Source organism: Carex rostrata, chromosome 17 (genome assembly GCF_964058835.1).
Source record: "Carex rostrata chromosome 17, lpCarRost1.2, whole genome shotgun sequence".
In the NCBI taxonomy this organism is placed as follows: domain Eukaryota; kingdom Viridiplantae; phylum Streptophyta; class Magnoliopsida; order Poales; family Cyperaceae; genus Carex; species Carex rostrata.
Window position 1 is genome coordinate 7,831,651 of NC_135934.1, and position 72,089 is coordinate 7,903,739.

At 32.2% G+C, this 72,089-nt stretch overlaps 6 protein-coding genes and 1 non-coding gene across 10 annotated transcripts; 5 read left to right on the forward strand and 2 right to left on the reverse strand.

Moving 5' to 3' along the window:
* The first annotated feature begins 7,904 nt into the window (after positions 1-7,904).
* LOC144568473 (beta-1,2-xylosyltransferase XYXT1-like) lies at positions 7,905-12,273 on the forward strand. 2 transcript variants are annotated; one of them, XM_078318834.1, is made up of 8 exons: positions 7,905-8,223; positions 8,411-8,488; positions 8,582-8,632; positions 8,778-8,915; positions 9,537-9,692; positions 10,151-10,484; positions 10,986-11,608; positions 11,769-12,273. In XM_078318834.1, exons 1-8 carry the CDS (start codon positions 8,052-8,054, stop codon positions 12,029-12,031), a joined length of 1,815 nt encoding a protein of 604 aa, XP_078174960.1. In that variant the 5' UTR covers positions 7,905-8,051; the 3' UTR covers positions 12,032-12,273. The 2 variants fall into 2 exon arrangements, with proteins under 2 accessions (XP_078174960.1, XP_078174959.1); XM_078318833.1 differs by having other exon boundaries at positions 7,976-8,223; positions 10,118-10,484.
* A 9,724-nt stretch (positions 12,274-21,997) lies between these two features.
* On the reverse strand, positions 21,998-24,460 carry LOC144568588 (uncharacterized). Its single transcript, XM_078318961.1, has 4 exons — positions 24,279-24,460; positions 24,003-24,100; positions 22,749-22,781; positions 21,998-22,295 (listed from the first exon to the last, which is right to left on the reverse strand). The coding sequence occupies exons 1-4, from the start codon at positions 24,374-24,376 to the stop codon at positions 22,225-22,227; spliced, it is 300 nt and encodes a 99-aa protein (XP_078175087.1). The 5' UTR covers positions 24,377-24,460; the 3' UTR covers positions 21,998-22,224.
* Positions 24,461-27,301: 2,841 nt separating this feature from the next.
* On the reverse strand, positions 27,302-27,410 carry LOC144569015 (small nucleolar RNA R71). The gene has a single exon (XR_013515928.1). It is a non-coding gene; the product is annotated as a small nucleolar RNA R71 (small nucleolar RNA).
* Positions 27,411-39,671: 12,261 nt separating this feature from the next.
* On the forward strand, positions 39,672-43,595 carry LOC144567973 (beta-1,2-xylosyltransferase XYXT1-like). 2 transcript variants are annotated; one of them, XM_078318176.1, is made up of 5 exons: positions 39,672-39,966; positions 41,333-41,404; positions 41,512-41,583; positions 41,895-42,017; positions 42,279-43,595. In XM_078318176.1, the coding sequence occupies exons 1-5, from the start codon at positions 39,846-39,848 to the stop codon at positions 43,457-43,459; spliced, it is 1,569 nt and encodes a 522-aa protein (XP_078174302.1). In that variant the 5' UTR covers positions 39,672-39,845; the 3' UTR covers positions 43,460-43,595. The 2 variants fall into 2 exon arrangements, with proteins under 2 accessions (XP_078174302.1, XP_078174303.1); XM_078318177.1 differs by lacking the exon at positions 41,512-41,583 and having other exon boundaries at positions 39,694-39,966.
* A 1,439-nt stretch (positions 43,596-45,034) lies between these two features.
* LOC144568196 (beta-1,2-xylosyltransferase XYXT1-like) lies at positions 45,035-48,239 on the forward strand. Its single transcript, XM_078318469.1, has 4 exons — positions 45,035-45,637; positions 46,095-46,184; positions 46,430-46,588; positions 46,911-48,239. Exons 1-4 carry the CDS (start codon positions 45,499-45,501, stop codon positions 48,077-48,079), a joined length of 1,557 nt encoding a protein of 518 aa, XP_078174595.1. The 5' UTR covers positions 45,035-45,498; the 3' UTR covers positions 48,080-48,239.
* An 8,444-nt stretch (positions 48,240-56,683) lies between these two features.
* LOC144567974 (beta-1,2-xylosyltransferease XAX1-like) lies at positions 56,684-60,524 on the forward strand. Of its 2 annotated transcripts, XM_078318178.1 has the most exons (5): positions 56,684-57,085; positions 57,357-57,443; positions 57,533-57,622; positions 58,526-58,714; positions 59,151-60,524. In XM_078318178.1, the coding sequence occupies exons 1-5, from the start codon at positions 56,887-56,889 to the stop codon at positions 60,347-60,349; spliced, it is 1,764 nt and encodes a 587-aa protein (XP_078174304.1). In that variant the 5' UTR covers positions 56,684-56,886; the 3' UTR covers positions 60,350-60,524. The 2 variants fall into 2 exon arrangements, with proteins under 2 accessions (XP_078174304.1, XP_078174305.1); XM_078318179.1 differs by lacking the exon at positions 57,357-57,443 and having other exon boundaries at positions 56,767-57,085.
* A 1,763-nt stretch (positions 60,525-62,287) lies between these two features.
* On the forward strand, positions 62,288-66,650 carry LOC144568608 (alpha-1,3-arabinosyltransferase XAT3-like). Its single transcript, XM_078318982.1, has 10 exons — positions 62,288-62,591; positions 63,394-63,453; positions 63,565-63,651; positions 63,778-63,885; positions 64,413-64,532; positions 64,624-64,749; positions 64,836-64,961; positions 65,047-65,124; positions 65,249-65,710; positions 65,834-66,650. The coding sequence occupies exons 1-10, from the start codon at positions 62,438-62,440 to the stop codon at positions 66,544-66,546; spliced, it is 2,034 nt and encodes a 677-aa protein (XP_078175108.1). The 5' UTR covers positions 62,288-62,437; the 3' UTR covers positions 66,547-66,650.
* Positions 66,651-72,089: the final 5,439 nt, after the last annotated feature.

The window sequence follows — 72,089 nt, forward strand, 5'->3', positions numbered from 1 at the left end:
ACTACAAATGAAATTTAAAAAAAATATAGGGACTTACTTGCAAATATGGTGAATAGAGGAGAAATTTTGAAGAAAATTCGGATGGGAGAAGAGAGAGTTGGATTTTGAGCAAATGAATTTTGAGAGAGAAACCGCAGGTGACCCATTTATATAGGCCCGGGACGTGGATTTTTTCCACGGTTCCGAATTTAAATTCCGGACAGTGAATTTTTTTTACGGTTCCGAATTTAAATTTCAAATCGTGAATTTTTTTCACGGTTCGGAATTAAAATTCGGGACCGTGAATTTTTTTCCATAGTTTGAGTATTTTTAAAAAATTTCAGAACTCTGATTATTTTTATTAAAATATTTTAAAAAACGGATAAAAATAAAAATGTCGCTCTCTCTCCTAATGGCTATCAAAATAAAGGTCAAATTCATACAATTTATATGCATGCTTGAGATTATTTAAAACACATCTAACCGTTTAAATTCGTTCCTGAGTCAACATCATTGGCTCAATGCGGATTTCATTTGGGGCTTGGTCCCAATGCACAAGACTTTCTTGTACCATCACTCGTTTCATTTTGCTTTCACAATCAAGATCCGGTACAAAAACACCCAATCAAAATGAATTACGAAAACAAAAAGGTTTCTTTCACATATTAAGAGCAGAGGTGCTATCAGGTCGGGTCGGGTCCGGATACTATTATATTTGAATCCGTATCTTAAAAGTGTTCGGGTCCGAATTTTGATCCATATACTTATTTGTTTCAAATCGGGTCGGGTCCGGATCCAGATACCTATCTATCCGAAAATATTTCGGGTCTAGTCTTTTGGTTCCGGGTAGATAGATACCCATAACTTGTTTGTAGGTTATCGGGTCCGGTTCAAATACGGGACGGTTCCGGATCCAGAGCGGATATATGTCACAACTCCAAAGCATTTGAAAAATCATTTACATTTAAATATAATAATTTCTTAAACATTTCATATCATAAATCATTATAATATAAATTAAAAAATACTACAAAATAAAAATTATATTATTGATCTTGTTCATAAATAATAAAATATATCATGCTACATAACACAATAAAAATAATAACTCTATGGTTGAAGAAGAGATATCGTTTTTAGAAAGTAAAATATTAGATATGAAGATTTCATTTTCTATGGTTCAAAAAATCTATGAATGAAATACTAATAATTTGTAGAAAGAACATATCAATGAGCAGGGGCGGACCCAGGATTTTCGCCAAGGAGGGGCAAAAAAATGTTGAATCGAATTTAAATAGCTTATCGGATTTAAACCCATTAACTAATTGAGTACTCGATAAAAAAATAATATTTTGACTTATTTTTTCAACACCGTAACTTATAATTTTTGATCCTATAACTTATAATTAATATTACCAATCATAATTCAAGAAATTTATTTTGATTTTAACACTAAATTTAATCCGAATTACAACTCAAACACCCAACGAGGGGCAAAAAAATTTCCAGGGAGGGGCAGAGTCGATCGATACCAATAAATCACCACTAAAACTCGAAATCCGCGGGGGGGGGGGGGGGCGACTGACCCCCCCCCCCCCCCCGTGCTACAGTAGATCCGCCCCTGTCAATGAGAGCAATAAATTTTTATTATTATGCAGAGGACACTAAGACAAATATTGAATGATGTATTCATAGCAATAAATTTTATTTAAAAAAATTAATGCAGCTGTTATGAAAAAGAATAAATTTGGCATCCATCTGTGTGTATAAACATAGCAAATATGTGACTGCATTATATTTTCTCACATAAGTACTGAGCTCACCACGGCTTATGCAAAAATTAATATGCAAAGTTGTATTTTTATATATTAATAGTTATTAATATATGTTTTATCGGGTATTTATATGAGTATCAGGTTGGGTTCGGTTATGGGTCGGATAATTAAATGTAACCCATATCCTACCTATTACAGTATCGGTTCCGGTCCGGATCCGGATCAGATATTAAATTATTAATTTTGTAACCGTACCCATAATTTAACCGGTTATATTTTTAAACCATACCCTATTCAAATTAATTGAATCCGGGTCGAATCCGGTTTGGTTCCGGATCGGATCCGGGTAATCGGGTAAAAGTAGCACCTCTAATTAAGAGTTCTCCGTAAGCTAGAATTGAGTTTAAGAATTTTTCAGTTAAAGCAGTTTTAATTTCAATTGTGAATCTTCCTAGAATTCTAGGTGATTAAGTTGATTAGGAGAACCATTAAAAAAAAAAAATCAGAAAACTCAGTAAGAGAGGAACTAATGGAGAATATTTCCATTAGCTTGTTTTTTAAGAATTAAGTTGTCAGATCAGATGACTAACAAAATTCAAAATTTATATCAGTTTATGAATTACCTAAAATGTTCGGCAGATTGCGACAAAAGAAAAAAAAAAAAACCCTTCAAGCGAAGGATATAATTTGAGGCTTTGACATCCCACCAACTAATTAATTAATTATCTAAATCCCCAATCACCATCTATAGTCAGGTTCTTTTGTGGCAACATTCTATGCGTCTTTTGAGCATTGGTTATCAAGTATCCATCTTTGATTATATGTTAGCTAGCGTTTCTCTCGTCAATCCATTTAATCATGAAACAGTGATACATATATACATACGGTGAATTATGCATATTTGTGAAGAGTGAACTCTGCACAGATTCTAACTAAAAATGAATGAACCATGTATTGATGAGACCTAAGTGTTTTTTCACGAACAATAATCAACAACCCTCAATTAAAAAAATAATATATCCAGAATTGATTAATATTAATTTAGACCATTTGAGTTTAGTCGGACAGTTTGAATAAGCAATAACATATTCTTACAGTTTTAAAAAAGCACATATTGTAGGAGAAAGGACAGATGTGTAAACAACAAAGTTTAATTTTTCATGTTCAAAGAAATCAGACACGTAATTTTTCAAATCTGAACTTGTGCAAAATAAAGCTATACGTGATGTGTGCACTTAGTATCTATTTTATAAGTCATAATTAAATTCCCTATTCATTTTGAATGATAAATGAATGCATAAATTATGTCAAGTAGATATTATTCGATTTTGTAATTACACTAATAAGACAACGTGTTTATTTTATAGTTGATACTTGACTAATCACATGTCATTTGTCACAAGCGTTAAGCTTTTCCAATCTCCCTTTTAATAACTGTAATTCCATGTTGTCGTTTTTTACTTTATACAAGTCTGGAAGCAACCAAAAGACTAATGCCAAAAATGCCTTCTTGTCTTTTGGCAATTGGGACTGTTTGGTATGATTATATAATTAATTAGAATTAGATTTTTGTTTCAGACTTCAGAGAGTTTGTTACGGTAACAAAGAGAAAAGGTTGGGTGATTTTGTAGAATCAAAAATACTTTCCAATTAAATGGACTTTTATCGTCATATATGCACCATCGTATCATCACTAAGACACTAACTTCAAAAAGATCTGACGGTCCAGGACTTTCCAATAGTTCTGCGGAAGACTGGTGAACGCTCAATATTGCAACAATATGTACGCAGTTTTGCATGATTTAAATGAGATGGTTCTTTGCTGGATCCAGCGACTCAGAATGATTTGTGTGAAATATTTTCTCAAATGTCTACATTTTAATAATAAACTAAAAGTTTGTTTTCTTGGATTGTTGTTAGGATTCAAAATTTCAAAATGATACATTTGTGTGACAGACAACGGCAAACTCATTATATTTGTTTGATGTCCTTATAAGTGCTATATTTACTTCATTTTTGTATTACATAAGATATTAAATCATCGTTCTCAAATAACTTCAGAAACTAAATTTTTATTTAAATAAGATATTAAATTATCGGGCCATATATTAGTCAAAAAAAATAATATTGTCATTTTTTGATTTGTTGTTATTTTTATAACTACTCTTGTTTAACTTGTGTATAATGATTCGACTGTTTAAAAAAAATGCAGGAGGGATATATTTTGATAGCAATACAAAAACATAACATATCAGATTTTTCATTTATTATTTAATTTTATAGTTTTCATTTTCTACTACAATGATCTAAAAAAAAAAAAATTTGTGCATATAATAAAAATTTTGCACTATTTACATGTGAATTTTTTTGGAATAGTTGGGCCCAAAATCAACATAAGTTGAATAATGTACGATTTGTTTGACTAATATATGGCCCGATAATAGATTTACACGTTGCACCCCTTTTGTCACTTCCTTGTGCATTTCAATCCCTATTAAATGTGCATAAAAAAACAAAAAAAAATATACTACTAATGGTCCCATATTTTTTTTCCCTTTTTGTTCTTGAAAATTCAAACTTTAGCTTTGAACATGAGAAAAGGACCCCACCTCTCAAAATTTCCAAGTTCCCTTGTAAATTTGTGTAACAGCCATCAGAAGTTCTAAAAGTTCCATTTCATCTATCAATTTTTTTTTTTTTTAGGTTCTTAAAAGTAAAGGATTGTTACATGTAAGGAAATATATTATATAGGAAAAAGGGAGTTGAGATCTTGTCCCGCATAGAAAAATGTACATAGATCCAGTCCGTTCATTTGTTTTGAGATCAGTGCAAACTATCTCAATTCTCAAAAGCCCTTCTACAAATCTATGGCACGAATCCACACGTACATGACGCGTCCCCCATGGAAGAGGATCATTACTCTTTTGAAAGTGATGATTAAGCATTTCAATGATTTGTGGCTCTTGGAAAGGCTTGGAATATAAAAACTGTGTAAAATAGGTAGAATATTTACCAAACAATAATGTAATTGTGAAACAAAATATAAAAGGATATTTGCTTGGACCCTTTTTGCAATCAAACTCCTATACTTTGGAATTTAGCCCCTTCTTTATTTTATCGGGAGTTGATTCTCTATTTCATGAGATTGTTGTCTTTATATGTGGGATAGATTGTTGACCTTATTATTATTTTTTTTTTTACAAGAGACCTTTTTATTTTTTTCAATATATAAAATTGGCTCGTTGTTTGATGTTTTTATTATTATTTTTTTACTATTTTATTTTGAGGTGTACAAGTAATGTTATATGACTTAAAATTTCAGCAATCCGTAAATCAGGTGACTTGAAAATCTTCATCGGTTCGTAATTAACAGTTCATAATTCAATAAAAATAATACTCAAGTTGCATGACATTTGGTTGTTATGTCATTTATATGTCCAATAACGTACTCATAAATTAACTTTTCATTTTATTTTTTAATTTTTTTTCGAGATTTCTATGTGTGCACTCTTTAACACCTTGGTGTCCATATTAATATAATCTGAGGACTAGATTTCCAGATTTCTTCATAAAATATTTTATTCGAATTTTGTAAGATTTTACTGTTAAAATTGTTAAAATAATCATTGTGAATATTTCAGCCTACTAACATAAACATGTAAAATAGAGCTATAATAACTCCTGAAACGGAGACCTCTGATTAATTGCAACCAACAATTTAGTTGTCAATTTTGGTTCCGATCAAAGTCATAAATGAACTAGTAACTGATTGTACTTCAACATTTCAACCAAACTAATAAATGATTTACATTTTCTCTCCTAGAAATACCGTTACAAAATTATTTTTCCCATTTATTAAATTCAAAACGAGACCGATTTAATGAATGAAAAATATAACATGACTAATATGTCGTGATTTTATTATATATATATATATTTTCATTGTTTCTAAAAAAAAATATGTTTTTACTTGATGTGATCATACATAATATGATTGAAGATGATTCAACTAATACATTTAACTATCCTTTTTATATTCAAATTATTTAATTGAAAAAAACAGAAAAATAATACAAAATACAAAGAAATTACAAAAATAAATTAAATAAGGAAAAAATGTTGGAAAACTGGTTATGTTAAATGACGTGATCAAATTAGCTCGTGTGGAATGACGTGTTGTGTCATTTTTAAGCTAAGGGAGACACGCCGAACAAATTAACATGTGAGTTATATCACGCGACCGATATACTTAACGTGTCATAGTCGTTATGCACCGTGACAAAATTTGTAACGGCGTGACTAATTTTCTTCACCATACCTTATAGTAAAAATATTTAGAAGTATTAAGAACTATAACTAAATATAAATCCCACTTAAAATTTGATCTATAGTTAATAATTGACTTGGTTCAATTAATTTAGCAGATGTTAAATAATTGGAATGAGAGAGAGAGATGATTTGGTACGGTATGTTCAGTTAGGATAAAAATCATAAAGATATTATTGAGTAGTATACCTTGATAGGATTATTATTTAATATGATATAGAATGTCAAGGTCCACATAGAAAAAAAATGGACCAAGGGAGCTCATTCTTCAAATGTGATCCCAAACAGATATACTTGACAATTTGGCATGCTTGTATAACATGGACTTCGATCCGAATTAGGCATATCAACACTATTTTATATGAGAAAATCTTTTGTTCTAATCCCACTATTTAATCCTCATTTTTTATACATTTGTTATTAATGCTCAATATATGTAAGTATTATCTAGATTTTTGCACATATACGACCACAAATTGTATAAACACAACAATACTAATCAAGAATTCTACATACTTATCTTATGTAATTTTAAACATTATCCTGACTGTTCGGCAAGGGAGAATTAAACCTTTTCAAACTTACCTCCTTTAAATTCTTTAGTCGCTTAATCCTTCCGAATACTGATTTCTTAGCAATAATTAAAAGCCCTTTCGTTTGTCTCCTTTTAATTCCTGTCTGAGTCTTAAGAAGACTATATCCCTAAATTAAACCTCACTAGTGTTTATCTAATTAAATCAACTGAACTTAATCCTACTTTTATTGCTGAACAAGTCCAAATTTGAACAAAAATAATTCAAACATAATACCAGACTATTCTAGTTTAAACACTGAACAATGAAATAATTACACGACTATGCAGATATAATTACCGTTTCATTATTGGGAAAAATAAACTGGAAATTTTAAATTGAATACAGAATAGTTTCAAGTTTGGACATGAATGTACAGGTTTAACTATTAGATGATTCAAATTTAATACAAAAGGACAATTCGAACATAAATATCTATTCATATAATTCTAGAGATCGGACAATTTACGTTTCAACATGCGACATTTTACGTGTACACACTTATGTAAAAATTATTAATGGGGACATGGACATGCGACTATGCGAGGGACAAATCTTTGAAATTTTGTTAACACATTTTTTTTTTTTTTTGAGTTATGAGGCCCTTTGTAAAATTCTCACTTTATTTGAAGTAACCAAAAAAAAAAAAAATGACAAGCATTTATTTACAACTATTAATGAAACATGAGTGGGATCCCTTTCGAGCTTCCTTCATTCAATGTGACCATTTTAAGCAGCAAAATGAGGAAACTAAAGCGCACTAACATCACCTAATTTCTTATGCCTACAATCAATTGCACCCCTAAAATGTTTTACTAGGCAGTATAGCCAGAATCAATTTACTTTCCTTTTTTGGAGACTTTTGCTTATTTATTAAGACTAACAACATGAAGCACTCTCCAATCATTTCCTTTTTATTTTCCTTTTCTCCATAGCAGCGGTTTACGTTTTAGTTGACACTTTAAATAAAATAAATTATTATAGTAAGTTAACCGATAAAATGTTATATAAAAAAAATGCTACAATTGTTTTCCATTGAAAGTACACCAAGTCATCAATCACCAAAGTTGCATTTATTACGAAAATAAATGATGAGACCTACTACAACTGTTTGCCCTGCCCTTCACTTAATACCTTGACTGACATTCTATCTGGACACAATTACATAAATTGCAGAGATTCTTTTGCGGTTTGGCCACCCTCGAGGCCCCAACGGCCCAACCCCATCTCCCCCTCTTGTGTTGTGTTGTTGCGCTGTGGTCAGTGTTTGTTCCCAGTTGCAACCCAACAAAGACTAACTATTTGGCTATTGCTCACTCCTGTATTAACTGGTCTTTCTCTCAATAATACCTCCTCCATTGTCCTTTCTCTCTCTCATAACACTTCAAGAATAAGAGAGATGGAGTCCAATGTAAAAACCAAAACAATGGGTCAAGAGTTTACTCTCCTGAAAGGCATGCGCCGGATCGAACCAAGAAATTTTGCTCTCGGTTTGTTGCTTGGATGCTTTCTCGTCACATTTGCATATTTCTCCATGGCCAAGTTTGATTCTTTACATTTCTTTGTAGTAGGTCAGTTCCCCATAATTTCTTCTTTTCATCAAGGATTTGCTACAAATTTTGGAACATTGTGTTTGTTTATTTGTTTTGCATGGGTTATATTTCTGATTTGGTGAAATTTCATGCAATCTTTCCAATTTTCCTTCAAGTTCATGTTTTCTTATTCTCTCTCTGTTTTATTTTTTATTTTTCCTCTCAGTGGATTCTCCTCCAATAGAAAATGTTGCTACTCCTAGCAGTGATATAGCACAAAATATGGTGAGCTCAGAGCAACCAGGTACGCATGAAACCCAAAAAAATTGCATATTACAGAACAAAATTAAAAAAATGTTTTGTATTTCTAAACATGTCCCGTTTTATGGGTTTTTAGATGGCGGTGCATCTGAAAACGTGAGCTTTTCAAAAGCTACCTCAAAAATAGGTAAACCCAAGTATAATATTTTCTTTACTGCTTTTGTTTCTCCTTACTTCCATTGTTTTTTCAATATAGAGAGAGGATAAACAACTACTTTATAAAGGTGTTGCTTTTTATACATATTCCAATTTTTTTTTTTTTTTGCTTTCAGATGTGGACAAGGAGCCCCAGAATGCACCAAAACTAGGTGTAGGTAGCAATATTAGTTCAATAAATTCAAACAATTCTTCCACTTCCAAATTACCTTTGACCAGTGAAGAGTCTGCAGAGAGTGCAGTTCAAGAATTAGGTAATAAATTCGGCTTCTTTCTCTATCTTTTCTGGTTTTAAAACATTTTTCAAAAAATTAGAAAGGCATAAATACTTCAAAGTTGAGAAATAAGACAAACATGGAAGCACCAGTTGAATTATCTAAAACAATATAAAGCTGGGGACAGTGAAATAAAGTTTAAAAAGCAAAAGGGAAAAGAAGTGTAAAATCAACTGTAGCAATTGTTAATTGTTATGTTTATTCTCTACTAATGTCTTCTTTAGACGATTTCAAAGCTACTGTAAATAGCAAATTCCTATAAATTTTCTTGTTTCAATTCTGCTACCAAAATTGTCATTTTAAGGTCTTTATTTTCATAAACTAACTTTCCACCCAAAGGTACTATCAATTGGATGGGGGTGGTACGATGGGCATTAGACCAAATTCAGTCTGATGTCTGGTTGGAGCCGTCTGATCCACACGAATGTTGGTGCATATCAGACAGCTCCGACCAGGTATCAGACTGAATTTGGTATGATGCCCCCATCGGACCACCCCTGATTTCACTATCATTGGTTCAAAACTTTTGGAAATATCAATTTTCAAAAATAGGTAAGACTAATTGTTGGTTTTAATTCATGTTTTACTTTGCTTTTTTAGATGGTAGTGTTTTGGAGGAAACCAAGGAGATTACTAAAACATGTGTAAAGGGATCCGAGCTATGTGAAACTGGAACTGATACTGCTTCTAATAAAAGTTCAACCAACATTTTTGATTCTGAAGCAATGCTACCTTCAATTGATTCAAACCAACCAAGTAGAGTTCCCTTATGCTTTATAACTTTTTATTATTTAAAAATAGTAATTAATTCTCATAATAATTCAATTCCGTAGTTACTTTTTGTTGGGACCATAGAAAATGTTTTGCCCTGAAATGTGACCCAGTAAATCTCCAAGTTCAAATGTTAATAAGAAATGACAGATTTCCTTTTTCAATTTCATGAGGTGATAATTAGTAAAATGTGAAAGGACCAAATGGCAAAAGCATGTCATTAAGTCTGATATTAAATGTGAAACTGCTGTACCTTGACCTTGGCGACATCACAAGATGGGATGTGGGTCCAATATAAACTGAAACAAATCATGTGCTTAATGTCAGCATTTGTGTAGATTCAGTTTTGTTTATATTCTCTACTTAAATTTTAACCTTTTATTTATTTTTTCTTTTCTAAATTCTTCAAGATTCGACTATAGAGAAGGAACAAATTCTTCAAGATTTGACTATAGAGAAGGAACCAAAGAAAGAGATGAAGAAACAAGTGCCTTTATGTGACCTCTCCCAGAGGAGAATTGACAAGTGTGAAATTGAAGGAGATGTGAGAATTATAGGCAAAGATGCCACCGTAATGTGGGTCCCGTCGCTAGAATATGACGATGGTCCGGATTATGAGAGGAAAGTCTGGCAGATCAAGCCGTACCCGAGGAAAGAGGATCCAGCGGCAATGGCCCACGTAGGAATAGTCACAGTGAAACCAATGGACAGTCCGGATGTTGCCCCGCCTTGCACACAACATAGAGATGTGCCGGCAATCGTGTTCTCTGATCGTGGGTACAGTTAAACCTAATTAAGTAGTGTTACATATTTTACTGTAATTTGTTAGTAGGGTTCAAATGCTCCATGTCTTTCGTGCATCAATCTTACGTCATTTTTTTATCTCCATTTTCAAAGTTCAAACGGTCAATCCGAACTGCTCAAAATGATCTACATATTAAAAGGTGCTTGGAGACCAATTTTTGGAAATTTATTTCTATATTTTTAGATAAATACAAAATCACTATTTTTGGAAGGTCTAAAATGTTCTGAAAAGCAGTGATGTTGTACCTATCTAAAAAGATAGTAAAAAGTTTCAAAAAATATAAAATTTGGTCAGCAAACACATTTTAATATAAAGATCACATTGAGCAGTTTGAATCGACTGCATAGATTTTGAAAACGGAGATAAGAATGTGAGGCATGATTGAGGCATGAAAAGACACAAGGCATTTGAACCGTGCTCAATTTGTTAGACCTTGCATGCTATATATTAATTGGTTGTGTTACTAATTTCAGGTATACCGGGAATTACTTCCATGACTTTACTGATGTGCTGGTCCCTATATTTACAACTGCTCGAAGGTTTCAAGGAGAAGTTGAATTTCTCGTGACTGATATAAAAATTTATTTGATTATGAAGTACCTTCCAATATTCAAGAACCTTACGAAATATGATATTATCGACTTTGATTCCGATGATCAAGTCCGTTGCTACAAAAAAGCATATATCGGCCTCACAAGTCACGATGATTTTGGTATTGATCCCGAGAGAATTCCCGAGAGGTACACGCTAGTTGATTTTACAAGATTCATGCGCACAACTTATGGGCTCACGAGGGATGTTGTAGAAATTCCTGTACAAAAAAAATTGGGAAGAAAACCGAGATTGTTGATTGTCGCTCGAGCAAAAACAAGGCGGTTTATGAACCTAGATGAAATCGTTCGTGAGACAGAGAAGCTAGGGTTTGATGTGGTAGCAACAGAGACGACTGATGATTTGGCGCGATTTTCCGTCATTGTTAATTCGTGCGATGCTATAATGGGTGTGCATGGTGCCGGACTAACTAACATGGTGTTCCTGCCTATCAATGCAGTGTTTATTCAAATCCTCCCTTGGGGCGGTCTCGATTGGGTTGCCGGTATGTTCTCTATTTCATTTGATCCAACAATTCTTGCATGTAGAACTATAATTGCGTCTAGTTCTTCATCTTATCATGAGATTTTATCACATTTTTTCTATATCCATGGAAAAATAGGATGTCAGATTACAATGATCTAAAGTAAAAAAATAAAATGCAGGAAATTATTTCAAGAGGCCAGTTGGGAATATGAAGTTGAAGTACATCCAGTATGACATTGCACCGGAAGAGAGCACACTGATCGATGAGTACCCGAGAAATCACACAGTTTTCACCAACCCGGAGTCCATACGGCGACAAGGATGGAACCCAATGAAAAAGATTTTTCTTGACAAGCAAAATGTGAGGTTGAACATGAAGAGGTTTAGACCCACACTGAAGAAGACCTTGAAATATCTCAATTCAGTGAATTCAAAAATTTAAACTAAATATGTACAATAGTAGAGATTTTCTTTGTTTATTGTTTATTGTTTTTGTGTTTTACAAGATCTGGCAAATGTTCTGTTCTTTTTAGTTGAGGGTAAATGTTAAAACTTGTAGCACTTAAGAAAAGGTATATACATGTACTTGTTTTTAGATACAGAGCAAGATACATGATAGTATATATTATCATTATCCGTTTGTAATTTTACCAGTAGAATAACAAGTTTTTTGGCCAAATTGTTTTTACTCCTGGTTCCTTATAATTTTTCTGGATTACTTGCTCAAGAGTACAGAAATAGCAAATTACTTCTAATCATGGAGTGAGGCTGCTAATGTGTATATTCTGGAGCCGACTCATGTTATGAATTAATATATCTGTTTATAAGTTCAAAGTTGATCCGAATAATTAAATATGACTTTTATATGAAAATCATAAAAAATCTATTTCGAGACCATTTTTTTAATGAATTATTTTACTTTTTGTTTTAAATTTTAAATAGGTAGAAAGTCAGTTCTTCCGACTCATTGTTAATTCATTATGATTAGTTTTTTTTTTAGATCAAAGGCAGAGGCTGCCCAATTCATTCCGATAAGTTTTAAAGTTAAGTTTACTATGACATTGGTGAGCTTAATAACACCATAGTTGTATTCTATATATCAATATAAAAGTTCAAAATTTCAATAATATTATGGTTTGGGCTAAAATAAAAAGACAATAACCAAATTAATGTTAATGACTAATAAATATATAATGATGTCCTATCTCTTGTCTATTTTGGGGCTGCGCATCTCAGTCTCATCCAGCCTGGAATTAATTTTACAAAAATTGTCTCCATACCTAGTTAAGGGTGTCAATGGCACTCTTTTATCCGTTTATCTGACCCGTATTGTATTTAAAAACACGAATAAGGGTAAGATTCTTTTTTCTGTTAGCCAATTAGGCACGAGTAAAGGTAATGAATTTTTTTTTCGTTATCTTACCCGTTTTCGTATAAGATAATTTTTAAAAATAAAATTATATATATAGATATATATCTGTATAAAGATGATACATGGTATAATAAAGTTTTTGTATTTTATTAAATTTTTATTTACAAAATAATTATATCATTATTATTTTTTTCTTATTTTAAAAAATATTTTATTGAAAACACAAATTAAAATGTCAATGATACTTTTTTTATCCATTTACCCGATTTGTACCGTATTCGAAAATACGTGTAAGGATAAATTTTTTTTTTCGTTATCATAACAGATACAGATATGAAAATATCTTCATCCGATCGTATCCGTTGACACCCCTATACCTAGTTACTGATTAGTTAGGCTATATTGGTGGAAATATAGCAGACAGGCACGTGCATCATGGACCGCTAATATTTCTCGCCACATTTTATGGCACTTGTTGTTCTATTCCCACAAATAAAACATTCAATTCAAACATCATAAAACAATAAATAATGCTGTCCCAGATTTGTAATTTCACGTGTTGATGCTGACAAACTAAAATACGATATTATGTATGTAATACATACACCGACAGAATTTTAAATGGACATGTCCTGTTTTAAACGGAGACCGTTGAAGGACCTGCCGACACTTTACACTTACATTGACTGATTCACTAACGTCCTGTTCGGCGCACCTCTTTCCCATGGAATTTCTTTTTAAAAATCAACTTTTTGAATACTTATGTTCGGCATTTCATTAAATTCTCATTCCTATTATTCAAATGTTTTATTTTTCATGAAATACTCATGATTTTGTGCCGATTTTTTTATTGGCATTTCAAAATAATAAAATCTTAGAGTTAAACAGTATATTGGAGAAAATTCCACTGTTAGAGACACAGAGATATTTTCTGCACAATTCATAAAGATGGCATACAGACAACTCTATGCAAAATCATATAGGTATTGTCATTGCTACTTATAGCAGCTTGGTAAGACACTCCACTCTTTCAAGAGAGAAGTGAGTTTGATCCTTGTTAAAGGCAGAAAAATGTGTGAGTGTATGGGACCTACAGACAATTCTAAAAAAAAAAAAAAGATCATATAGGTATTGTCTTTGTACTGTTCTAGGACCTGCTGATAATACTTGCGTTTCAGATTTTATTTTCTTAAACACAATGTGTTAATGATTTTTACAATACATGTGTCCTAGGAGATGCCCTATTAACGGGATTAATCAGGTTATAAAATATATATGTGTTATTATTGTTTTTGTAAAAATACGTCGACACGTCTTTTTAGAACTTTAAATAGACGTAATTTTTCATTGGAAAAAATTATTTGTCTTCGTGCCGTCTTATGAGATGTGCATATAATACATACGTTTCATTGTCTTTGTGTCGTCCTATGAGATGCGCAGATAATATTTGTGTTTCAGATTATATATTTTTTTAAACACAATGTGTTAATGGTTTTTACAATGATACATTAATGTATTGTTATCAATATTAACCAGGTTACAAAATATATGTGTGTAATATTCGTGCCGTCTTATGACTAATTTTCAGTGCAAAAAAAAAAAAAAATGTTTAGTGCTTCAAAACTTTCGTTAAAGTTTTTGATAACTCGATGGTTATATATTTTTCTTTTATTTCAAACAGAAACAACTAATTTAAAGGAAATTAATTTGGCAATAGCTAACAATATAAAATTTAGGACCAATATTTGATATTTTTTTTCAAAAATAAAAAAAACCTATGTCCATGCATACATAATATGTGCATCAACTACGAGTGATACGCACATAATGCATACGCAGACCTTGTCTGTGTGCCATCCTTAGAGGGTATACAGACAATACACTGTTAAAATTGGAACTTTTGTTATCAACTCTGATTTTTTTTTTATTTTAAAATTCTAACTAAAAGAATCGGGATTTTGTAGGAACTTTTAAAATTGTTTCAGGCCACTTTTTTCCCAAACTAATCTTGCAGCTTCTCCCTTTCTGTATTAATTGAATTTAACACTATATACATATACTTAAATTGAATATGTTGCATCTATTCGAAACTTTAGCATTTGCAATGTTTGAACTTTAGCTTTGGTTTCACCTATTCAAAATTAAACATCAAATTACTTGAATTTAATTGCGTTTTTAATTTATGAATAAAAAGTTTATTTTGTATTCTCTGTACTTTTAGGTATTTTAATTAATTTTTCTTTTCAATTAAAATTTAGGTAAATAAATGCAATTTGTTGTTGAATTGAATATGCAGTTAATAAAATTGAACAAAACTAATAAAACAAAAGAATAAAATTAATCGAACAAATTAGAATTAAACAGTACAAAGTTTGATGTTAATATAAAATCTTCCACAGCAACTTAATTGTAAAAAGAAAATAAACGAATATTTCAAATCATATACTTTAATACTTGTCAAACACCTATAAATTAAAATTTTCTATAAAATTGACAAGTTGATATTGTCATTTTTTATCAAAAAAATTCTCATGTTCTAAGTTTCATATAAATTCCGATTGGCGAACATGCCTATAATTATAAATGCTGCTAAAGCTTTCCCATTTTCATACCAGATATGAAGAAATACCGGAGAGGATTGAAACGGGAAACGAGATAACATAAAAGCAGAACGGCCGAACGGATGTCAGGCCTTGATTACCGGACCAAACCAAGGATTCGCATACTACCACTATGCGACCATTCCCTCACGTGCAACTGACTTGTAGGTCCCAAACTCAAATTTCCAAACAAACCCCGAACCACTTAAACATCATATGGCCCCAAAATCCAGAAACCAACAAGATATCAAACAAGACTCCAAAATCCTGACCCCACCCGCAGGTCCCTCGACCCTCGTCAATGACTTGGCGACATTTGACATGTAAACAATCATTTTTGTCTTTTCCAGTTTACAGTGTTAAAGGGAAGAAATATTGTCCTCGTTTTGGCCGTGTTGCCTGATTTTTTGGAACTTTCAAGTTTCAACCGCCTGAAATTTTTTCTCCAATATGTTAGGTTGCATTCCATCTTATGAAAATTAATAAAATTTTAAGAGAATTTAGATATATATCCATCGTGTATATATACAATTTAGATACTTCTCATACAAATTTAAAAATTAATTATTTATTCATATGAAGTCAATTTTTTTAATAAATATATCCGTTAATTAATTTAATCAATTAAAAATATTATTTAACAATAACACAAAATTTAATATGATAATTTTTTTAAAGTAAATGTTTAATTAGCATTTATTGCGTTATCATGGAACGACTAAAAAATAGTGCTATATGGATATAGCGCCACTATAGTGTCAATAGCGCTATAGCTTTTTTTGGTTAAAAAACACTATAGCGTGCTATTTAGAACCCTGGTTTAAAGTTAATTAAACAAATTCAGTAATTTAAATCATTAACTTAGGACCGAGAAATCTAATACATCAATTTGTGTATCCATATGACATTTATTTTTGGGGTCATTTTCAATAAAATTAGTTTCCAAATTTTCTCCCTTTTAATTGAGACTTGATAAAGCTCTACAAAATGTTTGGGCGTACAACAGGTACGCGACCAATGATTTATCATTCCACATCTGTAACAAATATCTTTAGGACATTTTTCTTTCTCATTTTTCATTAATACGTATTTACAACGTTAGGTTATTACTACTATAATTTCGAGTTATGATAAATAAAAAATGAGATAAATTTAAATTTTGTGAGATTTGCCATATGTACTACAAGGTTGATATAAATTAACTTCAAGTTATTAACGTCATAACTTCAGGTTATCAATGCCATAACTTCAGATTATTAATATCATAACTTCAGATTATGAAAAGGGAGATAAATAAATATAAACAAAATAATACGTAAATTGCATGAATAAATAAATAAATTTAAATGTATTAATAACTTCAGATTATAATAAAATATTTATTTAATAATTTCCGGTTATTAAATTGCTTGATTGCGCAATTGTAGAATTTAATTTGAAATAACTTCGGGTTATATTTTCATCCAATGACCTATAATAACTTCTAGTTATTATATTGATTTTATATGAAATTTTCTAATAAAACTTCAGGTTTTTAATTGAGAATAACTTCAGGTTATTATTCATCCAGTGGCCTATAATAACTGTTGGTTATTATATTATTTTTATACTAAAATTTATAATAAAACTTTAGGTTCTAAACAGAAACAGTTCCTGGCCAAAACAGATAGTTCCCGGTTGAAACAGAAAGTGCAGAAAAATAGTGTGTTTGGCCAAGGACGAAACAGACAGTTCCTGGACGAAACTGAGGTCAAAACCACTGCGTAGAAAAACATTTATAACAATAACTTCAATTTATTATTTTATTCGGGTAATACGAACTTCAGGTTCTTCAGAAACTTTTAGTTATGATAATAATTTCAGGTTGTTACTCTTATTATTATATTCAGATAATATGAACTTCAGGTTCTTGATAAATATTTAGTTTCGATAATAACTTCAAGTTATTATTCCATTATTCACTTCAAGGAATGGTTCTTATAAACTAGAACAAATATAATCAAAAACTTAAATAAAATTTAAATTAATGAAAGATATAATAACTAATCACACAAATTACTTACATGATTATTTTGCAACTTCTTCAGAGCAAGTCGTGCTGATAACGTATTGTAAAATTAAGATAAAGTTGCAACAAAAGTAAAGTAAATAACAAGAGAGATAGAGAAAGCAATAACAAAATTTTATTCTTCACTATTGTCTATCATATGTGTTTACAATGCCTCTATTTATAGGTTATAAATTGTAAATGAAGAGTCATGAGAATATGAATGTCCATAATAGTGAAGTACATGAAGAGTTATGAGAATTAATATTGGAAGTTATATATTAAACATCTACATAAATATATTTCATAACACATTTCAGAAACTGAAGGGGTAGTTTAGACAGTTGTACTCTTCAATTTCTCAATTTTCTGAAGAACACTGTAACTGCTGGTAAATAGTCGTGTAAATGCTGGGATTTGGCCTACGGGCGTCTTTCTTAAAAAAAAGAAGAAGAAAGAAAGAAATAAAATTGCAGCAATTCAGCTTGCTTTCTTCAATTTATTCACGTGAAAAAAATTTATACAACAAATATTGCTTCTAAGCATTACAACGACAGAATTTAAAAATAGCACAAGGGTTAGTAAATACCAGGAGGGAAACAATATATGCACAAAAAAGTGAGATTATAATAGATCATCAGATTTTAGATTCACTTGCAAATAAATAGAAAAATAGTATATAAATGGCAGAGAAAATTAGAATAGTGGGGTGAAATTAACTTTAATTATAAAAAAAAAAGTTACACAAGTTAAAAAAAAAGTGAAAAATTGTGTGTTATTTGAGTGTCACGTTGGATTCCATTAATTTTTTGGATAAAAAAAGTGATGGAGTAACTAAATCGGAATAAATATAAAATTTAGTAACTAGTGGGAGGTAAATCAAATTTGAATGATCAATTTGTGACAAATAGCAAAATTTAGTGACCTCCCGTAAAATTTATCCTAATTAGTATACAAACAACATTATCTTTTCTTTTCCTTTCTTATTTTGTTATGAGCCGGGCCTGACCATGAAATGAAGAGCTGGACAACTAATTGGGTCAAAAGGAGCTGTTGATAATTCGTGTAAAGCCCAAAATCGGCCCTAAACTATTTAAAACCTAAGAAGGCCGAGTATATGGGCCGAGCTTATCTCCTGTTTGCCTCTCACTCTTTCGCTCTCTCTGTTTTTTTTTTTTTTGAAAAGCTTGACAGCAACTGTCAAGACCTCAAACGCAGCTCTCTTTCGTTTTTTCTAAACCTAGTGCATTCCTGACTCGCCGAATCAATCTCTCTTTGTGCCTCCAATGGCTTCTTTTTTCAAGGTAAAGCCTCCTCGCTCTTCATATTGGACTACAACCACCTCAATTTTTTTCAGCGCTTTTAGTTTTTGCAAATGTACCTCAATTTGCAAATCAACCCTTACAACTCACTAAATTTCGTAGGTTGGTGTTTAGTTGTGTACATAGCGCTTGTAATCTATGCCTTGCAACAGTTGGATCTAGCTTGTGTCAGATTCTGTCTTTTATTTAAAATTCTGTGAACCAAGCAGTTCAGTGAATTTTGACTTGTAATTTAACTTGGTTATCTTGTGCTGATACTGGTTTTGTACTTTTTTGTACTTTTTTTTGTTCATGAAGAAGCTTGGTTCAAATGGGGACTTTAAATGATCAAACTATAGTCGATGTTTCCTGCTCTATTCCTTTCATCCATCACCGTTTATCCCCTCTTATCCATTGCTGAGGTTAAATGTTTTTCACTGAGCATTGACGGTCGAAGCGGATCTGGAACAGGAACAACCCCACGCTTTGTCAGACGAAGAGAGAAGGTTAGGGTTTGCTACACCTTTTATCTTTTTTCATTGAGAAGAAATGTGATGGGTCTATTACTGTATGGTACTTGCAGAATTGGTACCAGTACCTGTTAGAACCATTTTTTAGTGCTTTTGAAGCATTTTGAGTGCCATATATTATAATAAATTAGCATAAGTACATGGATGATTGTCTTTCCTCAATAAGAAAAATTGGCATTAAAATTGAGTAAAAATCAATAGCAGAGTTTTTGTGTTTCCTAAATTAAGGAATTCTCAGGCCAACTTCAAAATACCCATTCTTCTTAAAATAATCACTTACTGTCCAATTTAACAGATTTTGATGTCTATCTGATCAAGGGTAGTTTTGCAATTACACAAATTTGAGTCAAACTGAATCTGTTATTAATTGGTTTATACAATAACATAAATTCTAATACATTTTTTCTTTAAAATCTTTTGTATCTTTGCAGGGCCAAGGTACCCTGCCTCAGTTCAGTGCAAGAGGGAAAACAACATTCAAAGGAACAAACTACACACATCATTGTTCAACAAACTTCCAGATGTGTTGGTGGTGGAGATCCTCTCTCGGCTGCCACTTAAAATATTCTTTTGCTGCAAAAGTGTCTGCAAAACCTGGCTCTCCCTCTTCTATGATGCTGCCCGCCTCAACAAGCACTTGCAACCGACTATGAGCTGTTTTTTCTACAACCAAGGATATGGTGCTGGTTTTGTGAAGTTATCATGTAGCATCAACAAGGTGGAGGTTGACGGAATGATCAGTACCTTCTCATTTCAAGACCGTTTGAATATACTAGATTGCTGTAACGGGCTTCTCCTTGTCGAAGCCTTTCCCAAGAAATCTGACTGCACATATGATGTACATGCCTATAACCCGACAACCCGGACTCTATTCACCTTATGGTCCCATAAACCACATGATCAAGCTTTTTCATTGGCTTTTGATCCTCAAGTGTCCCATCTGTTTCACGTAATTAAATTCACAGGCGGGTCTAATGACAAAGTTAACTTAACTTCATTGACATTCTCTCTTTTGAGAGTGGCAAGTGCAAACATTGCAAATGGAATGGTTGGTGTCTGATGTGAGAATCAACCAGTATTGCAAGGGAACTTTTATTGATGGGAGGGTTAATCGCTTAACAACTCAAGATGAAATCCTGAGCGTTGATCTGAACAATTGTTCCTATGAAGTAATCCGCCTGCCAAATCTGGAAAACCGTGCTCTGATTGAAATTGGACAGTCCCGAGGGGTCTTACATTGTATGTCTATATGCCACGAGAAAATGTTTTTTTATTTGGGTTCTTGAGAGCTACACTAGACATGAGTGGACCTTAAAGTACCGAGCCTTGATGCAATTTATTCAGTTCCCATACGTAATGTTCCCATAGGTATTCTCGGTGATTTTTGTATCCATTGCATTAAGCACTCCGGGCATTTTGCATTTCATCCTGAGAAAGATGTTATCTTTATGCTTGCGGAAAATAAAAGTTTTGTGTCACTTGATTTGAGCACGGGCAAAGGAGATAAGCTTGCTAGTCTGGGCAACAATAGAGAGGGACATTGTTGGGTTTACACGCCTTGTTATTTGGTATGACCTTATCTCCAAAGAGTGTTGTAATGATGAACCTTTTTGTACCTTTACATGTGTGGAGATCACGATTTGGGTTCCACAACTCTTCTTTAAACATTGTAATTTTGTTTGTGTTGTGACTATGATCTAGGTTTTAGTACTGTTGTTACATACTTTTAGTAATTTTCTTTCGGCTGACTCTCTCACTTTTTTATGCTACTTTATAGTTTTATTTTACTTGACTAGTATATTGGTACACCCTTGAATAAATTGATAGCTAAATTAATTGTATAGGTTCCCCAGGCTAGTGAAAATCTCAGTTGGGTCGGTCCGTACATTGACTATTAATTGTATTTATAGGTTCCCACCTGAAATTTGAAACTTTATTATTTCATTAAAAAGATTGTATCATTGTTGTACACTCATACTAGTGGATCCACAAAAACTTAAAAACGACACCGACAACATTCAAACATATCATTGTTGTACAGTAAGCCTAAAAGATTTTCATGTCACCAGTTGTATGATATATAACATCAGATGATTACCAAAATTAATCAGCTACAGTATATCAAGACTTGTAGTCACTAGGAATTTTCAATAGAAGATGTACTAATAAAGAAAAAAAAAAGGAATATAAGGGTTTTAATTTTAAAGCACTCATAGGGGTTTTCCATCTAACAAATCCCTATTCATTTCAAAGCTGGAGAGAATTCAGAGTTTCGCTAACAAAAATATTCTTCTGTATAGGTACTTTTTTCGAAAAAACAAACGAGTTTTTCTATTTTTCCCAGGAAAATATTCTTTTCCAGGCAATTGTTTCACTGCCGGAAAAATATATCATGGTGATTTATCATGTACTTATGGATAGGCAATTGTTCACTGCCGGGAGGGAGGTTTGACAGAATCTGAGCCATACATCAAATAATTATTGGATATAACATAGACACTACATCATAACATCAACACCTTGTCTTTGAAAAATTAGGTAAATGACAGACAACCATCAACAACATCACAATAAATATCAGGAACCAATATTTCTCGCATATTCATCTAACAATTTATCTATAAACTGATGCAAAAGATGTTAATACATTAATGTTAGGACATGAAATCCACTTCTCACAGGTACTTATGAGCCATAATTATTACCACTACACAATTATGTTAGTTTCTTCATGCCATCCAAATAAAGAAATACACCATCCAAATTATATCACAACTAAAAGTTTCTAAATAGAAGCCCCGACTCTGTCACGAGGTATAAGGCGCAACTCAGAGCCATGTTTTAGAAATACATTTCCTGCACAAGAAATTACTTCAGAGAAACAAAACATGAACATATCTGGATGACAATAGAAGCGGACAACAATCACATGCTTCGAGCACAAATCAGGAACCAAGAAAAAGGAACACAAAGAAATGGTTGCTGGCGCGATAAGCATCAAACATGACTAGTGAATAGTGAAAAATATCACCTCATGAAATGCTAATTAAGTCAAATGTACGTGACCAATGTTAACATATTACACCATGAGTTTAGCTTCTAAATGAAATATTTAGCAACAAATTCAAGGCCTTTTCAAACATACGAGTTTGAAAAAGTGTAAAAGCTATTGCACTGCAATTATTGCCAACCTTGATCCAAAGTTCAAGCCAATTGTTTAACCTGACTTTGCTGTGTAATTGGCTTATATACACAATAAACTGATAACAAAGTATAAACTATTTTTATTCGAGAATTTGAAGGACTAACCTGCACTTTGTTGTGGATTAATGCCTACGCCATCTGTAATGAAAAAACAAGAAGTGAAATAAGCCCAATATCATATTTGCTAAATCCTACATAAATAAAAAATATTTAATGAATTGTGTTCCTTTACATAATAGATAATTGACCTGAGGATGTACTGCATGACCTATAGACATACTATAAAGGAGCTCATAATCAAATGTTTCTCAAAATTAGACTGAGGTATAGCAAACAGTGCGTAACTAAAAATTCACAATTGAAACTGATTCCGGTGGAACGATAAAGAAGCATTTGGCGCAATACCTAAAACCCTATTTGTCTTTTTTTGAAAGCCGTACAGAAGCTTCACAGTGTTTTTTACCATTATTCAGGAATCCTATTTGTCATTTCACGAAAGAAGAATGGCTCAAATGCAAAAATAAAAGCTGAGTGACAGTTATGTAGATTTAGTTATACTGAACTATTTATGTTTAGTTCTGTTTGCTATTTTTTTTTTCTGGAAGGTTGTCATAAACATGAGATTAAAGTGTGTGCTGGATACCAGATTTCTAGCATCAGTATTTGAACTTTGATCTCCTATAAGTTTACAGTTCAAGGATATGTGTTGGTCCAATGATCCATCAATGATGTTTGTTTTTTATTATATTTCCTTAATTCTCCGTTGAAATAGAGAGCACAATACACATATCCTTGAAAAGAGTTTTAGATGATGGCGTTAAGTATTTTTTTTGTTCTGGGTTTGTGATATGGTACGGAAAGATGGATTCTGGATTCTTGTTTGAGCTTTTATTAATGAAAACTGGCAGCAAGGCTGCTTATTTAAAAAAAAAACTATCTGTTTATCATTATTATATGAAAGCTTTTACAATATATTTTACCAATATTCCTCCAATTCACTTATCGGTAGCATAAAAATAATAATCATACCATCAATCTCAACAAATTTCGTTTAATATCAGGTTGACCGCTGAATTATTCAGCTGTTGAAATGGTTTCAACTGCTGCATTTCAGCAGGTGAAATATGGGTTCACTTGTGAGAGAACCGGTTTTTTTTAAATTCAAAATTATTTCAACTGCTTAATTATTCAGCGCTCAGAATGGTTTTGAGATTTTCTGAAAAAGATAGTATGGGTTTAATTTTATTATTCTACAAATAAAATAAAAAATAAAGGAAGCTAGTTATAACTACAGATCAGATCAAGAATCACACACTGAAAAAAATAAAAAATAAAGGAAGCTAGTTATAACTAATGTACCATTTGTTATAATAGCGCTGGTCTGGGGAGGGACCTTGAACTCCTCAGCAGCGAATTTGAGCACAGCAGTGAATGGCGCCGCCTCCGGAACGCTAAATCTGCAATTAGATTTGATCAAGTCACAAAATCAACAATATATCAGTCAGATAAAATCAGAAGAGAACAGAACAATCCTAGATTTTATGATATTAGATCCAATTCAGATCAATTGAGTTGAAATCCTAACCGTAGAGATAGAGACGGAGAGAAGGAGAGAAGGAGGAGGCGTACACTTACACTTTGAAAGGGAGCTTGGGATCGGAGGTGAGTGTGATCTTGAAAGAGACCTTCCCTCCGCCTCCGCCTCCAGCGCCGACGCCAGCGTTGCTCGCCATGGCTACTGAGAAAGAGCAACTTTTTTTCCTCTACGCAAAGAGAGAGAGAGAGAAGGCGGAGATGGACAAAACTGGATTCGTATCAACTAAAATTTTAAGTTTAGATGCGGACCATCCGATCTGCTTTAGCACGAATATTAAAGAAAACCCATGCATTCCACATTTTCCACCTCGGGCAGGATTGGCCCGGATTGTGATCAACGGTCGTGATCTAAACTCAAAATTTGAGTTACTACAGAGATCCGGTCCCGGTGAAAGGCGGACCGCGGATGTAGTTAGTTATAGATTGATATTACGGGTAGCATCTCCAGCATTTCTATCTGAATACGCGGTTGAGATCTAAACCTTTTCTGCCCAAATTCTCTATAAGCTGCCCATTATTAGAAAAATGAGCTTCTCCCTGTACAATCCGTAATTTGTGCCCAATTGGTTAACTTTGAATTTCACTCGGTATAAAATTAAACGATCAGAAAAAAAATTAGAAATTTATTTTATCATTTTAGTTTTATATTAGATGAACTACAATCTGAAATCAGCATATAAATTAACTTTCTTTACTGCCTTTTATTACCCCATTAATTTTGCTAAGAATTTTCATTTATCCCCACATTAATTACTGTCTTTTAATAACAATCACTGTATTAATTATACAGTACTTTTAATAACAATCATCGCATTAATTATACTGTCCTCTAATAACAATCCTCGCATTAATTATACTGTCATTTAATAATAATCCCCGCTAGCAATTATTTATCTATTTATTGATGTTCAAGAAAATATTTACCATTGTTTTGATAAGTATTTATCATTATGTCTCAGAAGTATTTATCATTGTCCTTGACATGATAATACTTTGATTTGATTAAATATTACTTATTGACAAGTTTAAGAAAGTATTTATCATTGTTCTGACAAGTATTTATCATCATATCTGAGAAGTATTTATTATTGTCTTTGACGTACATATGTTTTACTGAAATTGTAATTATGTCTGAGAAAGATTTATCGTTGTCTTTGACATATATATATTTTATTGAAAATTACAATTTAAAGTTGATAAAAATTAATAACAACCAATTATTAAAAAAAAAATAACGTTATATGATTTAAATTATTTATATTAAAAATATACATTAAACTTCCGTTGGACCGATCGTTATATATGAATTCATATAAAACCATAGAAAATACTAACAGATTACAATTCGTGCAACATATATATATACATAGCCTTTTGTACATGCAATCCATGTGATAAAACATAACATATACTCCTCAGGATCCAATACAATGTTTGGGCCGATTATTATATATGAATTCATATAATACCATAACAGATTTCAATTCATACAACATATATACATATTGTCTTTTGTACACATGCAATCCCATGTGATCCACATAACATATACTCCTCAAGATTCAATACAATGTTTGTATAAAAGTTATGTCATTGTCACTTAGTAACCATGTGATCAAGCTTTGGTCCAAAATTCGTAAAGTTTGACTCATATTGCCAAAACGCTTGATTATAATGTAGTTTGGACCGAAATTTCATACATACTTAGTTCACATAAAGTTGTCTAGACCAGGTCAACATTACAGCTTTATGATCAGCTAAAGTTGTCTAGACCAGGTCAACATTGGTTGCACACTCCTACAGTTCACATAACGGACAAGGAAGAAACTGATACCATAAACAAGGGGCAAAAAACAGGTATGTTGACTATGAATTTAATAGTCTGGAGAGAACGATGTGTAAGATGTTTTACTGACTTAGCGAAGAGCATCGAAGACTTGATGCAAGAGATTGACTAGCAAATGAAGTTCTATGAAGAAAGAGAGCAACCAAGAACACAGCTGGAAGGAATCACATAATCACAAATGCTGCCTTTTAATTTTTTTAGCATTCTCAAAATTATTTTTCTCTTGACTGGTTTTCTTTTTTCTAATTTTACTGATACTTGCTATTTTCTACTTTTCTTACGCAATGTTCAACTGTTTTGAGACCTTTTAAATTTTCGCTTTTAATTTGTTAGTTATACAATTTGTGTAACGAATAAACATTAATGAAATAAGGTGTCAACCCGTATTTTTCCTCAAAAAAAATGGTGGTTGCAACGCCATAACAGATTGAGCAAGCGTTTGGTTATCTGTAAAAAACGTGCAAGGGTGTACTGATTGGCAAGCACATAAAGAGGTGATGGAAGCCTGGATGTTGTTCAAGCAAAATCAAGTCTATGGCGTTGTTGCCGGAATAGTAAGAATTCTTCTTTGAGAAAGTTTTATACTGTTATTAGCTGAGATTAGGTCAAAAACTTATTATCTTTATTTTTAGATATTTATTTTTTTGCATATTTACTTTTAGCATATTTATTTTTTGTATATTTACTTTTAGCATATCTTTTTTATTATAAAAAAAACCCTAAAAATAGTTAGGACTAGTTTATTTTTAACATATTTATTTTCAACATTTGTATTTGTATTTTTATTTTTATTTTAAGGGTAGGGTACTTTAAATATTTCTCTTGTAGGTAACGATGGCAGGGACTTCTAAGTCGACCAACAATTCTAACAAGAAGGAATTACCCTCACCATCTCCTAAACCCAAGCCGCCAATTAGGCCGGCAACTCCACCTCCCATCACAAACTACAAAAGCCAATTGCAAGAGTGCACGACAAGATAGTCAAGACCAGTGAAAGACTTCGCCCTTTCGCATGAATGTGAGGATCAAAGCAGCGTCAAGATGTCCGAGATAGAGGCTAACAACTTCGAAATCAAGAAGTTCTACATCAACTTGGTGCAAATTAAGGAACATCTTTGGATCTCCCTCATATTCTTCTCAACAGATTTAGAAACGCGTGCGACGCCATCAGAGTCAATGGAGTCACGCAGGACAACCTCAGACTCCGCATCTTTGCACTCGCTAAGTATTTTCCTCATGAATTTTAGGCAAAAAGAAGGAGAATCCCTAAGCGATGCATGGGAGCGTTTCAAGAATCTTGAGCGAAAATGTCCTCACCATAGACTGAAAAAGTGGCTCATCGTGCAATCTTTCTATGAGGCACTATGCTCTTACACGAAACAAACATTGGACTTGGCATCTGGAGGTTGGTTCATGAACCTAAATGTCAAAGAAGCGTCCAAAATCATCAATGACCTGTATCAAAGTCAGGACTACTCGATGTTGGAGCGTGAACCAACCAAAAACACACCGAACAAGCATGAAGTCAACAAGACAATGACATCAGCAGCCTTGAGGCAAAGATCGATGCCTTAATCAAATTGACCACAGACTATCTAATCAGTGCTGGTCCCGAAGATTTTGGAACAAGAAAATTTTGGACCCTTTATATATACCGGTGTTGTAAAAACAATCTTAACGGTTTAATCGTTAACGGTGGTCAAACCGTTATGAATACACTTATCGGAGGTCTATTAGCAAATTTTCTGATATAATCGGATGATTATCCTCGATTATTTCCAATTATTTCATTTATTCTTGTTTGATCGTCCATTTATTTATGTTTATTTTCATTTATATTTATTTATTCTAGTGATTATTTATTTTTATATTGTTTTTTTTTCTGTGAAAATAAATGAAAATTTATTTGTGCAATTTATAATTTATGAAAATTTGTGCTTATTTTCATTTATTTTCCATTTATTGACAAATCCAACTTTTTTATATATGTTTTTTCTTCTTACTTATTTTGAATTAATTGATTAATTTCTATATTATTTATATACAATATATTTTTCTTACTTACTGATGTAATTTTTTCAGTTAGTACATTATGTTCATATATTAAATTAAGTTGTTATTACAAGCTAAATTTAGTGATTTTATGTTGGAATATTTCATGTCTTTCAAATAATATATTATTAGTATTTGAAAATGCTTAATTCTTGATTTTAATTTTTCATTAAATAAATGTGTAACTTACACATGTAAAGTGCGTGTATATTGTTAAGCGTAGTGTCATGTTATAATTATAGAACTAAGTTTAATTAAATTTATTTGATAAGTTTGATGAGTTAAATAAATTATGAATATATACACATAATCTTAATAAACATACAAAATATCTGCATAATTCTGATTAATCGGCTGCATACCGATTAATCGTTTAACAATATCCCGTCCATTTGACAATCGCATACCATTATTTACAATATTGATATATACAAAAAAATTTATTGATATGCCAATAATTCACACCTATTTTTAGAAAAGTTTGGACCATTAATATATTCAAAGTTTGAGCTCTAATATTTTATTTATTTTTAATATATACAGATTAATTTATTTATTTTAATATATGCAAAATATTTTTTTCTTTTGGGACCCCCTTAAATCTTGGGTCCGGAGCGGTCGCCTTGGCTGCCCAGCACCAGGGCCGGCCGTGTATCTAACAATGTAAACAAACAATGTAATTCCATGCTTTAATCAGGAGTATGGCTAATATAGCATCAGTGTCATTTCAGTCTATATAACACCAACTCCAAAACTTATCAAATCGAGTTCAAATGGTGAATCCAAACCGTTCAAACTGATAGACTTCATTAGTTGTGCGTTTACATGTAAAATTTATAAGTTTTTGAGTTTATTTGGTATCAAGTCAAGCGGTCAAATGTGTGAGTTTTTAAGTTAATTTAATACATTCATTTTTCAATTTTTTTGCCGCTTGATTTGATACTAAAATAACTCAAAAATATAAAAAGTTTGCATGTAAACGCATCACTCATAAAGTTAATTGGTTTGAACGGTTTGGATTCGCCATTTGAACTCGATTTGATAGGTTTTAGAATTGATGTTATATAGACTTAAATGACACTAATGTTATATTAGCCATACTATTTAATCAGTGAAGCCTACGGGCATTTCTACCAAAAAAAAAATCAAATTTAAGTTGGGCTGAGTTCATGATACTTCTTGAAGCTTTATATTCAATTTGGGCCGCAATCATTTGAAGATTCACATGCCTTAAATCTTTTCATATTTCATTCAAACAATTCCATTTAACGTTCTCAAAACTGGAGGCCTCCTGTATCATCTCTTCAGCCTACATTGAAATCTCTCTCCATGAAGCATGTTTTGAATTAAAAATATTTAAGCTCTGTCTAAATTATTGCGTCTGTATTTATTTAATGCATCACCGGCACCGCAACATGTATGCATGTACACATGCAATGGAATATGAGGAGATCCCATTTAAAGGTCATGTGAGTAGACTTCAGTAAGAATATGTACATGTTTGTACATATATACAACTACATATAAAAATACGAAACGATGAGAAGCATTCTGGTTGGAAGGGATTTTAAGACAAAAAGACAAATAAACAGATGAAGCAACTATTAATTATTGACGCTTCTCTTTCAGCATATAATTCCACACAAAAAGGAAAAGGACCACAATTAATAAAGCTAAAAGATTGATTCGATATATCACACTAAAGCTTTCAGTTAAAGTTCATTTTGGAAGGGACGAGAACGACCCATATATGAATTAGACAGCGATCAAATTATATTTATATCCATGTACTTTCTGAACAAATACTGATAGCGCCATGTAGAACGTTCATATACATTTTTTTTAAATGATGAGATGGGAGTCAAGTCACCAAGTACACTTTTAAATTTCTATATACATATTATAGATAATTTCTTCCATTTTGTGAGTTTCGAATACATGACATCTCAAATGAAAACCATGTGTCTTTGTTACTAAACTAAAGCAGGTCCTTAAAACAATATATATATATATAGACTTGGCTACGGTACTGCTATGGGTAGCTAAGAGGCCTCCCGTGCTACGGCTCAATATTCGACTTTTTAAAATTCTAACGGTCGATCCAAACCGTTCATCTTGTTCTCCATATTAATATGTGCTTGGAGACCAAATTTTACATTTTTTGGAAATTTTTTACTATTTTTTTAGATTTATTGAAAATCGCTGTTTTTCAGACAAATCTGGACCATAAAAAACAGCGATATTCAATAAATCTAAAAAAATAGTAAAATTTTTTCAAAAAATGTAAAATTTGGTCTGCAAACACATATTAATATGGAGAACAAGATGAACGGTTCGGATCGACCGTTAGGATTTTGAAAAGTCGAATATTGAGCCGTAGCACGGGATGCCTCTTAGCTACCCATAGCATATTAGCCAAATCCTATATATATATATATTTGAGTAGATGTACAAATATATTTGAATGGAAATGAGTGTATCCAGGGGCGGAACTAGCTAGAAACAAACAAACAATGTGGTAATTGAGATTTGAACTCATGTCATCATAAAATAGAGCTCTAACCACTAGATTACAAACAACCATTCAATATTTATTGAGAGGGCTAGACTATATAAAAATGTTTTTAAAAAAATAAAATTCACTTAAATTTCAACATACTTAATTAAAATTTTAAAAACATATGGTAGCTTAGTCACCTTACCAATACACTAAAATCAGCTCCTGGGTAGCATTTACTGAATAAGAATACAACTGTATATAATTAGCCAATTTATATCCTATTAGGAAATCCTTGTAATATACTAATATATGCTAATAATCTGTTATAGAAACCATATACAACTATTCGTATCTAAATATTCAAATTTTTATTTTGTATTTAGATACTGTACGTATAATATTTAAATTTGTGTCCATAATTTGTCACGTCTTATCGATCATATCCGTTTTACGTCTAAAAATAGTCAAATCGATCTCCATCCAAATCCGATATCCTTTCAGATTTGAATGTAAAATATTTTAATATGTATTTTTCTGGAATAAATTTGGGTCGGATCGAATATATTAATTATCAGATTCATTTTTCATCCCAACTCTGGATCAATTACTTTATAGCTTTATTTATCTGCTATGTATATATGTTGCATTGGAGTAGCATTATTTAATTTGACACTTAAACAATGTCTTTGGTGATAAAGATGTTAAGGATATGTATAATATATTGTCTATTATCTATTTTATAACAAACAAATTCTAATTAATGTGCTCTGTTGAGAGGCCTTAAACATGCAATTGGAAAATTGCTCTACTTTTCTTTAGACTTAATTAAGTTTGCCCTCTCAACCAGGGCATTAATTTTAGTTGAAGTGGTGAATAAGTTTCATTGGAACACCGTCAGTGTCACAATCAATTCATTAGCAATTTTTTTTGAAAATGTGTTAACTTAGTGTTTATTTCTGAATGTGTTAGCTAGGCACCTAATTTTTTTAGCAGATAAATTATACATGTAAACATCCAATTAGCGTCTTTAATAGTAAGTGATTATTTTTTAACATATAATTATAAAAAAAATGTCTCACTTCGCTACTTTCTTTAAATATTTTCTAGTTTCAATAACACTTAATTATATAGTGATCTCAATTCTCAAAGCGTGTCTAAAGATAATACAAAAGTGGAATGATATATAATCATGCCTATAACTTTCATATCATCGGCAAATACATTTTGAAAATCTTAACTATATGTAATAATCATGCATATGACTTTTTTTATTTTCTTACTTATTTTTTTAAATGATCATAAACCTACTTATTCCAAGTCCAAACAATAGCAAATAGTACAAAAGGGTCGCCCCATGCAATAGCAATGTCACTTGAAATGGTCACATTTGTTTGAACATTTGAAAAGAACCCCTAATTAGCAGCCATCTCCAGATGTTATATTCATACTCTCTATCTTTGAGCATTACACTTACAAATTTTGTGAACCATCCAAAAATATTTATCACATAGAGCATAGTACATATTCCTTCTTATACAAAAAGAAAAATTTAGGAGAAAAATGCAGTTTGAATGTGTAAACAACAACAACAACAAAAATCAGATAGATATATAAGCAAAATTACCTGAATATCTTTTGTTTCATAAAAAGAATAATAATTGAACAAAAATAAACTAACTAGTCGAATTTTATAAAAAGCAAAGTACATGTTTCATTAAGGTGGTGATGTCAGGAAAGCAAATTGCATGTTAGAGTCATTAATTGCCCGGATGCAATGGGTCAAAGGTGGAAGTGGTCATAATCTGAGTTCCGCATTAAATTTTTTTGTTGATAGTTAGACCACCAAATCACCAACCCATTTTGAATTTCATACTCCTTTAAATGTTCTTGGTTTCCTAATATCAACAAACTTTTTGTAACTTAATTACATCTATTCTACGTTTATAATAAGTTTATGGTATATTTTAATTTAATTATTGGTTCTTGAATATATAAAATACAAATCAAGTATTTTAATATTAATAAAATATTATTACCTTCTCAATTACAAAAGTGTCAAGTTGATTTCAGTTGTAAGAATAAATTAATGATTGAAAGAAAAACATTCTACATAAAACTATATGTGATTTTCAAATAAACTCGGATAAAGTGACAAAAGAAAACATATTTCAAATTCAAATAGAAATTCTTCCGTAAATATTAACAATTATGTTTGGATACAGCGAGAATAGCGACAACAGGGAGAATAGCGCTATTCCGATCCATCCAAACATACTCAGGAACAGCGAGAATAGCGCTGTTCTCGCTGTTCTCGCTATTCCTACAAAAACATGGAATAGCAAATGACTCTCTCAAAGCCTCAATCCCTACAGTAGCTATTCTAAATGTTCAATCCAAACAACTTCCGAATAGCTTTGAGTTAGCGCTATTATTAAATAATAGTTGTTCTCGCTATTCTTAATTTACTATTCTCAACAGTAGCTATTCTCGCTATTCTCTAGTGCATCCAAACGCACCTAATTTTAAGTAGTTTGCTCTCCTACTTTTCCTAAAAAAAGAATTTGAAGCTCAGCTAAAAAGAACATAATAACTAAGATAAATATAAATCTCTAGAAAAGTGTAAGAAAGCATACATTTAATTTTATTAGAGAAAATGACACCTTGTGGCACTTAGTTAGCAGACTCAACACGTAAGCCTGGGACCTCCATAGAATAATAAAATAAAATATGTTTACCAGTCATTACTTTTGGAATTATTAACCAAAAATCAATTTGGAACTATTCAAAGGCCGAGGAATGGAATTCCCAGTTCATCGATCTGACGGTCCGACCACATGCGTCCAGTCTACATAAGTTGAATTTACTTTTCTACCCTTGTTAGTTATTCCATAGGCCATAGAGATATTTTTTTAGTTATAAAAATTATATTTAAATAATGAGAAATGTTCTGGTACCCCGAACCATCAAATCCGAGCTCGTCCTCGAACTGGTTTAACTGGGTTTAACTGTCCGCTAATAACGAAAATTTGTTAATTTGTCATTAATTAACGCATCGATGTTTTAACGCATTGCTATTTTACATTGATTGCGTTAAATGTTAGTTTTGCACGGTTTTGTCTTGCGCTTTAATTTCGTGGACAGTCTGTTAGGAGGAGTTGTAATCACTAATCCCCGAGCTAGTCCCCCAGCTTATTAACAGTCATGTAATCATTAATTAACTACTTACTTGAACGTACTTTAAAGTACTTTAAAGTACAATTTAAACCTAGTTAGCTCGGGGACGCGATGGGGGATTGGTTCTAATTTTAATTATGCAAATTAACAGCATTTGATATTTAATAACTAAAAATACAGTCTCCATTTTAAATAAGTAATCCATTAAATGAAGATTTTTCAATGTTTGTAAACACATGTTTATATGCTTTAAAATATATTTGAAGAATAAGCTTTAAAATGTGTTTGTAAACACAGATTTATATGTTTGTAACACAGATTTTTTTAATTTTTGTAAACACATGTTTATATGCTTTAAAATGTGTTTGTAAACACATGTTTATATGCACAAATTTTCAATGCTTTGTTTATGTTGTTTGCTTGCTAGTACATATTGGTTTACATGCTTTACTTGTTCACATGTACTGTTCCTGGCATATTCTGCACAAATGAAGAAAATTTGTGTTGGGGGATGCCCTCGGGGATTAGTACAAATTTAGAGGTGTAAATTTCGTGCTCAGGGACGCACTTGGGAATTGGTTCCAGTTTAGATCTGTAAATTTTTGCTCGGGGACGAATTTGGGGATTCGTTTTTGTTTTTAAAAATGAAAATTTAACTCAATTATAATGAAAGTTAAACACTTGAACGCAGTAGATTAAACACTTTCCTTTATATGTTTAAATTATACAATTGTTTCGCTGCATTTAGCAGTGCTTTTGTTAAATTTGTTTAACATAGCGTTTTTCTCTTTATGCAGCGAAATTCTATACAATAAAAAAATATTAGTACTGTTATTCCGCTGTATGAAGTAAAACATAATCTTTTTGTCACCAATATTCTAGAAAATTGGAGGACACACACAAATACTTTATTTGAGGTACAATTATCAACTTCCTTAAATAATATACTAGTAAGTGCCGACCACGCGTTGCCGTGAGAATAAAAATTATGTTTTAATCACTTTTTTTAAATATGATTAATTTAAGGATTTATTGTACAATTATGTATTAGTCAATAATGAGAGTAAATGAGAATCTTAGTATTTGATTCTAAAAATATGTCAAGAATGATTACACATTTTTAAAAGAAATACGATGAACTTTGTAGTAGTAGAAAAGAGATTCAAATGAATTTGAAAACAAAAGAAATTGTTGGGAATGAAGGCAGTCGATTGGCTCAGTAAATGGAGAAGAAATGAGCAGCGAAATAATAAAAAATGAGTACCTAAAAGGTAAAAGAATCTACATCCGGGAAACTTAAAAGAAATTAAATACAGATGTCTTGGTAATAATAGTAACTAATTCAATTTTTATTACTTAACTATTCTATTTGTGAAATTAGTTTTAATTTTTCGCTCGGGTTACAAACCAATCAGAGAAAGACGATTTCTGAAATTAGTATTTGTGAAACCATTTCTTCACTTTTTTTCTTTTATCAAATTTATCTTTTCTTCTTTCTAGTTTCTTAGCTATGAAACTTCAACTAAAACAAGAAATTATTTGAAAGTAAAATAAATAGAAAAGATGACTTAAAAAACATGAATATCGCATTGTAAAATTGACAGAAAAATTAGCTGCACCTCTGTTCATTGTATACGGCCACCAAAAAATATTACAAATAGAAAACTATTGTTCTTTTCACAAAATAAAAAACTTTATTTAATAAATTATTCAAATCAATTATTCAAAAATGCTATAAAAAATCAAATACTTAATAAAGTTGAAGTAATACAGATGCTTACTTTCCGCCTAATGTAACTATGATGAAGTGGATCTCTAGCATCAAAGACTCATTTCATAACAAAAGATGTTCCTTCCACCTAATCTCAATGTTCACTTGAGACATAACTCGATTATTGATGAAAGTTCTACTGAGACATACCGATTGTCTCAAAGTTCACCTAAAACTCGGTTGGTTTTTATTATGTTTATTGTCTTTTATGTAGTACTCGATTAGCTGTAACCTTTCTCTTGAGTCAATATACATGTGGGCCAAAACAAAAAAAAAAACACCATTTTTAATCGAAAAGTAGAACAAAAATGTAATATTTGCAAATCTAATCAAAATTTTACTACTTAGCAAACAACATATAGCATTCGTGGTAATTCCAATTAACAACAAATATTTTTTGGCCATTTGCATATTATTCTCAACAGTTAACATCAAGATCAAGTTAGGATTATATCATGTTTATTAGTGGAAAGTTTTCCTCATTCCTATTCTTAATTTGTCTTTTAGATTTTCGCAAAATTTTATAAACAAAATAAGTACCTCATTCAAGACAATCATGTTAAAGTTCTTGCGAACACAAACGCCTTTCTTGGTAAGGTCTATATAATAATTGGTATTTGCAGTTAATTTTGACAACATTGACATTCCTGCCCCTGGCAACAGATCCTTTGGTGCTTACATCGCACCAGTTCAATGAAGCTCAGGTGAATAGCTCAAATCTTTCTTGTAAATCTTATGAGAGAAGTACCTGATACTTTCATAATTTGACGCAATGGATAAGAATTAGTGAAATCAGCTAACTTCTCTAATGATGCATCAATTATGCATTATAATGACGTATTACAGTACAAGTTTGAATATCCATTTTCTTTTTTTGGGATAATCAGACCAAGCAAATGGAAACAACTTGATCCTTTTACTTTACTTTTTGTTGTACCACTATAAAAAATGCATAAGTTTTTCTATTCATTTTTGTTGGATTTTGCTGGTCATGTGCCCGATGTTTCACAGATAAACAAAATGATATGGATAAGTTAATGGAAGAGGTACTATAGCAAATGAAGTATTATAACAGCACAATGACTCATGGAAGGCAACAACCACATGTGAAAAACAGTGGGACTGGTACTAAAACTAATACCGGTACTGGTACAGAACCAAGGAGGCTGAGAGAAGTTACTACAACAAGGACAAATATCGAGATAGATACTGACATGGAACTTGGGGGATTGGGGACAAACATTTCTTAGAAATTAAATTATTCCAATCTTTCTTAGAAACCCTTGGCCTTGACATTTATTTTCAGTAGTTTCAAGCAATTAGCATATAACAAAGTTTTGATCAAGTTTGGATTAAAATTACCGTTTTGTCCAGAAATGATAAAATTATCGACATAGCAGTGGACGGAAAGCCAAAATGCAAGTATTAGAAGCCCAAAGGAAATCCCTGCTGTGACATCTATAAGGCTTGTGCATCCCAAGGTATATTCTCCCTAATACAAAAAATTGTTGTCAGTTATAATTATGCTCTTTATTGATTTACATAAAGCTTGAATAAATTATTTTAAATTAAAGCCCATAAGCAATCCTACATTTCCTCTATTTTTCCTATCCGATCATCCCTTATTCCTTTCTGATTTTTCCCAAGGCTACTTTTTGAAATGCAGCCAAAACCCAAGATATTTATGCGAACTAAATTGTAACAATCGTCAGCCATCAGCAGATTTGTTTTCCCCTAACTATAGTTTCACCAATCAGATTCTCAATCTAATTTTCATCCACAAATTTATTCTAGCACCAAAGCATTAACGCTTATTCAATATAACTTTCCAAAACTAACACCACGGTTAAGTTCAGATTTATCAATTGTGATACACAGCTTATGTAACAAGAAATTTAGCACATTTACCAAACCAAAATCTAAAAAATGCAACGAACCTGGTCATAATCCTCTAGAATCTGAAGAATCTTTAGCTCGAGTGTTGTATCGTGCCTCTGCACAAACTTCCAGCCATCTAATTCCTGCACGGCCAAGAAATCCTTCGCCATCTGGTGCATGCATCGCTGGTAGAGCCTTGGTGCGTCGCACAATTCCGTAAGCTTCAACACATCAACTGCTTGTCCGGTGTCAGTTGCACAGCCACTGCTGCTTCACAGCTTCTCTTGAGCCACGGTACACGGTATTTGTGTGACATGGCGAGGAGCTAGAGGCAGTGCTGAGACCTTCTCTCTGTCCTTTGTCATTTCAAATTGGGGAGAAAGCAAATGGAGGAGAGGTGGAACGGAAGAGAGGAAAGCAAATGGATAAACGTGTATTGGTGGAAGGGAAGAGAGGAAAGCAAAAGGAGAGATGGAACTGAAGAAAGGAAAGCAAAAGGAGACGGGCATTCTGGAGAAGAGGTGGAACGGAAGAAAGGAAAGACGCGTATTCAGTGCGTTGGGAAAGGAAAACGGTGGGGAAAAAAGCAGAAAGAGATACAATTTTCATGTGACTTAGCATGTGGCGAGTCAGTTTATAATTAATTTCAAACTTATACACAAATTAATACATAACATGCATGTATAATATTTTATATTTAACATAATGGTCTAGGACTGTTGGATTTGCTTAATGGAAGGCTGAGATTCTCTCTGGACAGATACACCATTCAGTCCCTTTATTCCAACGTGCTATTATAGGAGTTCTGATAGACTATTGGACATATTACAACTATTGCAATCCCGTAGGAAACAAATTCGGCTGCTTTTAAAGAAACTTAAAAAAAAAAGTTCGATCCTTTCGGGACCATTCATCACATGCATAGTTTTTGGATCTTCTGTGACGTAGGGAGAAACTCATGTACGTGGGACCATTTTTTTTTTTCGATTTCTTTTAGGAATGAAATAGAGTGGTAATCTAACCGTAATTTTTAAAAATATCATACCCCACAAAATGATAAATCAAACAACTATATTTTTTTGAAAATTTCGAATTTTAACACGGCTACATTCCCTAGATGCAACCACCTTTCTAGGAGCTGCATCTAGGGGATGCAAACCATTTCTGGGATGGTCGCATCTAGGAGGGCTCAACCTCTAGATGCAGCCACTCCAAAAATGGTCTACATCCTCTAGATGTGGCCTCCAGAAAGGTGGCCGCATGTAGGAAATCCGGCCGTGTTAAAATTCGAATTTTTTAGAAAATGTAGTTGTTTGGTTTATCATTCTTTTGGGTATGGTATATTTAAAAATTTCGGGTAATCCGTCCATATTATTTTACTATATTTTTTATATATAAAAAAAATTTCGTCGATAACTGCATGAACGAGGCATTAACCCTCAAAAAAAAGGAAAAGAAAAAGAAGAAGGAGAGAGCAAGGCATAAATCATCAGATTCTTTTTAATTAATATAACCCTCCAAGAATGTAAAGTACAGATACTAAATCATCAGATTTTTATCAGACGGTTCAAAATTAATAATAATAAAATCTGCAATCACATGCAATAACTACGAATTACCATTATAACCTTGGCGGCTATACCTTAGGCTTAGTTTGCAACATCCAAGCAACATTACATTACGGTTTCTACCTTCTTTCAAAGAAAAAAAGAAAAGAAACCTCCAGTGAAACAAAATGGAGACAACCGTTAGCCCAGATAATAAGTGCATGCATTAAACTTTTTTTTTTTTTTGAGTAAAATTGAAGGTTAAGTGAGTATCCTCTCCCGTATCAGATCGAGTAGAACACTTACAGTCGGATCAAAATTAATTTGGTATATATTTAGAACAATGAGTTTTGTTTAGAGATTTGTATCAGATTAAAATCAATAATTTATTTCTCATTCTGCCTAGTCAATTATTACACTGAATATTCATATCAAGTTACCTAAATATTTAAACTCTTAAAAATTTTGTTCCAAGAACTAACTTTTAATTTAGTTACGAAATTACATATTTTCTGGTGCAAAAGATAATAATTCGAAACCTAATTAAATAAGAAGAATATTTTATTCTGGTTTCCAACTTGCCAACTCAAATATTCTTTTATTTGGGACTGACGTGTCATTCTCATAATAAAGGGTGGCCCAATTTTATTCCAGGAACAGAGAGGATCTTTTCTATAGAGAGAGAGAGAGACTATAAAGAAAGCTTGTTGAATGTGAGACTTTTTCTCGGAGAGCGGTCTCGGTTTCCATGGGAAAGAGGTGATGTCCTGTTTGTCTACGAGCAAAGAAACATCATAGAGAGAGAGAGAGAGAGAGAGAGAGAGAGAGAAAGAGAGAGATGGGGGAGTTGAAGATGATGAAGAATTTAACAAAGGCTTTGTTACATAGCAGCTTAGCAGTTCCATTTTTGCTAGGTTTTTTCTTCGTTTTGATAACATATACTGTCTCCGATCAATTTGGTATATTTCTCCTCTCTCTCTCTCTCTCTCTCTAAACTATCGAACCATTAGGGCGTGTTCGGCCCGAACACTATTCACGTGGGAAAAAAAAAATTCAGTTCAACTGAATTTTTTTTTTCCCACGGGAACAGTGTTTTTCAGTTCAAATCCCGCGCCCGCGCCCATTCCCATTTGTCGGCCGAACACGCCCTTAAAGAAAAAGTGTATGCTTGTATCGAGTGGGCAAGAAAAATGGAACTTTTTGTTACTAGTTTTAGAAAATATTTAGGGTATATTACTTCAAATTTTTTTCTCTGAATTTATGGAAAGAGTATTGTCCATTATAATTATCATAATATATATATATATATATATATAGAGTACGGCTAACGCGCTTCCTCTAGCATATGGGCCGAAATGCTTCCGGTGGAAAGTTGAAATTTCAAAATCCAAAAAGTCGATCTGAACCGTTCATCTTCTTCTCCATATTAATATCTGCTTGGAGACCAAATTTTACATTTTTCTGAAATTTTTTACTATTTATTAAGCAATTTTGAAAATCGCTGATCCAACGGTAGCTTCTGATTTTTACTGTTTGGTAAGCCACCGTTGGATCAGCAATTTTCAAAGTGGCTTAATAAATAGTGAAAAATTTCAGAAAAATGTAAAATTTGGTCTCCAAGCAGATATTAATATGGAGAAGGAGATGAACGGTTCAGATCGACTTTTTAGATTTTGAAATTTCAAATTTCCACCGGAAGCATTTCGGCCCATATGCTAGAGGAAGCGCGTTAGCCGTACTCATATATATATATAGAGTACGGCTAACGCGCTTCCTCTAGCATATGGGCCGAAATGCTTCCGGTGGAAATTTGAAATTTCAAAATCCAAAAAGTCGATCTGAACCGTTCATCTCCTTCTCCATAATAATATCTGCTTGGAGACCAAATTTTACATTTTTCTGAATTTTTTTACTATTTATTAAGCCACTTTGAAAATCGCTGATCCAACGGTGGCTTAACAAAACAGTAAAATCATTGGATCAGCGATTTTCAAAGTGGCTTAATAAATAGTAAAAAATTTCAGAAAAATGTAAAATTTGGTCTCCAAGCAGATATTAATATGGAGAAGGAGATGAACGGTTCAGATCGACTTTTTAGATTTTGAAATTTCAAATTTTGACCGGAAGCATTTCGGCCCATATGCTAGAGGAAGCGCGTTAGCCGTACTCTATATATATATATATATATATATATAACTTTGAGAGAATGCAATAATCTTCTGGCAGCTTCTGCCATGATTCTCAAAAACAAAAAAGAAAAAAAGAAGAAGAGAGAATGCAATAATATAATTATAGTGTATTGATACAATTTATTGTTTGTCTTAGTTTTTTCGCACTCGCTGACTACACATGTGACTCAATCTAATCCCTTGAAAGATGCTACATCTACAATACCTGGTAACTTGAATTTGGAGCTGTTGCTCATGTTGTAACTCTTCTATGTATGATTTTTTATTTTATTTTATAAAACAATATATGATTTCAATTTTCATAATTGTCTGTAGAGAATACTATGAAGGACGGTCAATTCACAAAAGAAAATTTTTCAGAGACTGAGCATCATGTAAAGAATTCTGGTAATATTACTAGTTGTGTATTTATTCAATTTTGATCCTAAAGTTTGTTTTAAGATATACCAGAAAACTTCAATTATCCTTTAATTTCAATTTGTTGACCAATTCTGGGGCACCTAACAAAAGAATTGTTGAGATTAATCTCTTGAGAAATCATGAATAATTCACGTATAAAATGGTCGAATCCTAGTACCCCCTGATTTTCTAGTATGATAGTTATGTCATTGAGCAACTAAGTTTGATACTGTTTAATTGTTTATCAGTTTTCTTGAAAATTCTCTTGATCCTAACTTTCAGTTATTTGTCCTTTTAAGGGAATGATAGCACAAATGAACACAAAAAAAACAAAGATAAAACAGAGACGGTGCAAGGTCATGAAACCCTTGTTCCTATTCCAGAAACAGAGAATAAGGATGCCCCTAATTCCGATAATTCTGGTACTGTTATTCCCCTTTAATTGCAGTTATGATCAGCTCCTCTCAAATAATTTCAAAATAATTAAAATCACAGATAAACAGAATATGCCATTTATTGGATATTAAAAAAATTTAGCCACATTTTTTGAACTTTTATTGGTCGAATCCAACATTATACGTACATGTTTCAATTATTCAACTAAAAGCATTCCAGTTTTTTTTTTTTTTTTTCTAGTGTGATCCTTTTTGTGACTTCACTGAGGCTCTGTTTTGTTCCTATAGGTGGAAAATTTGAGAATTTCGAACAATCTCCTACAACTCTGCCAATATGCAACACACAAAGTCCTCTCTCTGACACCTGCGACACACAAAAGGGTGACATTCGGACCCATGGTATCTCATCTGCGGTACTAATTGTACCAAAATTTTCAGCCGGAGGAAATGCACCACAAGAGTGGAAAATTCGACCATATTCACGCAAACACATGGAGTCCATAAAAAAAGTCATAGTTAAAAAGTTAAACGGCCCGCAAGAAGCACCTCCTTGCACCGTAAACAACAAGTACCCTGCTTTAGTTTTTGCATTGGGCGGGTTGATCGGAAATTATTGGCATGATTTCACTGATGTTCTAGTCCCACTGTTCATAGCCTCCCGTCAATTTGACCGAAAGGTTCAGTTTTTGGTAACCAACATACAGCCATGGTGGTTGGGCAAGTACGAAACGATCATCAGAGCATTGTCACGCTATGAAATAATTGATTTTGACAAGGATAACCAAGTGAGGTGCTTTCCTCGTGTATTGGTCGGGTTGGAAATGCACAAGGAATTCAGCATCGATCCATCAAGAGCACCTAATGGGTATTCAATGGTTGACTTTACAAAATTTCTTAGGTCTACTTTCCATTTGGAAAGGGATCATCCGATCAAACTTAGTCAAAATCCAGGTGCAAAACCGAGACTAATGATAATAAATAGAACTAACTACAGAAAGTTCAATAACACACCTGAGATTGCCCGATTGGCTGAGAAACTAGGGTTTGAAACTGTTGTTTCAGACCCAAAATTCAACTTGGGTCTCGCCGAATTTGCGAAAACAGTTAATTCATTCGACGTATTGTTGGGTGGGCATGGTGCTGGATTGACAAATAGTGTATTTCTCCCGACAAATGCCATCGTCATCCAGGTGGTACCATATGGTAACCTAGAGCATATGGCGAAGGTCGATTTCGGGGACCCGATTGTAGATATGAATCTGAAATACCTGGAGTACAGCATAAGTGCTGAGGAGAGTACACTGATGGAGATGTTGGGGAAAGATCATCCTGTAATAAAGGATCCAATTTCAATTCACCAACAAGGATGGGATAAAGTGGCAGAGTATTACCTTGGCAAACAAGATATGAGAGTCGATGTAGATAGATTTGCACCAACACTGTTAAAAGCACTTGAACTTCTCAAGTGAATAGTTTTTTTTTTTTTTTTTCCCTTTTTTTGGTATATTTGTTTTATTTTTTGGTGGAATGTATAACTGCTCCAATGATGAAATTGAAAAGGTTGCACCGTTAGTAAATGACAATTTACATTTATATCTTAAAAAATACTGTTTAAATTCCAAAAGAATAATTTGAATATTACTATCTATAATTAGGAGTATAAAGGGGATCTCTCTTTTCAATATAATTCTTGGATATTACCAATTTTAGTGAGGGGCCATCCGTATAATGTTATAACAATTATACTTTCTGTAAAGTGATTTATTTTGGTTTCCTCAATTTCCCCAAATTAATATTAGCAGGTGCATGTGTTTGCTCTCTCCTTGATTCAACAAAAAGCACTTTATATTTTATCAAATTCCTAATTTCATGTAGCATCTAGGAAGGGAAAGAAACCATAACAATTTATTTAATAATTAAAAGGTGAAAAAAAAGAAACATTTTTGGAGTCTTTTTAAGTTTCATGCACTCTTTTATATATCTTTGGCAATTGGCAGATGCAGTACGTATACTATCAGAGGTGGTTAAAAAGAGGTTCTAAATTAGAGTTGTTTGTAATTTCAATGCAAAATCCCATAGGACCAAGTAGTAATTATAGTTTATTTTTATTAATTAAATATAGGTTTTAACAGTTAGGTTACAGGGGAGGGTAGATTTGGCATGTGAATTTCAATTAATATATTAATGATATTTCAAGGGATAAGATGGCTACAACATGAAATAAAATAGTATTATTTCTGGTGATTATCCTTACCACACCATGTGGTAAGTGTTGAAACTTGAAAATTTGAATTAAAATTAATAAGTACCCTATTTTTTTTATAAAAAAAAAATGCAAATATTGAGTTGTGCTGTTTTAGCACCACATCTTTGAAAATAGTTTCTATATTACAAAAACAAACGAAATACACCGTCTTGAATGGACCACTCAGTTCTTGTGTGGCCCCCTCTAATGTTGCTTCTAGTGTAGTTGTAGAACCGTGCAAGTAATCCATGGTGAGACCGTGAGATCACAGGGATAATAATTTTGTTAATGATGGCACTGCACATAAATAATCTGTTAAAAATAATTTCCTTTGTTATATAATGCTTGGAATAAGGGTTTTACTATTTAAACTTTTAACAATTTGACTAATCAACTATAATATTTCTACATTAACATTTGCTTATTCATCATCATGAAAGAAAAGGTTACATTTCCATTAGCAGCTTTAATTAATATAAACAAGCTTCATATTCAAATTATTAGAAAAGACATTATTTGCAAATTTATTGCTACAATTCGTTTTCAATGTCAATTTTAAAAGCATTAGCATTAGTAATACTTAAACATAATACTAGTACATAAATGAGAAAAGAATATAAATTCGGATATATATAGTACTAATACTATTTGAAAATCTTGTCTATCACTCTATTGTCATGACTCATGAGCTACCACATGGTTGGCTGCACTAACTAGTGCCGTACAAGGAGGAAACTCCTTTAATGGGAAAGAATTTTGAGCTTGATTTGTTAGACTTGGTCCATTCCAATGCTTAACTATCAGAGAAGAAATCAGAATTACTACTTTGTTTAATTATTCATTATCAGGGGAACATTAATTCAATTGCATATGTCATTTATGTATGAATGATAGATGCTGATTGATTCATAACGGGTTAATTACTCGGTCCATTTCTTACATACAAATTCAATATATCTCTGATTTAATGGATAGATAGATGAAGTAATTAGAGAGGGAGATGGTAGAGAGAGAAAGGAACAATTAAAAGTACATGATTAGGAGAACTCTTTGACTGGGCAAAAATATATTATATGAAGAAAAATATAACAGGATGCCACCGAACATATGTGCATGCATGAGTTTCTTCCTTCTTTGAACTTTCTCCTCTTTGCATATCCTAGAGAGAGAGAGAGAAAGAGAAAGCAAAATATGCACATAAATACACAATAATTGAGAGAAGTGATAGAAAGAGGCAGAGAGAGAGAGAGAAAGAGAGAGAGCATGGGAGAAGTAAAGGTTATGAAATCCTTGAAGACTATATACCAAAAATACCTTGGTGTTGGATTCTTTCTTGGTTTCTTTCTTGTGCTTTTGACCTATTTTACTCTCTCTGAACAATTTGCAATCAGAGCTCCTAATGGTAATTACACCATCTTCTTTTCCCTTTCTCTCTCCTCTTTTTATTCTAGAAGATTTTCTCTCTCTTTTTTTTTTCTGAAATTTTGTATTTGTACCCACATGATTTGGCTCTTTCAATTGTTAGTACAGGACCAAAAACAAGAACCAACAATAGAGAATTGTTTTCCTACTCTTTGAGAAGATTTGGAATTTTTTTTTTTTGTCAACTCCTAACTAAAGTAAGGTGATCTTTGAAGAAATCTAAGGAGTTTTTTGAAATTGGGTCTAGAGAAGTGGCTCTTGATCGTAGAAATCATCCATTTATTTTTTATTTGTTTTATTTTTCTTTATCATTACTTGCTGAACGGGGGTGGTAAAATTTACATTTCTTGTATAGTCATGAATTTTCTTTCCAGACTAAAAGCAGACCAAATAAATTTTCAAAATTCTAACTCTTTGTTTTTTTACAAAATTTGTAGCGGTTTCACAATCGTTGCCAAATGGCGTGCTAGAAGCCAACCCTGTAAATCCTGTAGCAAAACAGGAGGAGAAAAGTCCTCCCAAATTAGGTAATAGAAATACAAATATTTAAATTGATTTTTTCTTATATATCTCTAAATATCAAAAAATAATGTAGCAGTAAAAATTGAATCAACCAGCAAAATGTTCATCGGAATTGTGTTAATCCAAAGTGTTGCATCTGAATTTTTTTGCAATTAATTTATAAATTACATGATTGTCAATGTTCTGGATTGTGTTCATAGTCAACTTTGTACTACTTGAAATTCTGATGTGATCTCTGCTTTGATTTCAGAGGACAAGAGTAAAACAAAGGATACAACTGAAAATGTGGACCCAGTGAAGGAAGAATCAACACCTTCTACAAATCAAGAACAAGTGAAGGCAAATGAGAGGCCCCCAGTCAGTGATTCCACCCCTTCAACAATTAAAGAAGAGGATTTCAACGCATTTGGTAATAATGTAATTATTATTTTTAAAGAGAAATAAGTTCCTTTAAGAAATTGTAAAAAATGTCCCAATGCACATCTGTCCATAATTGATGAAAGGTTAGGTATATTTATTATATATATTTTTTTGAAAGGTTAGGTATCAATCTCCGTAAAAAACTATTACAACACAACACAACTTGTTAAATGGAGCAGTTACAAATCAGAAAGAATAAAGCATTAATTTGCTACCTTGTGACATTAGTCTCTTTGGTTCCTCTCTCAAAATAATTCAATGTTATTTTTTTATAATCTAAATGCAAAGTATCTTTCATTGCTTTCATGTAGAAACTCTGAACCCAGTTCATGAAGGGAAAGTGATATGTGACACGCAATCGCCAAACTCTGACACATGCGACATATATGGAGATGTGCGCACACATGGGGTCTCTTCATCAATTCTACTTGTTCCTCAAAATCCAATGGGAAATCCCGAGCAGCATGAATGGAAAATCAGACCTTACTCACGCAAACACATGGAGAGTATAAAGAAAGTTAATATAAAGCAACTCGGTAGTCCCGAACAAGCACCACCTTGTACCATAAAGAATAACATGCCGGCATTAGTGTTTGCACAAGGAGGAATTACCGGTAATTATTGGCATGATCACACTGATATTTTGGTCCCTCTTTATCTGGCATCGCGTAAATTTGACGGCGAAGTTCAGTTCCTTGTGACCAACATTCAGGGATGGTTCATTGGCAAGTACAATAAGGTTTTTCAAAAGTTATCACGGTACGAAATCATTGATTTCGACAAGGATGATCAAGAGCGGTGCTACCCACACGTGCGTGTCGGAATAAAGATGCACAAGGAGTTTAGCATTATTCCTTCTCTCTCTCCCGAGGGATATTCCATGGTCAATTTTACAAAGTTCATGAGATCCATTAATGGCTTGCCACGAGATGCTCCAATTAGTCTGCGTGATAACCCCAGCGTCAGGCCGAGGCTCATGATCATATCTCGGCGTCATCCGCGAAAAATCGTGAATTTACAAGATGTAATTCAACTAGGGGAGAGATTAGGGTTTGAGGTTGTAATAGGAGATCCCCCGTTCAATGTCAACGTAGGTGAATTTGCAAAGGAAGTGAACACGGCTGATGTGCTGATGGGCGTGCACGGTGCAGGGCTAACAAATTGCATTTATCTCCCGACGAACGCGGTTTTCATACAAATAGTGCCGTATGGAAACCTGGAAGAAATGTGCAAGATCGATTTTGGGGATCCAGCAGAGGATATGAAGCTCAAGTACATCGAGTACCGCATCACAGTAGAGGAAAGTACACTTACGGAGATGCTCGGGAAAGATCACCCGGTCATAAAGGATCCGGCTTCAATTCACCGAAGCGGGTGGGAAAAAGTTGCAGAATACTACCTGGGAAAACAGGATGTGAGAATTGATGTGAATAGGTTTGCTCCTGTTTTAGCAAAAGCAATGGAATATCTACGGGAGTAGAAGTTATTTTATTGCCTTTTTGAATTTGTTTTAGTAGATAGAGAAGTATTGTTTATTTGTTAAATTATTTTCCCCCCTTGTATGCTATTTGCGGTGAAAATTCGATTACTTTTTGTGTAGCAATACAGTGCAAATAATTGTTGCAAAAAATATCGATGAAGAATTTCTTTTATTTGTGACATACATTGGGATTTAGTACCGGAAAACATGGTACCACACGTACAGTAGTAGATACTGGCATGACCTAACATAAAATCCAATTGGGTCTGACATGAGTTTTGGGTGCCTAAAATGTCGGTATTAGGCCGCTACAAGAAGATATTAATTTGTCTGGCCTCTTTAGGCAGTGCAAGACAAGAGAAAGAGAGAGAGAGAGATTGGGCCGGGATAAAATAATTTGCGTCAAAGATAAACACTGAATTTGCTTCAATGTGTGTACAAGTGGGAATGTAAAAAAGTCACACGCTGTGATCCGATAACTCACGGTACAGTACGTATGTTACGTATTGTGATATACGTATTAATTTGCATAACGTGATTATTTTTCAAAAAATTAGTAAGACACGATAAGTGGTCACGCAAGTTATGAGTGATCAGTTAGATCTTAATTAAATAATGAATTTTAAATAAACTAACTTAATTAAATATGACTGGTCACGTTTGATCACGACACGTGTGGTGATCATATAACTGTCTCTCCAAATTTAATGAGGACACGTAAAAATTTGACTTGATCATGACAAAGTGCAAATTTACACCTATAGTACAAGTAGCCAATATCCGGTAACTTAGTTTGGCTGTCTTTGTTTGCACTTTGCATATGGATTTGGCTACAGTGCTATGGGTTGCACAGAGGGCTACGGTGCTACGGCTCAATATTCGAGTTTTTAAAATTCTAACGGTTGATCCGAACCGTTCATCTTGTTCTCCATATTAATATGTGTTTGGAGACCAAATTTTACATTTTTTGGAAATTTTTTACTATTTTTTTAGATTTATTGAATATCTCTGTTTTTTATGGTCCAGATTTGTCTGAAAAACAACGATTTTCAATAAATCTAAAAAAATAGTAAAAAATTTTCAAAAAATATAAAATTTAGTCTCTAAATATATATTAATATAGAGAACAAAATGAACGGTTCTGATCGACCGTTAAGATTTTGAAAAGTGGACCCAAGGGTACCCGTTTCTATAATTCTATACTTGCTTTTTCATGAGACCACAATACACTGTTGATCTCCATAATTGTTACCTAATTTTTAGGGGAAAAAAAAAATATGTCTGCTAAGAGGTCCTCACTTTTTTTTTCTTCAGATTTTTTAATACTGGGCCAACTGTCAGTGAACACTAGATATTTTGTGCGTCCATATCAACCCAGGAAATTGATGTCATCCAGTTCAATTAATTGCCTCATTTGTCATGCAATACCTCTGTCCAAGCAAACAGGAACAGTAGTTGAGGCCTTATAATTTCAATTTCTTGGAATTTTGTAATGTGAGGTGTATAATTAGAGTGATCAATTTAATATTTTAATACAATAGATTATCTATCACATGAATTGATGGAGAGAGGTTTGAAATTGTGAAAGGGGCATTTCAACCACCATTTGACCTCATATGAACACATTCTTTTGCATTTGCCTACTTCTTAACATAAATATTTTGCTATGTTGTTTTCACATGTCAAGGGAAGACTAGTCAGATCTAATTTAGGAGGCACTTACGTTGCAAAAATTGGGAGGATTCGACGATTCTTAAAAAAAAGATGATAATGCAAGAGAGATGCATTTTGTCTTATGAACTGAGAGCAAAATGAAAATTAAGTTTAGTACGAAGTTTCTCTACTCTTGGTCAGATTTTACTAGTAGGCCGGCCTACAGCATTATATGAATTGATTTGGAAGAGCTTAGTTTTTGTTCCATTTATTTAATTGGCTTCTGATCAAGGAAAGATGAAGATCATTTACAATTTAATGTGAAGTCTACTTTATTATATTTTAACCGGTTAATTTCTGATTTTATATTTTTTTTGACACTTTCTTTATATCTGGCATCTGGTTAGCTGTTACCAACCTAACATGTTCAACATTTTTAATAGGAGAAAATTACATGATAATAAGAGTAGTGGTGTGATCGATGCCTCCATAGTCCATACCGGCATATTCTATGCTATTTTCTAGATCACCATTTGGATTAAAAAATAGAGTACTGATCATCTCTTATTTCGAATTTTTTATCTATCGTATAAAAGAAAGAAAATTAATTAAATGTATGACATCCGATTCATATTTCATAGATCTAGCACAAACGCTTCAGTCTAAGTCATGCACAGACTGGAACCATTGTCAGTAAATTGCAACAGGGAACAGGCTAAGAGACATGACTTAGTTTCCCAACACCTAAAATTTAAAGAAGATGTAGTTATATTTAAACCAATTGTCAACTCATCCGACCTTGTCAGTAAATTACACGACCTAATTGTTTCTTAATTTGCTTCTATTTTTACTTCTGAGAAGAAATTAAGCTGGTGGTCTATTGCCAATGTTTCTTTTAGTTTGTGTTTTGGTCTATAATTTATGTAGATATCAGGGCTATATATATTATTATCCCTGTTAACTGTAAGAAAAAAAATTATGCAATAAGTATGATCCTAATTCTTTCTGCTCTTTATAAATTAAATACCTTTTATTCCAATACAAATCTGCTTTATAGACATATATAAATTAGGTTTATTCTAGTTTTTAGCTAAATCTTGTTAACACATGTCTTAATTACATAAACAAATTTAGTTAAATCTTTTCAACACAATGCTCAGATGAACAAACAACCAGCACTATATCATCGGTTGCCATGGCAACAACTGTCTTAAAATAATTGCAAGGGCAGATGAAGAAATTAAGTCTCCACTAAAAACAACATCTAAAATTGTCTGAATATTAAATGATGCACGGGAAGGATCACCTTTGCGAAATGCTTTTTCAAGATGCACGGGAAGGATCACCTCACTTCACCTGCCCAATTTACCAAACTGGCTGGGATAATCATTTAACACACGTCAAATTTGACATTGCTCCTGTTTTACTTTTTTTTTTTTTTTTAATGTACCAGGCAGAGGCTGACAGGATAATATCATTGCTCCTGTTTTACAAAAACCAATATTGAGTTCCTGTTTCTACTGGATCAACAATCATAGCAAGTAAAGGCCCGGTACAACAAGCTATTAATTTCAGGCCTCTTTAGGCAATGCAATATGCAAGACAGCAGAAATTGGGCTGGTCCAGTTAATTTTGAGTCTAAAATGAACACTGGATCTTGTGAGGCGGTATATCAATTAATTTGTGTAACAAGTAATCATCATCTGGTGTTTGACTGTTTGTTTGCATTTGTGTATGGGTTCTCATTCTTTTTCAGAAATCAGAATTTTAACTAATGGGTACACATATACATTGGTGTATGTATATACCAACCGCAGGAAATTTGGATGCTAATTTGTTGATGAGTCAATATTAGATGCCCTGTTCATTAAATTGCCTCATTTGTCATTCATGCACATGACCTGTCTAATTAATAAGGGACAGTTGAACCATACAAAGAGTTCCATAAAAGCGCATTTGTGTTTAATATCCTATATTTTGTGATTTTAGAGGCCATATAATTTCAACAACTTGGAATTTTGTTATGTGATATATGTGACGTGAATAAATTAAATGTGGGTGTCTATCACATGATTTGAAGGATATACATTAATATTATTTATGAATGTGGCATTCCAACTACCATTTGACATCACCAGAGTTTGTTGCCTATAATTTCATTCCCATGACCAATTAATATAACTCCCCCCCCCCCCCCCCCCCCCCCCCCCCCTAAATATTTATTTAATATCAAACATACTTGATGATTGGTTTATTATAACAGTTTCTTTGCTCCTCAGATTATAATATGTCATGTGAAGAACAAAAACTAAGAGCTATAATAAAGAGTCAGAGCTTTGCAAAGCGCATATCAGTTTGTGATATCAATTATTTTTAAAATTCAAATAGTTGACTTAAATTATTCAACATAATCTTTACGTAAAAATGTACTAGCTAGGAGAGACTAAATTTTTACTATTTCTTTTAAAATTTTATTTATTTTGTAGATAGGTAGAAAATTACACTTTCAGATGGTCCATAATTTTTAAATTAGATAATTTTCTACTTGTTTAAAAAAATATTAAAATAAATTAGAATATCACTGCTTTTTGGACTAATCTCCGATCTCACTCATAAATAATTTAACAAATCCGTAACATGAAGTGCAGGGTTGGTCTTGAAGATTGTGGAGCTCGGAGCGGGAGAAAAATTTGGACCTTTTATATATATAATTTTTTTATGAGACCGGTTAATATACTTCCATAAGTACTTCAATATCATGTCTATTAAGTCATTTTTGTATTTTCAAAGTCCAAATAGACGATCTGAACCGTTCAATATGATATTCATATTAAAATGTGTTTGGAGACCAAATTTTACATTTTTGGGAATTTTTTTACTATTTTTTAAGATATGTAAAAAATCCATTGATTCAGAAGATTATGAATCATAAAAACAATGATTTTCTACCACCTTAAAAAAAGTAAAAAATTCAAAAAAAAAAATGTAAAATTTAGTCTCCAAGCATGTTTTAATATGAATATTATGTTGAACAGTTTAGATCAACTATTTGGACTTTTAAAATGCAAATACGACTTATAAGCATATAGTGCTAAAGTACTTATTTAAGTGATTAGCTGGTCTATTTTTTTATTAATATGCAAATAAATCATACTTATTTATAGAAAAATTTGAGTCCTTTATGTATAAAAAATTTGGGTCCTAATATTTTATTTATTTTTAATATATACAATTTTTTTATATATATACAAACTATTTTTTTAAGGCCCTTTGGATCTTGAGGCCTAAAGCGGTCGTCTTGGATAGCACCCATGCCCAGTGGCGGATCCAAGCTTGATCAGGGGTAGGCACCTCTGAATTTGATTTTTTTTTTTTTTTTTGTAGATTCAGTGGTATTTTATATTTGTGTCTATCCCTGGACGGAAACAATGTCTACCCCTGAATTTAATTCACGACCAAGTAGAAGAAAATTATACGGAAAAGAAAGTCAGTCTAGATTGATTCGTGTAAAAGAATTCAAGAAAAAAAAAAGACGCAGTCTGATTCGCTACTCTACCTAGAAGAATCGTTGATTCGTCAGGATAAAAAAGAGATATGCTACTAAGGATATAAATAGCATGTCATAATTAGTCATACTGTGACTTATCTAAATGTGATCGGTCATGTTTAGTCATGTTTAGTCATGTTTAACTATTTTTTGCATAATTTACGTTAGTTTATTCAAGATTCACCATTCGATTAAGATCTAACGGTCATAATTACACATGACTCACGTGACCATGTGCTGTGATCAAATCTTTCGCGTGACATGTTGTGACGTGTCAAATTTTCGAAAGATGGCTACGTCACGTGAATGGTCACTGCACGGGACATGCAAGTCACAACACGTGACCAACATACGTGCAATGTCATGCCGCGATGGAACCGTGTTGTGTTGTAACTGAACCGTGTCATGTCGTGACATATCTCGTCACGTTGTGAGTTTTTTAGATCTCCACGCGAGTCACAACGCGTAACCGGTACATGTGCAATGTCATGTCGCAATGGAACCATATTGTGCTGTAATTGAACCGTGTCGAGTCGTAATATATTTGATCAAGTCATAAGTTTTGTACATCATTGTATGCTTTTTTGCTCTAATTCGTCAGAAAAAATTATAGTTTAATTAGTATTTTGTACCTACATCTAATCATCAGAATCATGAATCCTCCCCTGCCCATGCCGATCGAGATGAACCGGTAAAAAACATTAAGACTCAATTAAAAAAAGAAAGAAAAATCATCATATAGTTAAAATTGAAGTGATATTATTATAGCACGATTATTGGTTTAGGCCCCCAATTTTTTTTTAAAATATATACCCCATTATCCGGTTACTTTCCCCAAGAAGCGATGATCGCACATGGTTTAAAGATTCGTCCAAAATATGACGGGCCCATTTGATTAGACAAACGAAAATGGAACTAAAATTTCATGCATGCTAGCTAGCACCTAGCAATGAGCCACACCTAACTTATTCTGTGAGAACTTGATCCAGCTCATTTTAGAAAGCAACATGTGAGAGAACAAATAATTGTAATTGGACATATATGACAATACATGACATTTTGCGGTTGGCATAGTCTGGTCAGTCAACTTTGGCAACTATCTATCTAGAATTTAAATTATTTGAGCATATTACTAAACCTTTCAATAATGTGTCATATGGTTCGCGTCAATCTTGAACTAAACATAGAGGAATGTTGGTGAATATATCTGTCTGGTTCAAGTCAAATCTTAAATGGAATAAAATTTGGTTGAATTTTCATATTTGCATAATGTGCTCACAAAAGTTGGGATAGAATTTCAGCTGCAAAACAAAACAGAAAAAATGCTCCATCCTTTTATTTATCTAGATTGTTACGCTGTTTTATTTTAATGATATGTTAGCATATTATAATTTATTTTCATATTTTATATACTGGGTAAGCATATAAAAGTGTGAAATAGACTATAATAAATTTGTTTAGATATAGACGTGCGGGGAAGGGATGTTAAAAATAAGAATAATTATTTCAATTTCCTCACTTTAGTATTTGTATCGTACCACAGTAACAATAGAAGAATGTTATATTATGATCCCCTAACTATATGTTCATATTTTTCCGCCACTGCATTCGTCTCTACGTCAACTTTCATATGTATTAATATTTGAAACATAAGATATTAATACTTGCCAAACAAGATATAAATACCTGCATGCGTAATTTTATATGATCATACCTTTTTTCAGTCCCTCAATCGCCCCCGCATCAACCTTACTCTAATGAAGTAGTAGGGACTATGTATTCTCGCATTAATTTTCCTCTAACAAAGATAGTTGACCACACATGTATTAATATTTTAGCGCAGAGGTATAAGTACTTGCAATACTTGATATTAATACTTTCAGTTGTAATTCAGTGTCATATTAAAAAAATATTTGCAAGTATAGGTATAAATACTTGCACGACAAGGTATAAATATTTGCACAATGATGAGCTCGAAAGTACGTCATCATCGATCTTATTTGAACAAAAAAATTGCGTAAAAGACGTTCATTGTTTTAGATTCGCAAAATTTCTTACAGATTGTCAGAAATATTGACGAAATTAAACGGAGAAAAACAAAACCACATCTAAAAACGTGTATGGTCCTTCCATATAGTTTGAGTTGTCCCCACATATTTTTATGGTGTGGGCACGTTTTGGGAGATTTGATTGGAGAGACAATTATTTATGTAAAAAGTGTTCATCTCATAGATATAAATATTTCGTACATAGGTATACATACTTCCGTGCATAGGTATAAATACTTTAGAAAAAAAATTCAGTGTTCAGTTTTTAAGGTCCTCTTAAATAGTTATGATAACTAAGATGCAAGTACGATGCGAGTACTGAAGTACAAATACTCATATCAACTTTCAAAAAAAGTCTCTCAAGTTAAATTAGCAAAATTATAAAATGAAAAAAAAAAACTTTTATTAATTAATTCTAAACAAGTTATGCTACTACATAACTTGAGCACCTGGCTCACATTTTCGTACAACTCCCCCAGTTCTTTGAATTTAGTGATGGAAAAGCTAATGCAACTTCTACATACACCTCAAATTTTACATTTTCATCTTACACCCTCCTGAGCCTCATCTTTACAGATTTTTTCTATTTTTAAAAACTTTTTTTTTAAAACTAAAAATGGCGAAATTATTTTGACGACATTGAAAGAAGAACAAATTTTCAGTTCATTTGAGAATTCGCTAAGAAATAACATATTTGATGTAACTTTTAATGTGCCACAATAATTATTTCTAAATATAATTGCAATATCTAGTTATTTTGGCATGCTAAGAAATTACATCAAATATGCAAATTTTCAAAAAGAGAAAAGCCTTTGTTTTTTAGATTTGATGTGATTCTTTCTATTTATTAAATTTTTTTAACATCTTTCTGATTCATTAAAAATAGTTTTTTATTTTCTAGAAATAAAAAGCTATCAAATATGCAAACTGTAGGACGATACATTGGGTCTCTTTAGCCAAAACCCAGGAATTAACATTTCTGGTAATTTATTTGAAAAGATATAGCAACTGAAAATATTCCTACAGTTTTCTTTTTCTATGTCTATCCACCCTTTATAAGCATCATGCCACGTGTACATCAACTACCAAAAATATTATAAAAATATTAAAATAATAATAATTTATTCAAGCCTCTCATTTCTGAATTCGTATCCTCTGCATTAACTCAAAAGGGAATCTTTTCAGTTTATGAATCTCAACCTTCCGATCTGTTTTAAGATGCGTGCAGACTAGATCCGCACTAATATTGAAAGGCCCCCTATATGATCCGGATTGACTCCGTTTAAAATCAGACGGTAGATATTCATTAACTCAAAAGATTCCCTTTTGAGTTAATGCAGAGGATACGTGTTCCTTATTTCTCCAAGAAGAAATAATATGACAGGCTACTGTACAAGTCTTCTTCCCTCTTCTCTGACAAATTGGAGCTCTCTTGGAAGGGGGGGAGAGAGAGAGAGAGAGAGAGAGAGAGAGAGGGAGAGAGGAGAGACAGAACGAGATGATAGTAAGCAGCTAGAAAATACATTCAATTATCTATCTAAGCCTCTCTGTTTCAGAAAATGGGTTCTTCTCCATATAGCAGAGTTGTTTCAAGGCCAAACTGGGAGAGAAAATCAAAGCAGAGCACAAAATTTGGGAGATATTTTGGGAAATTTGAGGCCAAAAGATTTAGTCTTGGTTTGATTGGATTTTGCAGTCTGATTCTTCTCACCTTTTTCTCTGTTTCCAAAATCTTCAATTCGTCTACTCCTTTACTAGGTTTTTTTATTTTTTATTTTTTTAATGTTTCTATTCCATCCATTTTATAATTTATTTGAACCCAAAAAAATTAGGCTAGCTCTTCAATCCATCAATTTCTCCCAAATTATGGTTCATTGCTGTTAAGACCTTTCACCAACAAATAACAAACATTATATTTAGCATAAATGAGGTTCATTTTACAGTGGCATGCATCATCAATTCATCATACATGATCATGCATGAAGTTTTATAAGCATGCTTCTGACAATGTTTAAAACATTTTTTTCAGAGAATAAGGAAGCAGTAGGTTTGATTGAAAGTGCTCCAAATGGCCGAATAGAAGAAATTATTCAAAATTTGAGCTCCCAATTAGAAGGTACTAGATGGTACCATATTCAAAATTATGTTGAATAGTTTGATTTTACTACCTTAATAATGTCTCTTTTTTCTTGTCTATCTCTGTAGACATTGGAACTAAGAATGAGGTAGAAAGAAACAATTTTAGAAATATGGAAGAAATTTCAGTTTTGAAGGAATCTGATTCTACTCAGTCAGGTAAAATTCAAAATGCTCACTGCTAATTTTACTGTTATATAGTATGGTTTTATACATATATCATGAAATTTCATGCCACATTGAACCCATGAAAAAGTTTCTATATTTTAACCAGTCAATCTATTTAGGGCATGCAGAAAAGCTTTTAAGTTTACCCAAGATGTGAATTGATGGTGTATTTAGTGCATGCAAATAGAACCATTTCAATGATGGGCTAACTAGGACAGATGCCCCCCCCTAAAGCAAAAATATAAATTGATAATGATAAAAAAAAAAATCAATACCCACTATTGAGAACCTATATACAGAGAAAACAGAAGTTGGGTCCAGGTCTCCAGGACCTCCAGGTAGATTCTTAACTTGTTTTTAATTCATGTTTATTTGTGTTTTTCAATTTATTTTGACAAAGAGTTGCTAACTTGCTCAGCTTTTTCTCCTCCCAATGCACAATATTAATATAGGTCTAAGAACCACGCATTGCACAGTAGCAAACCTATATGTGATATTTATGGTGTAGCTAACCACGTAGCAGGTCTACATAACAGATAACACTGCCCTTTGTAGCGAATTTGTATCCTCTGCATTAACTCAAAATCAATGTTTTGTGTGTTAATTGATATGGACTGTCCGATGGAGATCCACACTAATATTAAAGGGACCCTGGGTTATCGGCGTGGGCCAGATTGACTCCATTTCAAATTAGACGGCCGAGATGTATTAACTCAAAAGATGCTCTTTTGAGTTAATGCAGAAGTTGCGGACTCCTTTGTAGCACCCTTGTCCCCAACCCACACCGAAAAAAATAATAATAAATGTAATTAGCATAACAATAGTAAAGGAATTAATTTAAGAATAAGATTGTATTATTGCAACTGCAAGTATAATTGTTCTCTGCTTTCACAGATATCACGACACAAAAACAGCAAACTGAGAATAATGTCAATTTGGAGATTGATTCTGCAAATAAGCAAGATATTATAATTTCAAAGGAAGAAGATAATACAATGCTTGACAATGATGTTTCTTTGGAGAACAATCTGACTATTGAGTCCAATTCTTCAAACAAGCAAAGTATCGTAATTTCGGCAACAGGTACTTACACGTTTATGTTTTCAGAAAATTACTCTGTATATATTCTACTATTGACTTGAGAGTAAATTTTCATTAGTCAGTATTTGAATGTAATATTCACCTATGTAAAATTTACACAATTGATCTCTTTGTTGGAAGGGTACTGACTATCAATTAATTCTTTTTTATTTTCTTTTACAATGTTCATATACCCCGAGGACATGTGATTAACTATCCAATTTTTCACGTTGTAGGATGTAAATTTGCACAATTAACTTTCTGAAAATGCTTAGGTCTCATCCAGATACTTAGAATTATGTACTGTGCCACTAAAATTATAAAATAATAGGCTAGTAAACCTTGAAATCCATAAACATATCGAGATAAATTATTAAACCTTTGCAAGGCACAATCTGAATGGATCTCCTAATAACATCTCTATTGATTTTGTATATAGGAGAAGAGATTGAAGTTGAAAGCACTGAGATAAAGAGTACACTAACTTGTGATGAAAATAGCAAAGATGAGGGTTTTCCTTATGCAAGACCGGCAATTTGTGAGATGACCGGTGAAATTACAATTAGCCCCATAAGCTCTTTAATAACTCTTATATCCTCACCAGACCAAGGATATGAAGAGAAGAAAATACGACCTTACGCACGAAAGGATGACAATTTATTACCTAAGGTCAAAGAAATAACAATAAAGCCGGTCTTTAGAGAATCTGAGGTCATGCAGTGCACCATAACTCATGAGGTACCTGCAGTAATTTTCTCCGTGTCCGGTTACACCGGGAACTTCTTTCACGACATGGCTGATGTTTTGATCCCTTTATTTCTCACCTCGTACCAATTCAACAGTGAGGTACAATTCTTTGTTACCAACTATGACCAAAAGTGGATCCAGAAGTACCAACCAATTTTAGGCGGGCTGTCGAGGTACAACATTGTGAATTTAGATAGAGATAAAAATTTACACTGCATAAAACATGCTTTTCTAGGGTTATTTAGAGATCGCGACTTGATCATCCACCCTCATCCTACAAGAAATCCTAAAAGCTATAACATGTTGGATTTCAAAAAATTCCTTCGGCAAGTTTATGCTCTCAAAATGAGTGCCCCTATTTTTGTTGGAGAGCAATTGCACAAAAGACCAAGAATGCTTATCATATCTCGTAAAGGTACAAGAAAAATATTAAATTTAAGAGGGCTTGTTCGAGTGTCCAAAGAATTAGGGTTTGATGTGGTTGTTTCGGAGGCTGGTGGCAATGTAAAACGGTATGCACAACTTGTGAACTCATGCGATGTAATGTTAGCGGTACATGGTGCAGGTCTAACAAACCAAATATTTTTACCACCTAAAGCGGTGGTTATACAGGTAGTACCATGGGGCAAAATGGATTGGATGGCTACAAATTTTTACGGCCAACCGGCCATAGAAATGGACTTAAAATACTTGGAGTATAACATAAAAGAGGATGAGAGTAGCCTCATTAAGAGGTACCCAAGAGACCATGTTGTGTTTAAAGACCCCTATTCATTTCATTTGCAAGGATGGGAAACCTTGTCAAGTGTGATAATGTCACAAAATGTGAAGCTTAATCTTAGGAGATTTAGAGAGACTTTGATTAATGCTTTAGACCTTCTCCAAGAGTAGATTTGTGCAGAGTTGTACAGCATTGGTTGATTTGATGTGTTTTATTTTTGTTAATATTGTACACTAGATTATCAATTCTTTTGGCCACATTGGCAAATTCTTTGTTATACAGAGTCGAACCTTGAATTGTGACAAGATATGATACATTTTTACCAATAAAGAGAGAAGTGTAATTGAGATGGTATAGTTGATCTAATTTTTTTTTTCCAACATTTACCAATGGGCAACAATTAATGTATAATCTTTCACAATTTTTGTCCTTTGTTTAATTAACTAATGGAAAAGAAAGATGGCCGAATAATAAGAAATTAAATAGAAACCCCAGAATGAATAAAAAGAAAGAATAATGTGTTGAGGACCTCTTTTACAAGGGCTTCTCTTATGGGCCAACTACATTAACACATTTTACAAAAGCCTTTCAAATCACATTTTTCAAGGGCTTCTCTTATGGGCCAACTCCGAGCGTTCGCATTGCAAACGTGCATGACAATATTGAACATATGCAGTTTCATTAAAAAAAAACACATATAGTACGGCTGGGAAAAACATATATTTAGTGAGAGCAGTTTTTCTCGATCCAGTATGCCATAGAAAAATAGACCTAAAATTAGAATGCTATCTAATGGGCCAAGTTGTATTTAGAGTGCTTTAAGCCCACACAAAGATTGTAGTGACCGGTACACTGTTTATTTTTCTTTAGAGACTTTAGATAGGGACAACGAATTGATACTGGTATAAACACTATTATTTTTCTCGAATTTAAATTAGCAGCTTTTGGTACGCATCGTTTGTATGGGCACACTAGAAATTATCCCTATTATATTTGAACAGCGTGGTAATTGATACTTCATTTAGGTTAGTTTTGCATATAGTTGTTTTTTCTCATTTGTCTATTTAAAGTAAAACACATCAAAGAAGATTTTATATAACCTCTCAATATGTAAAATTCTTCATTAAAAATGGTCCTGGATGCTTTTTTAAATCAATTCAGTTGAGCACATAGAGGAACACTGTGTAAAACTATCTTTTATTGACCACTCAAAATATTGTTATTACAACTTTTTAACAATATTATAATATATTAACTGAAAAATAAATTAGGAAAATGCTGTGATCATTTATCGACCGATCTTGTGATATTTTTTCCTGATTTATTAATATTAGATATGAATAACCCATGTCATGTCATAATTAATTAGTAGTATCTACCATTCTACCTACCATAAATGCAATAAAGGCGCCCAATTATTAAATACCTCATGTTAGGAACATCAATTTCACATTTTGCATTTGCCTGATTCAAAATTGAAACTTCATTAGCAGTAGCATGATTGTCTTACATAGAAATTCATATATTTTATTTATTGTAATTTTTTTCAAAAATAAAAAAAATCCTGCTTTTAACGAGCTAACAATATGCTCACACAAGTCAACATCTGGTGGTGGATGCCGTGATTAACGCAAGAATTTTCCTTGAACGTTTCCCCTAACAATTAGTTTAATTCTGAAGTGTCCTTAGACCTTAGCTAGCTAACTATTGGAAAATCGAGGGCCGTCCGATGGGCATCATAATAAATTCGGTTTTATGCGTTTAAAGTCGTCTGATACACATTAAAATTTGTGCAGACAACTTTAAGATTCGTCCGAATCAAGAGTGCACGAATCTTAATGAAAATCGAATGACTTTGACTGAGCATCGAACTGAATTGGATGAGATGCCCATCGGACCGCCCCCACACTCCAATTATTGGGCAGTCATGCATGCATTATCACCTTGAACTCCTTGAATTCAGTTATATATAACAAAGAATAACAATCAAAAGAAATATAATTTAATAATAGGAAGTGAGCCCCCATTACTAATCTTTTATTGTAATGAATTAATGTCATGAGGCTAACAGGCAAACAACAAACTATACATCACCGTTGAATATTCGATCAGCTTCAAACTTTCAACATCTCTTCTAACAAACAATTATTCTCCATCTAACAACCCAAATTATATATCCTATATATCTCATTTAAGCTTCATACCAAGCACTTGTTGAAGGCTTTGAGAGCATCAAATTAAGGGTTGGTTCAGAGAAAATGAGAGGTGGAGACAGGAGCAAGTATGCCGCCCGGAATGCACGGTCGTATGAGTCGCAGAGGATTCGCATTGTATTGATTACAATGGGTTGCTTCTTGATGACCATGACATTCATTTTATCGACAAAGCCAGGGGCAGTTTCGATCGATAATTGTAAGTTCGTCATATTTATGTTATTGATCTTTCACTAGATTATGTTTGTCATAAGTAAAATTTTAACTAATTCAATTTCTTGAAGAAAATGACTAAGCTTTCAAAGCTTGTACATCTAGGCTATGCCATATATAGCAAATAAGGCTACATTCAACTGTTCATGAGTTTTGAGTTGTGAAAGATACTGATTAAAACAAACTTTACTATTTTAGGATATCTTTTATTATTTCAGATTTTTTAAAATTTATCTTATTTGATATGCAAATATTTTCTTACTATTTTTTTTTCATCTTTCAAAATTCCAACAAACTAGTATAAAAATCCTGAAAAGTGAAAATAGTAAAATTTGATATTTTACAAGATTAATATGTACAATACATCGAGCTACTTGGATCAACTATACAGAGACGACAAATCAAAATTTGCGACATTTATATTTGACCGAAATACAAATACTTGTACGATAGTCGAACTCATCTTCATACTATTGACAAGGCTGAGGTGTAGAATTTTTCTTTTGAAGCTTGAATGTGATTCCGCATTATCAATTAATTCATTATTGAGAATCAAGTTTTTTAGTCTAGTGGTTGAGACAATGCTGTCTAAGAAATCGTATGATAAAATCCGATTGATTAAACTCTTGTTAATAATTTAAGTTGGAAGACTTGACTCCATATTTATTTAATTGAAAAAAAAGCTATGATTCATTGTTTGTCATATTCATAAAACTGTTATGTGCACTCTCTCTGATATATAATTATGCTCTTTTTTTCTTTTTTCTTTTTTTCTGATTGGATTATAGCAAACTTTGCTGAAGCAGAGAGCTTCTCTCCACCCATGAAGTATAATTCTCAAGATATTGGTAATTAATGCATTAGTTTTTCTGTAATTACCTCAGCCATTATTTCGGTTAAAATCTGAATATATACAAGTAAATATTTGGAAGTTTTAAATGAACAAAATCTCAATGCAGAACTACAAATCAGAGAAGATTTTCAGTCAAACAAAGTTGAAACAAAGATAGAGCCACCCAAAGAAGCTACAATTTTTGGATCAGTTGGTGTGTACTTGTAATTGTCATTTTCTTTTCATCAATAATTAGTAATGCATTGTTATATAACATTTTTCTTTGGAAAAAGATATATGTTACTGCAACTAATATTTGAGATGTTATTAATATTGTCAGCTGTTGATTTAGAGTCACCTGAGCATCAAAATAAAGAAGTGTTGCAATGGGCGAATGAAAGAACTGAGATTAAACAAGCAAAAGAAACTAAAATTTACGGAGATGTTGGTACATATATACTTTACCTTATTTTTTTCATTATTACAAAAACGTTCGTGGACAATTTTTTTCTCAAATTACTTGACTTTATGATTTTGAACTTTTATAATTCTTGGTGTACATTCAGAGTAACAATTTACAAGAGATGATCTAAAAGTGACACAGAAAAGATTGTATTTCCTGATGCTGGTAATATGCTAGATGATTTTTTTACGGATAAAAAAAACTGAGTATTCTAAACTTGTTGGTAAAAATTGGATTGTAACAAAGCAAAAATAATTATCAAATAAAAAATGAAGACAGCAAGCATTTTTTTTTCATTTTTCAGTCTTCAAAATTACATTATTGCCAAATTTTCCACTAATTTTTTTTTTTCACTTTTTAATGAAAAGTTTCTAAAATATCCTCTATTTGGGTACCAAATTGGAGACTAGAAATATGCAAAGTTGAATAAGATGCACAAACAAGACAAAAAAAATTTGAAGACTCAATTCAAACTTCACAATTTATAAATGAATTATTTAAAAAAATTGTAGGAGGGGATGCTGAATTTGAGAAGGTGATTGAAGAGGATCCAGAACAAAATGTTGACCTCCAGATAACTCTAATTGATGGCACAAATGTAGTAAAGAAGAAAAATGAAGCCACTATATTTGGTAATAGAAAAAATAAAAAATTAAACCAACTGTTTATGATTGAAGAAATTTTGGAAATTCCTGAATAAATTAATTACTCAATAATTTTCAGGAAATGAGGAGACTAAAGAGAAATACAATGCAGATGACAAAACAAAACCAACTCAAACCCCTTCTCTTTTGGATCGCTTCAATGAAAATCTAGTGGAAGCTAGACCTACATTATTAGATCAATTTGGTAAAAATGATATTTTTTTTTTAAATGTGTATATGAATTTAGCCCACAAAAGTGCTATAAGCATGGATACATTTGATTCATTTTAGGTAATGGAGAGAAGGAAGAGAATGATAATGAAAAAACCAAAACAACAGAAGCTACAATCCCTTCTCTCTTGGATCGCTTCAACGAAGAACCCGCTCAAGGTAAACCGGAACACTCCGGGCAATCAGGTATTGTTAGTTCTGTATTGATTATTCTAAATGAAACAAGTATAAAATTAGTGCTGTATTGATTATTCTCTTGATATCTTGACAGACATCGAGAAGAACAACGAACAATGGTTTCTGACTGATCCCCATAAAACCGAAGAAACATTTACCTCCATTCAAATTGGTATGTCAACGAAAAAATTTGACTCAAAATCAAAAAGCATTTACAGCAAATTAAAGGAAAAAAAGAAGAAGGAATTGTTATAATTAACTAACAACTTTTTCCTTGATCATTTCTGATCTTGAAGAAACTGCCAGGGTGATTCCGAGCTCAAGTTTTCAGTGTGATTTTACTGACTTCAGATCAGATACATGCAATTTGGAAGGAGATATAAGAATCCATGCTAATTCTTCAACGATCTATTTTGTTGATCCAACCAGCTCTTTAAACCAATTTTACAAAATCAAACCATACCCTAGAAAGGGAGATGAAATGTGCAATCAACGCGTACAAGAGTTCAATGTGTCTTCACGAAAAGATGCCCCTCAATGTTCCCACCACTCTGACGTGCCCGCAATATTGTTCTCTATCGGAGGTTATACCGGCAACATTTTTCATGATTTCTCAGATGTGATTATGCCTCTGTTCACTGCCTCCCGTCCATTTAATGGTAAGGTTCAGTTTCTCATGACGAACACCCAGACATGGTGGCTAATAAAATATGATAAGATTCTCAAGGCGCTCTCCAACTACGAACCGATCAGGCTCGGTAATATATGTTAAATAAATTTTCTCTTCATATTTTTGTGACATTAACTAACTAGTTGGAAAAAAAAATTTAAGCCATAACTTTGGATAAGCTGATAGATATATAATTATTATGATTTGTTAGATGTTGATGAGGCAAATAATGAAGTGCATTGCTTCAAGCGTGTCATAGTTGGTCTTGTAGCCCACCGGGAGCTAATTATCGAGTCGTTGCGAAACCCTAAACACTACTCAACACAAGACTTCACACATTTCATCAGACAAATCTTCCCCCTCGAAAGAGAAGCACCGACTAATCTAGGTGAGGCAGGAATATCGAAGAAACCAAGGATGCTCATCATATCTAGAGCAAGGTCAAGGATGATCACAAACCTACACCAAGTTGTTGAGTTAGGTCAAGAGCTAGGTTTTGAAGTCTTGGTGCAAGAGACAGATGTCGGTCATGACATAGTTCAATTTGGACAAGTCATCAACTCTTGTGATGTGATGATTGGCGTGCACGGCGCGGGGCTCACTAACGAAATGTTCTTGCCACCCAATGGCACTTTGATCCAAATAGTGCCATATGGCGGTCTCCAATGGATCGGGCACATGGATTACGGTGATCCAGCTATTGCAATGGGTTTGAACTATATCCAATATGACATTGCACTAGAGGAGAGCACCTTGTTGGAGAAATATGGGAGAGATAATGAGATACTAAAGAACCCTATTGAGTTCCACAAGAGGGGATTTGGGTTTATTCATGAGTTCTTCATGAATGGCCAAAATATCACTCTTAATTTGAATAGGTTTAGGAATGTGTTGATTACAACACTAGATAAGTTAACCTATTAGAAAGCATGTACAATCATTTTTTTTTTTTTTGTAAAACATTTCTTTCATTTCTTTATATTTTGTATTCTTTATTTTATTTGCTTATATGATCATATATACACATATAACATTATTAGTTTATTACCATAATTTGATTTGGCGTATTTAATTAATTTATTAGTTGGAATATTCCTCATAATAAAATCTTCCTCGCTGTCATTGACATTCAAAGGTAGTTCATTACCATGCATATAATTATGTAGAACCCTATACGGAGAACTCTGCCTGTATATGTACCTCAAGGTTAATTGGTACAAATATGTGTACAACTCTTAATGTTCATATATTTTATAATATATATCATTGTCCGCACCGACACTTTGGGAGTCCATATTAAATGATGTCTATAGTTAATATAGTGTCTTAATTAATAAAGTCATATATTCGTTTTTAAATTAATAGTTTAATACACATATTTGTGGGGTTTTGGCAAGATAGTGAACTATTTATTATTGATTACAAACCCAATAATGAAAAATTGAAAATAGTGATCATTGATAATTCATGGTGATGCACCACTTTGAGCTAACTTATTTCGTCAACATAATCAAATTTGGTTACTATCTTGCACGCCTCAGTTGGAGCAACAGCATATCATTTTAGAGAGCAGGCTGTCAAGCACGCTATGCAAATAATTAGGTTGTTGGTATGAAATTTTAGAACATATATATTATGCCCAGATGGTTGTTAGCAAGGCCATTTTACATATAAATCTGATCTTTATAGCCTTTTTTTTTTTTTTGTAGTTAGTATCATGCACGCCTCAATTGTTTACGTTTTATGAGTGAGGATATACAATGAAGCATAGTGCATATTAATTGGTATGTAATGTAATTAATATCTTTATTTTTAAAATCTAAACAAATGATCTGAACCATTCAACATAATCTCCATATAAAAATGTATTTGTCTATCAAATTTTGCATTTTTTTTTAAAATAATATTTTTTAAATAAATAGAAAATTACTTTATTTCAAGATTTTAGACCAATCAAAAGTAGTGATATTTTATCTATTTTAGTAAAAGGAATTCTAAAAAATGTAAATTCAGCAATATGGACAAAATACACTGTATATGCATCGTACCATAGGTCCATAGCCTCACTCATGTTTATTATATTCAATCAATCCATGAAGAAATTAAGAAAAAAAAAATGTGATGACACCAAGTTTTCACTTATTGTTTCTCTCTACATAATTATATACTTTCATAGCATCATAATATTGTGCTTTGTCGAGTATTAGTTTAGATGAAATTAATTACTGAAAACAGGCAGCTTAATACCAACATAACATCAATGCAAAAATTCAAACCAACAATTTAATTTCTCTTGTACACCCAAACCCCGAAATTTTTATAAATACCCAAAAAAAATATAAAAATTACGGAATCTACCCACTGTTTGAATGAAATTCGAAAAATACCCAATCCGGTTATCCAATAACCGGATTTGTGACAAATTTCCGGTCAATGGATTCCCGGACTCAAAACAATATATCCGGTTAACCATTCACCGGAAAGTTGTATTTTTTTTTTTTAAACAGAATTTTTTTTATTTTTTGTATTGAAATATTATAAATGTTGAATATATTTCTTTAAAAATAGATGGAATATAATATAATTTAATTTATTAGAAAGACTGCAACAAATAATCCGGATCAATATTTTTCAGGCTGGATTTTTCGCAGCTGTAAGAAAAATTAATATATTTCTTTATGTGTTATTGGAAAAAAAAAAAAAAAATGCTTAGATTATGAGTTATTGCTCCCGGTTCAAAAGTCACTTCTATGTAATCTAGAAAATATTGTGATCCTTCTAGGACATTTATTTTTGAAAAAAAAAACAAAAACTTTAAGTTATTTAATAATTGTTATTCAAAAAGAATTCTCAAAATAGATACAACTTTTTATAAATTAAATGTCCTAGAAGGATCACAATATTTTCTAGATTACATAGAAGTGACTTTTGAACCGGGATCAATAACTCAGAATCTAAGCATTTTTATTTTTTTTCCAATAACACATAAAGAAATATATTAATTTTTCTTGCAGCCGCGAAAAATCCGGCCTGAAAAATATTGATCCAGGTTATTTGTTGCAGTCTTTCTAATAAATCAAATTATATTGTATTCCATCTATTTTTAAAGAAATATATTCAACATTTCTAATATTTCAATACAAAAAAAATTAAAAAATTTCTGTTTTTAAAAAAAAAATACAACTTTCCGGTGAATGGTTAACCGGATATATTGTTTTGAGTTCGGGAATCCATTGACCGGAAATTTGTCACAAATCCGGTTATTGGATAACCGGATTGGGTATTTTTCGAATTTCATTCAAACAGTGGGTAGATTCCGTAATTTTATATTTTTTTTGGGGTATTTATAAAAATTTCGGCCCCAAACCATTGTTGTAAAAAATATCTGTTTAGGCCGATTAATTGGCCAATTAGCTGTTGATGATGATCAAACTGTTACAGATTTTCTCAACTAATCGGATGATTATTTCCGATTATGATCAATTATTCCTAATTATTCCCGATTATTCCCTGTTAATCGCTTAACGGTACCTTGTCTATCCAACGACTGTATACCGTTATTTAAAGCACTTCCCCCAAACCAAGAATATGAATACGGATAACCTTCAAAAAGAAAATATATATGAAAACAGAGATGGACCAGATTCTACAACCTTTAAACCCTTTTGTTTTGGAACTTATGCAACAGCCTTGCAACCTATCAAACAAATTGATAATTTAGTATAGAAAATTAGTACAAATCGTTGTCATTTACATGCCACTAAGTTGACTTAGCTAAATCAATCAACTAATTAATTTATCATGCTGAGCATTATGATGCACTAGTGGCTAATTAATTTATCATGCTGAGCATTATGATGCACTAGTGGTTTTTGTTGTTTTCTTAGGAGTTAAATTTAAGGGACAATTTCATATGTAGCCCTCACAAATTAACTTCAAATTACGTATTTTCCCGTTTATATTCATAATCTCATATTTACCATTCTAAATTCCAAAAACTTACAAATTTACTTAGTTTTTTTTTAACTTTTTAACTGAACTCATTCTAAATTTGTAAAGTATCTATCTTGCCCTTATTAAAAAATTAAAATATGTTTTTGTAAGAAAAATATATACCAATTTTACTCGTCCACACGGTACACTAGTGCTTTTTGTTTGTTTTCTTAGGAGGTTCATTGTACCTTTTAAATCTGAAGTATTTCTTAAATTTGAAGTTGAATAGTTGGAGTATGTATCTTTCGACATCATCCTTAGTCTAAGGAAATTGATATACCAACTAAAGAGCCATCATAGGTAGGTTTTAATGTATTGATTTTGATGTCTAAACCGACGAATTCAATTATTGTGATACCTTTGAAACAGTTGTATTTTACAAGGGAAGGTGGGACTTTATAAGTCATAAATGCAAGTGCTATTAATTAATAGCTACAAATCAAGATGGAAAAATAAGACAAAATGGTATACCAGTGGATTTGTAACAACAAATAAATGCCCGTTATGAATAAAGTATTTATGGATGTCCATACATGTTATAACTCTTTTGAGCAATTACTTCAAAACTTCTCTTTAAAGGAGTATGTTTCTCTCCCACATTTATCAATAGAGTTAATATTAGATGGCTTATAATTTACATTTTATAGCCTATAAATAGAGACTTTGTATGAATGTATTACACACAACAAAAGCATATTAATAAAGCATAGCTATCTTTATACATTCTCAATATCTTGTTTATTATTCTTTTACTTTATTTTATAATACGTTATCAGCACAAGAGCTCTTGAAGATCTGAGGTAAATTTCTAATATATTTTTAATTTTAATATCATAATACTTCTAGTTAGAAATTGTCATAAGATAAGAATGTAAAAAAATAGTAATAATAATAATAATGAAGTCATCGATTGTCTTTTATATTACATTTTCAATTCTGTTTTTTTTTTTAATGTTATGATTTTATTTTGAATTAAACATAAATTCCAAATGGCCCGAAGACCAATTTGATAAGGTTGAGATAATATTGAGAATTTATCTCAAATTAAAAATGAATTGGTTCATTATGTCCGAAGCCATATGATAATTATAAATTTACAATTTTATCAAATGGCCCGAAGTCATTTAATTATAAATTTTATAATGTGCAATTTTAGATCTGACTCATATTATTAAAAAAAAATGCGCATTATTATTATAATTTTTTTTATAACAGTTTTAAATCAATTCATTTATATCCTTTAATTTTTAATTTTGATACACGTATTTAATTCACATCTACAATTTTAAATTTTGTTTTACTTGAACAATATTATATATATATTGTTCAAAAATTAACGTACATAGTAGTTTAATTTTTCTACATAAGTTTCTTATTTTAATCTTAAATATTATTAACAAAGATCTGATACAATAGAATATATATATATATATAGAGAGAGATGGGCTACGGTGAGTTGCGAAGTAAAACGCGTTTCTACTTCACGCCGTATTTTTATTTTGAAAGTCCAACCGATCGATCCGAACCGTTAGATGTTTAATCCATATTGAAATGTGCTTGGAGACCAAATTTTTCATTTTTTGGAATTTTTTTACTATTTATTAAGCATTTTTGAAAATTGCTGTTTTGCTGTGAACAGTAAAATTTTCTGGACCATCAGATCAGCGACTTTCAAAATTGCTTAATAAATAGTAAAAAAAATTCAAAAAATATAAAATTTGGTCTCCAAGCACATTTCAATATGGAGAACAAGATGAATGGTTCGGATCGACGTTTTGAACTTAAAAATTGCAAAATATGAGCGTGAAGTAAAATAGTCGCTTTACTTAGCAACTCACTGTAGCCCATATATATATATATATATATATATATATATAGATATTTTGCTTTCAATAAGTTTAATCTTCATAGCACTGAATGTTAATTTATTTTATATTTTTGTGATAGTATCATTATGTCGAATCTTGCGAAACTTGAATTTGTGGCTCTTGACATTACTGGAAAAAATTACTTATCATGGGTGTTAGATGCTGAAATCCATTTAGATGCAAATGGTCTTGGAGAAACAATCAAAAAAGATAATACAACCACTAATCAAGACAAGCCAAAGCAATGATCTTTCTTCGTCACCATCTCCATGAAGGATTGAAAGCTGAATATCTTACGGTAAAAGACCCACTTACTTTATGGAATAATTTAAAAGAAAGATATGATCACCAGAAAACTGTAATTCTCCCAAAAGCTCGTTATGAATGGATGCATTTGAGATTATAAGATTTTAAAACAGTAAGTGAGTTTAACTCAGCAATGTTTAGAATTAGTTCTCAGCTAAAATTATGTGGAGAAAATATTACTGATCAAGATATGTTGGAAAAAACATTCTCCACTTTTCATGCATCCAATATACTCTTACAACAACAATATCGTGAAAAAGGTTTCAAGAAATATTCTAAATTGATTTCTTGTCTTCTTGT

Excerpts from the sequence above, each read along its gene's own strand:
- LOC144568473 (XM_078318833.1), top strand. The coding sequence starts at position 8,052 with ATGGAGTCCAATGTAAAAACCAAAACAATGGGTCAAGAGTTTACTCTC. Across the intron at positions 8,633-8,777 it reads AAAAGCTACCTCAAAAATAG|ATGTGGACAAGGAGCCCCAG; the intron begins GTAAACCCAAGT and ends TTTTGCTTTCAG. Across the intron at positions 10,485-10,985 it reads ATCGTGTTCTCTGATCGTGG|GTATACCGGGAATTACTTCC; the intron begins GTACAGTTAAAC and ends TACTAATTTCAG.
- LOC144568588 (XM_078318961.1), bottom strand. The coding sequence starts at position 24,376 with ATGGCGAGCAACGCTGGCGTCGGCGCTGGAGGCGGAGGCGGAGGGAAG. Across the intron at positions 24,101-24,278 it reads CCCAAGCTCCCTTTCAAAGT|ATTTAGCGTTCCGGAGGCGG; the intron begins GTAAGTGTACGC and ends ATCTAATTGCAG. Across the intron at positions 22,782-24,002 it reads CAGCGCTATTATAACAAATG|ATGGCGTAGGCATTAATCCA; the intron begins GTACATTAGTTA and ends TTTTCATTACAG.
- LOC144567973 (XM_078318176.1), top strand. The coding sequence starts at position 39,846 with ATGGGGGAGTTGAAGATGATGAAGAATTTAACAAAGGCTTTGTTACAT. Across the intron at positions 41,405-41,511 it reads TGCTACATCTACAATACCTG|AGAATACTATGAAGGACGGT; the intron begins GTAACTTGAATT and ends AATTGTCTGTAG. Across the intron at positions 42,018-42,278 it reads CCCTAATTCCGATAATTCTG|GTGGAAAATTTGAGAATTTC; the intron begins GTACTGTTATTC and ends TTGTTCCTATAG.
- LOC144568196 (XM_078318469.1), top strand. The coding sequence starts at position 45,499 with ATGGGAGAAGTAAAGGTTATGAAATCCTTGAAGACTATATACCAAAAA. Across the intron at positions 45,638-46,094 it reads TGCAATCAGAGCTCCTAATG|CGGTTTCACAATCGTTGCCA; the intron begins GTAATTACACCA and ends CAAAATTTGTAG. Across the intron at positions 46,185-46,429 it reads GAAAAGTCCTCCCAAATTAG|AGGACAAGAGTAAAACAAAG; the intron begins GTAATAGAAATA and ends CTTTGATTTCAG.
- LOC144567974 (XM_078318178.1), top strand. The coding sequence starts at position 56,887 with ATGGGTTCTTCTCCATATAGCAGAGTTGTTTCAAGGCCAAACTGGGAG. Across the intron at positions 57,623-58,525 it reads ATCTGATTCTACTCAGTCAG|ATATCACGACACAAAAACAG; the intron begins GTAAAATTCAAA and ends CTGCTTTCACAG. Across the intron at positions 58,715-59,150 it reads TATCGTAATTTCGGCAACAG|GAGAAGAGATTGAAGTTGAA; the intron begins GTACTTACACGT and ends TTTTGTATATAG.
- LOC144568608 (XM_078318982.1), top strand. The coding sequence starts at position 62,438 with ATGAGAGGTGGAGACAGGAGCAAGTATGCCGCCCGGAATGCACGGTCG. Across the intron at positions 63,886-64,412 it reads TAAAATTTACGGAGATGTTG|GAGGGGATGCTGAATTTGAG; the intron begins GTACATATATAC and ends AAAAAATTGTAG. Across the intron at positions 65,125-65,248 it reads ATTTACCTCCATTCAAATTG|AAACTGCCAGGGTGATTCCG; the intron begins GTATGTCAACGA and ends CTGATCTTGAAG.